Here is a 72,089-nt window from a genome sequence, read left to right as displayed (position 1 = left end):
AGCCGTCTGACCGCTTCAATCAGCCGCGGCCCCCGCTCTGTTACTCCCAGCTCTGGGCTGTGACGCTAAATTGCTACCCTGGTAAAAGAACTTCATCTTACACTAAAAACAGCTTGTGCTTATAGTTTGGGAGTGGCAGATTATGCTGAATTACAATACAAGAATTTAAGACAGTCCAGATGAACATATTTGCAGATAAGCAGCCGAACCCCCCCCCCCCAACACACACACACATACACACATTCAGTAAATCCACACAGCGTGTTTCCTGTTCAGGACGAGCTGCTGCAGCAGATCATATTAACATACAAACAGAACAGAGATTCAATGTTAAAACACCAAACTCTCAGAACGTGACTGATTGTCTGATTTCACACTCGTGCGATGCAGAGCATTTACTTCAGTCAGTAAGAGACTTCTGTTCCAGCAGGTGATTCACTTCTACAAACTCATCGTTCTCTACATCATCTGACAAGTCATCATGTGCTCTCTGCAGACATGACATTTACTTGACGCACCATAAAAGAGAAACTGGAGCATATGCAGTGAAGATAGAAACACTGAACACGTTACACATGCTCCACTGAGACTGGCTGCACACAGATATGGCCGTTTTTCGCCACTGCATGATTAAAAAATTAAAATAAATAAAATAAAAAAACACTTACTGATGATTACATAAATAATATATATTTAAAATGTAATTTTTTAATTCATCAATACCAAAATATTTGCTAAAAATTTTATAAATTATAAAAAATTTACAATTTTAATATTTGAAAAATAAAAAATCAATATAGAACATTTACTAAAAATTAAATCAATAAAAAAATACATTAAAATAATTTAAAATAAAAATAGTATACAATGTTTAAAGATTTTAATAAATCATAATGTGAATTGTTTTTATCAATACAGAATATTTACTAAAAAGTAAATAATGAATAAAAAATAAAACATTTAAATAATAATTGAAAATAAAATTCAATATAGAACCAAAATCATTTAACCATAAAAATTTGAATATAGAATGAAATTATTTAAAAAATAAATATAATCAATAAAGAACACTTACTTAAAATTAAATTAACCATAAAGATTTTAAATTACAAAAAAAAATGTTTATAAAATGTATACAAAACACTTTACAAATTAAATATAAACATACACAATGTGCAATTAAAATAAAAAATTTCAGTATATTAACAAAAGCCACTTACTAAAATCATAAAAATGTACAATTAAAATAACACAATAAAAACATGTTTTTTCTAAATAAAAAATAAAAAATAATAAAAATACTATAAACATTATAAAATTATAATATTAAGCTGATATAATAAACTGTCCCAGTCCTCAGCAAAGACAGCTCTTACCCCCTTCAGCTTGTTGTGGATCAAGGTCTGGAAGAGTCCGGACACAAAGAGTCCGGTTCCCATGATCAGGAGAACAGCGCCGATGACTCCAGACGTGAACATGCAGCAGGATTCCTTCCTCATGGTGCAGGTGTCAGTGAAGCCCAGAGTCCAGCGGGTCAGCAGAGCTCTTCCTCTGAACACACACAGGTTCAGTCAGATCGAGTCACTCTTCTCACAGTATTTGCTCCAGAAGCTCCTCAGAAGAGTAAACTTGATGCAGCGGCCAACTCACTATTTGAATGAATGACAGCAGTGTGGAGGGGCCCGATGTTATCCGGAGTGGGCGGGAATGAGGACTGTCTCAAAATATTCCAATCAGTCATAGAACTTATTAAATTATATGGCAGTGAAGTGTGGGGTCCTCTCCTAAATCATGAATTTGAGAAATGGGACAAAAATCCAGTTGAAGCGCTGTGGAGTTCTGTAAGAGTATCTTCAGAGTACAGAGGAACACTACGAACAACGCATGCAGGGGAGAATTGGGCCAATACCCTCTACTAATATGCATTGAAAAAAGAGCCATCCAATTTTGGGAACACCTAAAAAACAACAACTCTTACCATTTCAAAGCCCTAAAAAGCCATTAAACAAATCCCCTGATTCAGATGGTCCTAAAGCTGCAAAAACAAAGTAACATGACTAACAAGATCAGGAGCATCAGGACTCTGAAATATTCATACAAAAGCAAAAATTAAGCCTAACCAAATTATAAAAGCACAAAAAGAATATTATCTAACCTATTGAAGAGAAACAACAGAAAAACAAAGTAATATACTGTAACGGGGTAAACAATTACATTGTCAATTACATGACAAGGGGAATTCAATAATGGCCCCGGAGGGAATTTATTGAAGGGATAAGTGCCAACGTATCTGGATGAAGTGAACTGGTGCCCGGTGCCCGGTGCTCCTCCTCCGTCTGTACTGTGTGCTTCCAAGTGCTGCGTGTCCGTGCTGTGCTCACGCGCTGGGGCTGGCCGGTCACATACTTATTTCTGGAAGAGAGGTAGAGGTACAGTTATCATGGGGTCTTCTGGAGACATGTCTCACCAGTGTGTGTGACACAGCGGCTTTTGTAGTCGTCCTCTGATGAGGCCTTCAGCTGTGGCCGGCCAGCCTGTGCTGAGTGCGCGCAGGTGTTTCTCCTTGGTTTTCAGGGCATCCTGGCCCTGTGGGACAACAGTGAGACTGGAGCTGGGTGGGGAGTGAACCCTGACAGACCCTTGAAAGATGCCACAATCCGGGAGAGCCCGTCTGTGTTGGTGTTGGCCGTCCTTGCTCAATGTCACACAATGAAGTGGAAGTCCTGGAGTGCCAGGAACCAGCGGGCCACTCTTGCATTTGTATCTATGGCCTGGGCCATCCACTGCAAGGAAGCATAGTCAATGACAAGAGTGAACTTTCTGCCAAGAAGATAATACCTGAGCTCCAGGACTGCCCACTTGATGGCTAGTGCTTCCCTCTCGACAGCAGCATATCATTGCTCTGCTGGGGACAGCTTTCAACTGATGTAGTTCACTGGGTGTTTCTCACCATCCTGTTTCTAGGAGATCTGCAACAGGACGGGGACATTAAAGTCTGGGGCTCGGAGGACCGGTGTGCCACCTTCACTCGCTGGAACTCTTCATCTTTGCCGGGTCCCCAGGGAGACTTCTCCTGCTGCCCCTTCCTGGTAAGGTCTGTCAGGGGAGCTGCTAAGGAGGACAAGTTAGGGATGAAGCGGCGATAGTTACCCACCAACCCCAAAAAGTCTTGTAGGTTTTCGAGGTGGGCCGCGGCTGGGCCCCATGGAGACCGAAGGGGAGAACCCTGTACTGCCAGTGGCCAATGGGGGTTGAGAATACGGTGTTTGGCTTGGCCTCCTCTGTCAATGGCACTTGTCAGTACCCCTTAGTGAGGTCTAGGGTGGAGATGAACCGGGCTCTCCCCAGGCGATCTAGCAGTTCATCCACCCGCGGCATAGGATACCCATCAAACTCAGAGACTTCATTGAGGCAGCGAGAGTCATTGCAAAAGCGAAGGGTGCCATCAGGCATTTGGGACCATGATAATGGGGCTGGACCATGGGCTGCATGATGGTTCTATCACCCCTAACTTCAGCATTTCCTCTTCCTTCCCCTCGATGGCGTTTCGCCAAGCCTCTGGAACATGGTAGCGCCACTGCCTGACGATCATTCCTGGTGGTGTGTGGACGTCATGTTGGAGCACATGGGTGACCAGGTGTTGCAACTCTGATTTTCTGGACAGCCGATAGAAGGGGATTGACATTGACCACCACAGGTGCCCTAGTCCCAACCCATCCCTTTAGGAGGTTGACATGGTATAGCTGGTTCTCTCTCCTTCTTCCGGGTTGCTGGACTCGGTACGTGATTGGCCATACCTGTTCCATCACCTTATACGGCCCTTGCCATTTTTTTGAGAAACTTACAGGTGGCTGTCGGGACTAGGACCATCACATGATCCCCAGACTGAAACTCCCGTGGTTAGGCTGCCCTATTGTAGTGGCACTGCTGGGCCTGCTGGGCTTTCGTGAGGTGTCCACCGACTAGCGGCATGACCCTGACATTCCGCTCCCTCATCTCCAGAACATATTCGATGGTGGACTGATGGGCTGCCGGCTGCTGTTCCCAGGCCTATTTTGCGACATCTAGCAGGCCACGAGTTTGCCGTCCAAACATGAGCTCAAATGGAGCGAAACCAGTAGAGGCCTGGGGGACTTCTCTGATGCCAAAGAGGACGTTTGGCAGCATCTGGTCCCAGTCCCGGTTGTCGTCTGTGGCCATACGATGGAGCATCTGCTTCAACATTTGGTTAAATCGCTCGACCAGCCCATCGGTCTGTTTAGGAGATGACATGTGTCCGTGGCCCTGGGCGTACTTCAGCAGTGGCCCGACCAAATCCATCCCTATACGTTTGAAAGGCACCTCGATGATAGGCAGGGGGATCAGCGGGCTAGGGGGAGGGGGTGATGTCCGTTGGCAGGTTGGATAAGCTTGACAAAACTGCTTTACATCAGTATCCAGGCCTGGCCAGTGGAAGCGGTTGTGGATCCGTTGTATGGTGTTTTGCACTCCCAGGTGGCCGGCCATCGGATTGGGAGTGTGCCAACTCTATCACAGTCTCGGTCTTCTTCCGAGGCACAACTAGCAGTTTTTCTTCCTCCCCCTTCGCTGTGTGACACAGTAAAGCAAGCCATTCTGGATGACAAAAGTCCAGAAGCCCCCAACTACTCCCCAGGTGCCGCAGCATGAATGGCTGCCCACTGCTCTGGCTGTGTGTTCAAAGTGTGTGTGTTCACTGCTGTGTGTGTGCACTTTGGATGGGTTAAATGCAGAGCATGAATACTGAGTATGGGTCACCATACTTGGCTGTATGTCACATCACTTTTTTACATTCACTTTGATGGGGCAGGTGCCTGGGGCGGCTGAGATGGTTACCCGATGAGCGTAGACCTGTCACGTGTCTCCATGCATACAGGTGATGGGCAAGAGAGCCTTGGACTCCACACATAGGGTCAACACTGTAGGCTGACCACGCTGCCTGAATCCAGCAGGGCTTCGAAGGGTCGTCCATTAACTTTTACCTCCATCTCCTCGTCCTGTGGGCCGGGAACCACTGGCCTGCTTACTGGTCATGAGATTCCCTCCGTTGTGCGTCGCTCCTAGTTCACACCGCAGGGAAAAGGTGGTGCTCGCTCCCCAGTCTCGTAGTGTTGGGCCACCTCCGCCAACTCAATGGCTTTCATGAGATTGCAGACAGTGTGAGGGTTCCGCATGCCTGCTGCCAGCCAAAGTGGACGGGGAAGGGCCCGAAGGAGGTGATCTATCACCACTCGCTTCGCTACCTGGGCAGTGGTGGGACCCCCGGTGAGCAGCCAATGATGGGCTAGAGGGGAGAATTTGGCTGCTTGAGCATGGGCTGGCAACTGGGTCTTATATTCCCAGTCATGGAACAACTGTGCCACAAAAATGGGTGAAAGCCCCACCCGGGCCAGGATATCTTTCTGCAGCTCATCATAGGAATCGCTCAGAGCCGGTGACATTTTTAAAAAATTGTGCGTTGCGCCTCCCCCATTAAGAGCGGTGCCAGCACGTGTGCCCACTCCTCCCAATGCACAATATGTAATATAATATATCTGTTGTGCTATTGCAGTTATATAGCAGTGTTTCTTTTACACCTCCTACTGGACATTTAAGGTATTACACTCTATTTTGCCTTTACTTTAGGTTTCTCTAAGTGAACGCAGTCAAGAAGAACGTGCATGCAGTTCCTATGGGTGCACGACTCCATTATTTAAACTTTGTAAATATATGTCTGTAAGTGCTACATTTTATACTAAATAGTGGTTTTAAGTACGGAAGTTCTAAGCGGCCATGCATTATAATTTTTTTTCCTTTTTGTTTTCTCGTTATATCGACTTATTTTTCTCGTTATCTTGACATAACGAAAGTTTGTTTTCTCGATATAAAGACATGACAGTTTTACTGTTGCTATAGTAACGAACTCAGCTTTGACAGGCATCTGATGGACAACCATGCAGGCGCTCTTACTGTAGCATATATTTCAGCAAATTTGCTTCGCCTAGGTATTAACGTCTACAATACTGTACATAAATAAAGGCTGATCAATCACTGTTGATTTTTCCAGAGACAGTACACCAAACGTTTTGTTTTTGTAATTAACATGTTTAAATGGCAACACGCGAACACAGACGGAGCGCCTTCAGAAGGATGCAGAACTATTCTAAGATCTTGAGCTGCTTGGATTAAACTCACTTTTAATTTTCCATTCATTTGAAATAAAATTATATATATTAGTCATTATATGCTGTGGCAGATATCATGTGCGTTACAAGCTTCTGTTTGAAAAGATCGTTCATGTGCAGTATGTGTGTGTGTGTGCAGAAAAAAAAACGATTACAACATTATAGAACAAAACTGAATTAAATTAGCCTATGCATTTTACATATACATAACATTTCGTATCAATATGGTTAACAATAAAGATTAATAATAAGGAAAAAAAGCACATCACAAATAGCCTACATCGTTAAATCCTGTCCTACTGTAGATACACAGAACATTTTTCCCTTATTAACTTCCTAATCATGTGCCTAAAAGAAGCACAAATAAAGATTTAGGTGCAAACAGAATACAGTGACATCAGCCTTGGTTTCGATAAGCAGTTATTTTATGACCCAGAACGCGTTGGTGAAACTCATGCATCTAGCAAGAACTTAATACACAAAATAATCATGTTGATTAAAGCATTTAACATTTATGAATTAATTAAATGTCAGTAATGAACAAGACTGCACAAATTATAGCGATCACGAGGAAGGTCCGCGTACAGTAAAGTGAACAGTGTACAACACCCCATCAGTTATACTCAGCTCTATAGTGCCACCTGCTGGTGCAGTTTTGTAACTTATTAGAGAAAATTAAGTTGTTATAACGAGAAAAAGACTTTCGTTATGTCGACATAACGAGAAATAATGTTAAAAAGGAACTATGTACCAAATAGAACTGTAATGTTTAGCTGCATGTGTATGTAAAAATGTACATAATGTTCATAACATATTTTTTCTTTGTAGATTTACATAAAAGAAGTGAGAAGAAAAATCACCAGTAAAGTCATTAAAGTTATGAAGATTACTTTCTGGAGTTCTTTTCTGAAAGCTATTTGTTAAGCCTTTGCTCAAGTTATGTAATTGGTCAGAAGAGAATATCTGTTCTAGATTCAATGTAAACACTATGCTTTAGCAATACATTGTAACAACAATGATTTTTTTTTATCATTGTCTTATTTTTTTAAAAGCAATATTCACTTCAGGTTCAATTTTCACTTTTTCATATGAGAATGGTCATTTTGGTTTTGTTCTACTGTTTTTTGGTCTTGTTTTTACAGTTTTTTTTTGTGGACATTTTCATCAATATGGAACTATTTCTAAATATTTCAACTTCCAAAGGATCTCACACTCAACACCTGACCTGTGTAGAGACCCCCGCTGATGATCACCAGTCACCTGCAGTGGATGCTCACTCTTCATCAGATCCACAGATCAAAGTCCACTGCTCCAGACAACCCCACCGAAACAGAAGCTCTTGTTCTCACTGACTCCAATGGAAAATATATAAATGAAGAACTGTTATTTATAAAAATGAAAGCACAGAAAATGTGGTGCCCAAATACTAACACGTAAATCAATATTAAATTAATATTTCTATAATTCCTGTTCCATATGATAACATGGTATGTCTGATGGGCTAAATGTGGTTAATATCTGAATGTAACTTAATATATAAATTCACAACAACATATATATCACTCCTCCTAATGTATATATGAAAACCTATAGTGAATATAACATTGCTACAGTAGATCATGTATTATTAGATTATATATTTTATTATATTTTCCATTTGATCCAAATATGTGTATATTTTTTTAATTCACTAATTAAATGTTATGTTGATGTATTTTTTTTCTTTTCAAAAACACTAATTCAGTTGTCTCCTGTAGTCTATGAAGACCAAAAGTGAATATTTAATTAATATATAAGATATTTACAGAAATCCGTAGTGCAGATCATCTGATATCTTAATGTAATGCTTAGATTTAAATTCACACACACTCACTCTCTCTCTCTCTCACACACACACACACACACACACACACACACACACACAACTTGTCCATTTGTCAATGATTATGAACGGGACGGTTATTAAAGAAGTACAATACTCTGGACTCCGGCGCCTCCTGCCGGTGAAAGTGTAACAACGCGCAAAATTCCTTATCGGCAATCATTAGTGCCACTCAAATAATTCAATAAAAATATCTAGAATGAAAATTTATACAATATATATGATAATTATACATAGCTCAAATTTATAAAAATAAATATAATTAAAAAACATATATATTTAAATATTTTTAAATAACACACACACACAAAAAAAAGATATTAGTGTGACGCTAACAATGGAGGACAGGAGGCAGATGCAAGTAAAGGTAGTTTATTGACAGGAGTAGTGATGGATGAATGCTGGTGAGTGACGCAGGAACCACGATGGCAGCACAGACAGGTGGGTAGGTGGTTTGAGTGCGTTGATAGCGATGGCGGTGATGGTAGATCGGTGATCGGCGGTGATAATCCGTGAATGACTGTGAATATCCAATGAAGACTGAAGCAGGACACTGAGCAAAGACAGGAACACAGGAGCACGAACAGACATCGACACGAGGACCTCAAACAACGATCTGACAAACAGGAGACGAAAGACAGGGCGTTAAATAGGCGGTTGGAATGCGATGCACCTGCCGCTGATCAGGCGATCAGTGGCAACACCCACATGAACCAATCAACATGACATAACATGACTACAGCTGGAGACGGTGCATTCACGAACCGTGACAGTACCCCTCCTCCTAAGGACGCCTCCTGGCGTCCCCAGAATCTCTTACCTGTCGATTGTAATCATCGATAAGGGAGTGATCCAGGATGTCCCTAGCAGGTACCCAACTTCTCTCCTCCGGACCGTAACCCTCCCAGTCCACCAAGTACTGAAATCCGCGTCCCCTCCTTCTAGAGTCCAGAATACGATTTACCAAATAGGTGGTCTCCCCATCTACGAGACACGGCGGGGGAGGGGCCGGGGTAGGCGAATTAATGGGAGAATGAAATACGGGCTTGATTTTGGACACATGAAAGGCGGGATGAATTCTCCTGTACGTAGGAGGGAGTTTAAGGCGGACTGCCACCGGACTAATGATCTTGGTGACAGTAAACGGGCCAATAAATTTGGGAGCCAATTTATTAGATACGGACCGGAGAGGAATATTCTTGGTTGAAAGCCACACCTTTTGACCCATGACGTATACGGGAGGCCTAGACCGGTGGCGATCGGCCTTGGCCTTGGTGCGCGCCCCCACTTGGAGTAGAGTCTCACTGGCTCTGGTCCAAGTGCGGTGGCACCTCTGGACGAAGGCGTGAGCGGAGGGGACCGCAACTTCGGATTCCATACTAGGAAAAATAGGTGGCTGGTAACCTACACTACACTCAAAAGGAGATAGGCCCGTAGCTGATACTGGTAAGGTATTGTGGGCGTACTCCACCATAGACAATTGTTGGCTCCAGGAGGAAGGATTCTTGGAGACCAAACATCGCAACACCCTTTCCAAATCTTGGTTGGCTCTCTCGGTTTGACCATTGCTCTGGGGGTGAAACCCTGAGGACAGACTTACAGTCGCTCCCAGTAGTCTACAGCAGTGGTTCCCAAACTTTTCCATTCCACGACCCACCTAGACAAGTGTAATATATTTCACGACCCACCAAAATATTAAAAAAAAAAAAAAAACAACGAGTGAAATTACTTTAAACCTAATCTTACTTAAAATTTTTATGACAGAAATTAAGTATTTAAGAAAAATAACCATTTTATTTTAGAGTACAACTGAAAATTTCACTACAAATTTACAAGTTTTAATTTTTGTTTACTGGCGTTAAAATATGTAGTGTCCATAAAAACGTGAAGCAGGCTCACTCCAGTGAAGTGTGATCTGCGCTGCTGTGTTTTGTTGCATTCATGATCCTTCCGTGTGTGTCGGCGAGAACGGAGCACAATCCAACACTTTTTTAGAAAAGCATAAGAAGCAAAGCAGAACTATCTAAAACAGTTTGGAGATTAAAATAATTGTGAAATAGGTAAAAAAAGACCGATTGAACCTTTTAATGACATTGCTCTGAGACCTTCAAAACACGCAACGCACACGGACTTAATTGCAATTTGAAAATCACACTAAGGATATTGCAGTTCATTATTAATGTTGGTGGGCTATATCGTTGTGATGAGTGGGTTCCCAGTTCCCGCCTCCTTCTTCCTGTGATTGTGAAGATTTTAATGTTTTACACTGGTGCCGAAGCCAGGGAGGAAGGAGGGGCGCGCTGCCGAAGATCCTTCGCCGCTGGGGTGAATCCGCAGTGCCATCGAGCAGGGCGAAGGAGTCTGCCGCCGAGGGTGCTCGATGTGGTGGGCTGGAGTGAGTTGCCGGGGGGGGGGGGGGGGGGGGCGAACTCACTCCAGCCCACCGCCTCGATGACTCCTTCGTGGAAAGAGGTGGGAACCGGCGGACAATCAAACAAAGTTTTAATAACCAAATAAACACAAAACAGCGCGACAGCCCCTCTCGGATGACTGCCGTGCACAAATAAAAAACAAACACAAAATAAAACCCAGGCCTGGTCCTCTCTCGTCCTTCACTGTCATCGCTCCTCTTTTGTATCTTTCCGATCTCCTCCGTGGTTCTTGAGACCGGTGAGTGTTGCTCATTTCCCAATCACTCCACCGGCCTAGCTCTGTTCCCATGGCACTAGGCCCCGCCCCACTCGTCACATTCGTGCAGCCCTAGACTGAACTGTGTTAGTGTCTGTGTGTCATTGAAACGCAAAATTAGCTGCAGCCAAGTGACTTTGTGCGACCCACCTTGTTCCATTCCGTGACCCACGAGTGGGTCGCGACCCACAGTTTGAAAACCCCTGGTCTACAGAACTCTTGCCAAAATTTAGCCACAAATTGGGGTCCCCTGTCGGAAACCACATCTATCGGGAGGCCATGTAAACGAAAGATGTGGTCTACGACGGTCAACGCTGTCTCCTTGGCTGAAGGTAATTTGGGCAAGGAAATAAAGTGGGCCGCCTTCGAGAACCGGTCCACCACGGTTAAAACTACCGTGTTGCCCTGGGAGGGCGGGAGGGCGGTAATAAAATCTAGAGCGATGTGGGACCAGGGTCTCGAAGGAACAGGCAGCGGTTGGAGTAACCCATCAGGGGGCCGATTGGAAGTCTTACCAGTGGCACAAACCGAGCAAGCCAAAACAAAACTGTGAATGTCGCGAGCCATAAGTGGCCACCAGAATCGTTGCTTGACTAAAAATCTAGTACGGTTAACCCCTGGATGGCAAGCTACATTCGAGCAATGTCCCCACTGGCTAACGTTGGACCTTAATCCCTCCGGCACAAATAAACGGTTCGGTGGACACCCGGGCGGAGGCGTTACCCCTTCTAAGGCCGTTCTGACCTTCGATTCGATCTCCCATGTGAGAGTGGAGACCACTAATGTCTCAGGAAAAATACACTCGGGAGTGGACGGGCGTTCGCATTGGTCAAAAATACGCGACAAAGAATCGGGTTTGATATTCTTGGAACCCGGGCGGTACGAGATAGTAAAGTCAAAACGTCCGAAAAAAAGTGCCCACCGAGCCTGCCTGGAGTTCAACCTCTTGGCGGTGCTAATGTACTCTAAATTCTTGTGGTCAGTCCATACTATAAAAGGAACCCCCGATCCCTCTAACCAGTGTCGCCATTCCTCCAATGCCATCTTAACTGTCAACAATTCTCGGTTACCAATATCGTAATTTCGTTCTGCCGGAGATAAACGATATGAAAAATACGCGCAAGGGTGGACCTTGTCGTCTAAGGGAGAACGTTGAGATAACACCGCTCCTACCCCTACCTCTGATGCGTCGACCTCCACCACGAACTGACGTGTAGGGTCAGGGGTAATCAGAATAGGGGCTGAAATGAAACGGCTCTTCAGTTTGGCGAACACAGCCTGAGCTGTGTCCGACCACCTGAACGCAGTCTTGGCGGAGGTCAAGGCGGTCAGAGGTGCGGCTAGTTGGCTGAAGTTGCGAATAAAACGCCGGTAGAAGTTAGCGAACCCCAGAAACCTCTGTAGGGCCTTACGGGAATCTGGGCTTGGCCATTCTACCACAGCCTTTACCTTCTCGGGATCCATGCGTATTCCCTCAGTCGATACGATATACCCCAAAAATGGAATTGACTGTGCATGAAATTCGCATTTCTCCGCCTTGACAAAAAGCCCATTCTCTAGCAACCTCTGAAGCACTCGTTGGACGTGCTGCACATGTTCCTGGAGAGAAGAGGAAAAAATCAATATGTCGTCCAGGTAGACATAAATGAACTGATCGATCATATCTCGCAGCACGTCGTTGACGAGTGCCTGGAAGACCGCTGGGGAGTTGGAGAGCCCAAAGGGCATAACCAAGTATTCAAAGTGCCCTCTGGGGGTGTTAAAAGCGGTCTTCCATTCATCCCCCTCCCTGATCCGAACCAAATGATACGCATTGCGTAAGTCCAGTTTTGTGAAAATTGACGCTCCCTGCAACCTCTCGAAGGCCGAAGACATCAACGGCAAAGGATAAGTATTCTTTACCGTGATGTTGTTCAGTCCCCGGTAATCAATACAAGGTCGCAGAGATCCGTCCTTCTTTCCCACAAAAAAGAACCCCGCCCCCGCAGGAGAAGAGGAAGGGCGGATGAATTTGGAAGCTAGAGAATCAGAAATATATTTCTCCATAGCCTCCCTCTCTGGAACAGAAAGTGAATAGAGTTTGCCCTTAGGCGGAGACTTACCTGATAGTAAATCTATGGCACAGTCATAAGGACGATGCGGAGGAAGAGAAGCAGCCCGAGACTTACTGAACACTTCCTTCAGATGGAGCTACTCAGCGGGCACGTTAGACAAATCCACCGCCTCCTCCTGCAACACAGACACAGACACAGACGGACAGGCAGACACTAGACAAGACTCATGACACCTTTTACACCAAGACAAAACGGAGTTAGAGAGCCAGTCAATACTAGGGTTGTGGAGGAGGAGCCAAGGGTGTCCGAGGACAATGGGTGCCAGGGGAGAGTCAAGGATGTGAAAAGAGATGGTTTCGGAGTGATTGCCAGAGGTGATGAGTGTAATGTCTTCAGTGATGTATGATATGGTGGGAAGTTGCTGACCAGTGAGGGCGTGAACCGTGATGTGGTGCGGAAGAAGTCTGAGGGGGATGTGGAGCTTGTGGGCTAATGTGCTGTCCATGAAGTTACCTTCTGCCCCGGAATCCAGTAGTGCCTGACAGTGATGTGTCTGTGCTGACCACCGCAGCCATACCGGAAGGAGCGTAGAAGATGATGGTGATGATGATGATGATGATGAGGTCTTCTCGGCGGAGATCCCACCCGATAGTAGCCTCATACGTACTACCGGGCCTGGCCTTTTACCGGACAGGCGTGGGCTTGATGTCCGGCTCCCCCGCAGTAAAGCCAAAGGCCCAGGGACCTCCGCCTCTCCTTCTCCTCCCGGGAAAGCCGAGCTCGCCCTACCTGCATGGGCTCGTGATCGTAGACGGGGCTGGCCACGTCCCCGCCGCTGAACCGCACGTCTGCCGGTCCCCTGGATGGGGTGTTGAGTAGCCCCCTCCTCTCCATCCGTGCCAGACGTGCGTCGACCCGAAGGGCCAGCTCAATGAGTCCATCGAACGACGGGGGAAGGTCCAGGGCGTAGATCTCCCTCTGGACGCGGTCAGCCAGCCCATGCAGGAACATGTCCCACTGCGCCTCCTCGTTCCAATGGCACTCCGGCACCAGGGTCCGGAACTCGATGGAGTAGTCCGAGACGGATCTCTCGTGCTGGCGTAACTCCGCCAGCCTCCTGGCCGCCTCCCGTCCTGCGGCGGCCCGATCAAAGACCCGTCTCATCTCGGCGGAGAGCGCCTGGAACGAGGCGCAGCATGGGTCCTGGTTCTCCCACACCGCTGTTCCCCACAATGCCGCCCTCCCAGAGAGCAGGGTCAGGACGAAGGCCACCTTGGCCCTCTCACTGGCGAACGTTCTAGGCTGGAGGGCAAAATGCATATCACAACGGTTAAGGAAAGCTCTACAATAGTCGGGTTCACCTGAGTACGCTTCCGGAATCGGGAGGCGTGGTTCCGGCTGGGAGGGGGCCTCCGATGGTGCTGGTGGAACAGGCGGTGTGAGTGGCGCAGTGGGAGCTCGTAATAGCTAGAACTGTTGGGTGAGCTCGGACACCTGCGTCACTAAAGCCTGAACCGCGCGACCAGTGTAGTTAAGAGTCCGCTCCTGGGAGTCCATCCTCCGAACACTGGCGCTGAGGAAGGCTTCGAGGGAGGAGGGTTGACTACTCGCTGCCTCCATGTTGGTCAGATCGTTCTGTGACGCTAACAATGGAGGACAGGAGGCAGATGCAAGTAAAGGTAGTTTATTGACAGGAGTAGTGATGGATGAATGCTGGTGAGTGACGCAGGAACCACGATGGCAGCACAGACAGGTGGGTAGGTGGTTTGAGTGCGTTGATAGCGATGGCGGTGATGGTAGATCGGTGATCGGCGGTGATAATCTGTGAATGACTGTGAATATCCAATGAAGACTGAAGCAGGACACTGAGCAAAGACAGGAACACAGGAGCACGAACAGACAGCGACACGAGGACCTCAAACAACGATCTGACAAACAGGAGACGAAAGACAGGGCGTTAAATAGGCGGTTGGAATGAGATGCACCTGCCGCTGATCAGGCGATCAGTGGCAACACCCACATGAACCAATCAACATGACATAACATGACTACAGCTGGAGACGGTGCATTCACGAACCGTGACAATTAGAAATTTTAAATATAAAAATTGTCATTCAATTCTTTCTTTAGATATATGTAAATGTATTTAAAAATGTTAATTATACTTATATTTGCCTTAGGTACCAGCCATTTTACTAGGTACATTACTAAGTTATTTATTACATGTAATCATAACTGGAGCCACCTAATTTTATTTATGTAGTTATTTTAGATAAAGGTGCAATTAGTTTATCTAACCTAATATTTGACACTAGACAATTATCGCCTTGCGAACTTTGGCCTCCCCAGTTTCGATCGGTAACATTTGATAAATTAAACTTTTCCTAAAACCTGTTGGGAGTAGGGCCACAAAATTACCTCCATTCAAAATGTGAACCAAACACTCTTCTTGTTCTGGCTTCAGTTTTACGTCATAATGGAGGAGAAGGTGATGTACCTCTGGCTTAGACCAAGAGCGAGGCCAGGTGAGTTACACTGGTTTGCCTGCATCCTTTGTCGGATTATGACTTTAAATGCAGGTACTGGCTTGGAGCTTACTTGAATGATGTAATGACACATGAAAAACTACAAAATATAGACATACACATAGCAGTTAATGAGGTGATCATATCTAGGCATTTTTAGGCAGTTAAGCATAAAAATAAAACTGAGAAAACATAAAGAGCATATCACAGCTTAGTGTTCAGTGACAGCTGTTCGACTGGTCTGAGTTTTTCAGATGCTGCCTTTAATAGTTGTAAACAATTACATTTGTTAAGTATACTCATCCAATTATGAAGTAGGCCTGCTAAGTTTTCTCTTTTTTATCTCCACAGGACAGCAACACCACGAAAATATGGTCTTTTACAACATAATACACTGTTGTAGATTAAACTACCAAACAGTATATTTAGTAGGCAACTTTAGATTTAATAACCTTGAACATAACAGAAGTAAAATGCAACATACACAGTAGTGCAGAAGTAATATTAATGCAAAACCATCCTAATTATTTTTTCAGAACAATACTTTACATACCTTTACTTTTACTCTCAATACATTGTCACCGCATTGTCCTCCGAGTTGATGAGGAGGTGCTGGCCATTCACCAGGAGATTCACCTCCTGAAGACCCCAGAACACATGGAGGCAGGGCTGGGCTCAAACTGATGTTGTTTTTCTGATGTTAATCTTAAAATATGTTGCAAAAAGTACTTTCAGTTATGTATAGAACAATTTATTTAAATGAGTAAAAAATATTTACAGGACAAAATAATAAACATATAAAAGAATGTTTTGTGAATAAAATAAGCTTCATTAAAAAAAACAATGTACATAATTACTTCCCTTGTATTTATACATGTGAATATTCAAAACATATCCATATACTCAGGCTCATTTACAAATAAATTACACAAAAAATTTAATAATCTATAAAACTTATACTTTTCATTTTTTACTTATACCACAAAAAATATCTACAGAAATAAGTTTCATTGACAATATGACAATTAAAAAAGATATTTAAAAACTGTAATGTACCCATTTTTTACCCACTGTTTCCTCTTGGCTAATGGAAAATGGCTAATAAATCATGTATTTGATAAGCATTCTCTCAAGAACATAAAATTTGCACTCTTCTCTCTTCTCTCCTGTCTCTCTCTGGAGTTTGATGTCTTCCGTGAGCAGTTTCACCAGTTTCCACTCACTACCTCATCTGTCCCAGGACATTCACTCCCTCACCACACTCACTGCCTCACCTGTCCCAGGACACTCACTCCCTTACTGCACTCACTCTCTCACCTGTCCCAGGACACTCACTCCCTCACATGTCCCAGAACACTCACTCCCTCACCTGTGCCAGGACACTCACTCCCTCACCACATTCACTCTCTCACCTGTCCCAGGACACTCACTCCCTCACCTGTGCCAGGACACTCACTCCCTCACCTGTACCAGGACACTCACTCCCTCACCGCACTTACTCCCTCACCTGTCCCAGCACACTCACTCCCTCACCTGTACCAGGACACTCACTCCCTCACCACACTCACTCCCTCACCTGTCCCAGGACACTCACTCCCTCACTGCACTCACTCCCTCACCTGTCCCAGGACACTCACTCTCTCCCCTGTCCCAGCACACTCACTCTCTCACCTGTCCCAGGACACTCACTCTCTCCCCTGTCCCAGCACACTCACTCTCTCACCTGTCCCAGGACACTCACTCCCTGACCTTTACCATGACACTCACTACCTCACCTGTCCCAGGACACTCACTCCCTCACCGCACTCACTCCCTCACCTGTCCCAGCACACTTACTCCCTCACCTGTCCCAGCACACTCACTCTCTCACCTGTCCTAGGACACTCCCTCCCGGACCTGTGCCACGACTCACTCCCTCACCTGTCCCAGGAAACTCACTCCCTCACTGGGCCAAGGACACTCACTCCCTCACCTGTCCCAGGACACTCACTCCCTCACCTGTCCCAGCACACTCACTCCCTCAGCGCACTCATTCCTTCACCAGTCCCAGGACACTCACTTCCGAACCTGTCTCAGTACACTCACTCCCTCATGGGTCCCGGGACACTCACTTCAATTCTACACTCACTCCCTCATGGGTCCCAGGACACTCACTCCCTCATCAGTCCTAGGACTTATTCCCTCACGAGTCCCAGGACACTCACTCCCATACTACACTAACTCCCTCACGAATCCCAGGACACTCACTCCCTCATCAGTCCCAGGACTCTCACTCCCTCATCGGTCCCAGGACACTCACTCCCTCACCTGTCCCAGCACACTCACTCCCTCACCTGTCCCAGCACACTCACTCCCTCACATGTCCCAGGACACTCACTCCCTCACCGCACTCATTCCTTCACCAGTCCCAGGACACTCACTCCCTCATCGGACCCAGGACACTCACTCCCACACCTGTCCCAGGACACTCACTTCCTAACGGGTCCCAGGACACTCACTCCCATACTGCACTCACTCCCTCACGGGTCCCAGGACACTCACTCCCTCATCAGTCCTAGGACACTCACTCCCTCATCAGTCCCAGGACACTCACTCCCTCACGTTATCCAGGACACTCACTCTCTCACCTGCCCCAGGACACTCACTCTCTCACCTGTCTCAGGACACTCACTCCCTCATGGGTCCCAGGACACTCACTCCCATTCTACACTCACTCCCTAACGGGTCCCAGGACACTCACTCCCTCATCAGTCCTAGGACTTATTCCCTCATCGGTCCCAGGACACTCACTCCCTCACCTGTCCCAGGACACTCACTCCCTCACCGCACTCATTCCTTCACCAGTCCCAGGACACTCACTCCCACACCCGTCCCAGGACACTCCCTCCCTCACGGGTCCCAGGACACTCACTCCCATACTACACTCACTCCCTCATCAGTCCCAGGACACTCACTCCCACACCTGTCCAAGGAAACTCACTCCCTCACGAGTCCCAGGACACTCAGTCCCATACTACACTCACTCCCTCACGAATCCCAGGACACTCACTCCCTCATCAGTCCCAGGACACTCACTCCTTCACGGGTCCAGGACACTCACTCCCTCATCAGTCCCAGGACACTCACTCCCTCATCGGTCCCAGGACACTCACTCCCTCAGCTGTCCCAGCACACTCACTCCCTCATCAGTCCCAGGACACTCACTCCCTCATCGGTCCCAGGACACTCACTCCCTCAGCTGTCCCAGCACACTCACTCCCTCACCTGTCCCAGGACACTCACTCCCTCATCGGTCCCAGGACACTCACTCCCTCACCTGTCCCAGCACACTCACTCCCTCACCGTCCCAGGACACTCACTCCCTCACCGCACTCATTCCTTCACCAGTCCCAGGACACTCACTCCCTCACCTGTCCCAGCACACTCACTCCCTCATCAGTCCCAGGACACTCACTCCCTCATCGGTCCCAGGACACTCACTCCCTCAGCTTTCCCAGCACACTCACTCCCTCACCTGTTCCAGGACACTCTCTCCCTCACTGCACTCATTCCTTCACCAGTCCCAGGACACTCACTCCCACACCCGTCCCAGGACACTCCCTCCCTCACGGGTCCCAGGACACTCACTCCCATACTACACTCACTCCCTCATCAGTCCCAGGACACTCACTCCCACACCTGTTCCAGGAAACTCACTCCCTCACGAGTCCCAGGACACTCAGTCCCATACTACACTCACTCCCTCATGAATCCCAGGACACTCACTCCCTCATCAGTCCCAGGACACTCACTCCTTCACGGGTCCAGGACACTCACTCCCTCATCAGTCCAAGGGCACTCACTCCCTCATCGGTCCCAGGACACTCACTCCCTCAGCTGTCCCAGGACACTCACTCCCTCATCGGTCCCAGGACACTCACTCCCTGAGCTGTCCCAGCACACTCACTCCCTCATCAGTCCCAGGACACTCACTCCCTCACGTTATCCAGGACACTCACTCTCTCACCTGCCCCAGGACACTCACTCTCTCACCTGTCTCAGGACACTCACTCCCTCATGGGTCCCAGGACACTCACTCCCATTCTACACTCACTCCCTAACGGGTCCCAGGACACTCACTCCCTCATCAGTCCTAGGACTTATTCCCTCATCGGTCCCAGGACACTCACTCCCTCACCTGTCCCAGGACACTCACTCCCTCACCGCACTCATTCCTTCACCAGTCCCAGGACACTCACTCCCACACCCGTCCCAGGACACTCCCTCCCTCACGGGTCCCAGGACACTCACTCCCATACTACACTCACTCCCTCATCAGTCCCAGGACACTCACTCCCACACCTGTCCAAGGAAACTCACTCCCTCACGAGTCCCAGGACACTCAGTCCCATACTACACTCACTCCCTCACGAATCCCAGGACACTCACTCCCTCATCAGTCCCAGGACACTCACTCCTTCACGGGTCCAGGACACTCACTCCCTCATCAGTCCCAGGACACTCACTCCCTCATCGGTCCCAGGACACTCACTCCCTCAGCTGTCCCAGCACACTCACTCCCTCATCAGTCCCAGGACACTCACTCCCTCATCGGTCCCAGGACACTCACTCCCTCAGCTGTCCCAGCACACTCACTCCCTCACCTGTCCCAGGACACTCACTCCCTCATCGGTCCCAGGACACTCACTCCCTCACCTGTCCCAGCACACTCACTCCCTCACCGTCCCAGGACACTCACTCCCTCACCGCACTCATTCCTTCACCAGTCCCAGGACACTCACTCCCTCACCTGTCCCAGCACACTCACTCCCTCATCAGTCCCAGGACACTCACTCCCTCATCGGTCCCAGGACACTCACTCCCTCAGCTTTCCCAGCACACTCACTCCCTCACCTGTTCCAGGACACTCTCTCCCTCACCGCACTCATTCCTTCACCAGTCCCAGGACACTCACTCCCACACCCGTCCCAGGACACTCCCTCCCTCACGGGTCCCAGGACACTCACTCCCATACTACACTCACTCCCTCATCAGTCCCAGGACACTCACTCCCACACCTGTTCCAGGAAACTCACTCCCTCACGAGTCCCAGGACACTCAGTCCCATACTACACTCACTCCCTCATGAATCCCAGGACACTCACTCCCTCATCAGTCCCAGGACACTCACTCCTTCACGGGTCCAGGACACTCACTCCCTCATCAGTCCAAGGGCACTCACTCCCTCATCGGTCCCAGGACACTCACTCCCTCAGCTGTCCCAGGACACTCACTCCCTCATCGGTCCCAGGACACTCACTCCCTGAGCTGTCCCAGCACACTCACTCCCTCACCTGTCCCAGGACACTCACTCCCTCATCGGTCCCAAGACACTCACTCCCTCACCTGTCCCAGCACACTCACTCCCTCACCTGTGCCAGGACACTCACTCCCTCACCTGTACCAGGACTCTCACTCCCTCACCTGTCCCAGGACACTCACTCCCTCACCGCACTTACTCCCTCACCTGTCCCAGCACACTCACTCCCTCACCACACTCACTCCCTCACCTGTCCCAGGACACTCACTCCCTCACTGCACTCACTCCCTCACCTGTCCCAGGACACTCACTCTCTCCCCTGTCCCAGCACACTCACTCTCTCACCTGTCCCAGGACACTCACTCTCTCCCCTGTCCCAGCACACTCACTCTCTCACCTGTCCCAGGACACTCACTCCCTGACCTTTACCATGACACTCACTACCTCACCTGTCCCAGGACACTCACTCCCTCACCGCACTCACTCCCTCACCTGTCCCAGCACACTTACTCCCTCACCTGTCCCAGCACACTCACTCTCTCCCCTGTCCCAGCACACTCACTCTCTCACCTGTCCCAGGACACTCCCTCCCGGACCTGTGCCACGACTCACTCCCTCACCTGTCCCAGGAAACTCACTCCCTCACTGGGCCAAGGACACTCACTCCCTCACCTGTCCCAGGACACTCACTGCCTCACCTGTCCCAGCACACTCACTCCCTCAGCGCACTCATTCCTTCACCAGTCCCAGGACACTCACTTCCGAACCTGTCTCAGTACACTCACTCCCTCATGGGTCCCGGGACACTCACTCCAATTATACACTCACTCCCTCATGGGTCCCAGGACACTCACTCCCTCATCAGTCCTAGGACTTATTCCCTCATCAGTCCCAGGACACTCACTCCCTCACCTGTCCCAGGACACTCACTCCCTCAGCTGTCCCAGGACACTCACTCCCTCATCGGTCCCAGGACACTCACTCCCTGAGCTGTCCCAGCACACTCACTCCCTTACCTGTTCCAGGACACTCACTCCCTCATCGGTCCCAGGACACTCACTCCCTCACCTGTCCCAGCACACTCACTCCCTCACCTGTGCCAGGACACTCACTCCCTCACCTGTACCAGGACACTCACTCCCTCACCTGTCCCAGGACACTCACTCCCTCACCGCACTTACTCCCTCACCTGTCCCAGCACATTCACTCTCTCACCTGTACCAGGACACTCACTCCCTCACCACACTCACTCCCTCACCTGTCCCAGGACACTCACTCCCTCACTGCACTCACTCCCTCACCTGTCCCAGGACACTCACTTTCTCCCCTGTCCCAGCACTCTCACTCTCTCACCTGTCCCAGGACACTCACTCTCTCCCCTGTCCCAGGACACTCACTCCCTGACCTTTACCATGACACTCACTACCTCACCTGTCCCAGGACACTCACTCCCTCACCGCACTCACTCCCTCAACTGTCCCAGCACACTCACTCTCTCGCCTGTCCTAGCACACTCACTCTCTCACCTGTCCCAGGACACTCCCTCCCGGACCTGTGCCACAACTCACTCCCTCACTTGTCCCAGGAAACTCACTCCCTCACTGGGCCAAGGACACTCACTTCCTCACCTGTCCCAGGACACTCACTCCCTCACCTGTCCCAGCACACTCACTCCCTCAGCGCACTCATTCCTTCACCAGTCCCAAGACACTCACTTCCGAACCTGTCTCAGTACACTCACTCCCTCATGGGTCCCGGGACACTCACTCCAATTCTACACTCACTCCCTCATGGGTCCCAGGACACTCACTCCCTCATCAGTCCTAGGACTTATTCCCTCATCGGTCCCAGGACACTCACTCCCTCACCTGTCCCAGGACACTCACTCCCTCACCTGTCCCCGGACTCTCACTCCCTCACCGCACTCATTCCTTCACCAGTCCCAGGACACTCACTACCACACCCGTCCCAGGACACTCCCTCCCTCACGGGTCCCAGGACACTCCTTCCCTCACGGGTCCCAGGACACTCACTCCCATACTACACTCACTCCCTCATCAGTCCCAGGACACTCACTCCCACACCTGTCCCAGGACACTCACTCCCTCACAAGTCCCAGGACACTCACTCCCATACTACACTCACTCCCTCATGAATCCCAGGACACTCACTCCCTCATCAGTCCCAGGACACTCACTCCCTCACCTGTCCCAGCAAACTCACTCCCTCACCTGTCCCAGGACACTCACTCCCTCATCGGTCCCAGGACACTCACTCCCTCACCTGTCCCAGCACACTCACTCCCTCACCTGTCCCAGGACACTCACTCCCTCACCGCACTCATTCCTTCACCAGTCCCAGGACACTCACTCCCTCATCGGTCCCAGGACACTCACTCCCACACCTGTCCCAGGACACTCACTTCCTAACGGGTCTCAGGACACTCACTCCCATACTGCACTCACTCCCTCACGGGTCCCAGGACACTCACTCCCTCATCAGTCCTAGGACACTCAGTCCCTCATCAGTCCCAGGACACTCAGTCCCTCACGTTATCCAGGACACTCACTCTCTCACCTGCCCCAGGACACTCACTCTCTCACCTGTCTCAGGACACTCACTCCCTCATGGGTCCCAGGACACTCACTCCCATTCTACACTCACTCCCTAACGGGTCCCAGGACACTCACTCCCTCATCAGTCCTAGGACTTATTCCCTCATCGGTCCCAGGACACTGACTCCCTCACCTTTCCCAGGACACTCACTCCCTCACCGCACTCATTCCTTCACCAGTCCCAGGACACTCACTCCCACACCCGTCCCAGGACACTCCCTCCCTCACGGGTCCCAGGACACTCACTCCCATACTACACTCACTCCCTCATCAGTCCCAGGACACTCACTCCCACACCTGTCCCAGGAAACTCACTCCCTCACGAGTCCCAGGACACTCAGTCCCATACTACACTCACTCCCTCACGAATCCCAGGACACTCACTCCCTCATCAGTCCCAGGACACTCACTCCTTCACGGGTCCAGGACACTCACTCCCTCATCGGTCCCAGGACACTCACTCCCTCAGCTGTCCCAGCACACTCACTCCGTCATCAGTCCCAGGACACTCACTCCCTCATCGGTCCCAGGACACTCACTCCCTCAGCTGTCCCAGCACACTCACTCCCTCACCTGTCCCAGGACACTCACTCCCTCATCGGTCCCAGGACACTCACTCCCTCACCTGTCCCAGCACACTCACTCCCTCACCTGTCCCAGGACACTCACTCCCTCACCGCACTCATTCCTTCACAAGTCCCAGGACACTCACTCCCTCACCTGTCCCAGCACACTTACTCCCTCATCGGTCCCAGGACACTCACTCCCTCAGCTGTCCCAGCACACTCACTCCCTCATCAGTCCCAGGACACTCACTCCCTCATCGGTCCCAGGACACTCACTCCCTCAGCTGTCCCAGCACACTCACTCCCTCACCTGTCCCAGGACACTCACTCCCTCATCGGTCCCAGGACACTCACTCCCTCACCTGTCCCAGCACACTCACTCCCTCACCTGTCCCAGGACACTCACTCCCTCACCACACTCATTCCTTCACCAGTCCCAGGACACTCACTCCCTCACCTGTCCCAGCACACTCACTCCCTCATCAGTCCCAGGACATTCACTCCCTCATCGTTCCCAGGACACTCACTCCCTCAGCTTTCCCAGCACACTCACTCCCTCACCTGTCCCAGGACACTCACTCCCTCACCGCACTCATTCCTTCACCAGTCCCAGGACACTCACTCCCACACCCGTCCCAGGACACTCCCTCCCTCACGGGTCCCAGGACACTCACTCCCATACTACACTCACTCCCTCATCAGTCCCAGGACACTCACTCCCACACCTGTTCCAGGAAACTCACTCCCTCACGAGTCCCAGGACACTCAGTCCCATACTACACTCACTCCCTCACGAATCCCAGGACACTCACTCCCTCATCAGTCCCAGGACACTCACTCCTTCACAGGTCCAGGACACTCACTCCCTCATCAGTCCCAGGACACTCACTCCCTCATCGGTCCCAGGACACTCACTCCCTCAGCTGTCCCAGCACACTCACTCCCTCATCAGTCCCAGGACACTCACTCCCTGAGCTGTCCCAGCACACTCACTCCCTCACCTGTCCCAGGACACTCACTCCCTCATCGGTCCCAGGACACTCACTCCCTCACCTGTCCCAGCACACTCACTCCCTCACCTGTCCCAGGACACTCACTCCCTCACCGCACTCATTCCTTCACCAGTCCCAGGACACTCACTCCCTCACCTGTCCCAGGACACTCACTCCCACACCTGTCCCAGGACACTCACTCCCTCACCTGTCCCAGGACACTCACTCCCTCATCGGTCCCAGGACACTCACTCCCACACCTGTCCCAGGACACTCACTCTCTCACGGGTCCCAGGACACTCACTCCCTCACGGGTCCCAGGACACTCACTCCCATACTGCACTCACTCCCTCACGGGTCCCAGGACACTCACTCCCATACTGCGCTCACTCCCTCACGGGTCCCAGGACACTCACTCCCTCATCAGTCCCAGGACACTCACTCCCTCACGTTATCCAGGACACTCACTCTCTCACCTGCCCCAGGAATCTCACTCTCTCACCTGCCCCAGGACACTCACTCTCTCACCTGCCCCAGGAATCTCAATCTCTCACCTGCCCCAGGACACTCACTCTCTCACCTGCCCCAGGACACTCAGAAGTAGAGGAGTTATTTTTAATAATTATGATGAAAAAAATGCAAAAAAAAAAAAAAATACAACACAACACAAAAATGACCAAATATGTGCCTTTCAGAGAGACTTTTTTATTATATTTTCTTATAAATCCACCAAAAAAAAGGCTTCATTTTATATACAAAACTGTACAATTATTTGTGCAGTCTGAATCTAGAAATCTAAGAGCTGGACAGATGCAGAAGGCATTAAACAGATCGAAGGCCACTGAGTTTTAGTTTACACACTGATGAAGGCATGATTTTGAATTATTAAACACCTGAAATGCGGAAAAGACCCGAAAGGCATTTAAATCACGTTACATTCAGTCTTAAACACTAACATCTGAACTCAATCATTGATTTTTTCCATTGACATCCAAGCAAATCTAACTCATCAAGTGCAATATTTATTTTTTGAACTCAGTATAACAACAAAGATGTTTGGCACATCAATATAACAACATAAAGAAATCATAAAACTCAAATAAATCGTTTAGAGTTCGAAACTATTTTGACCATCTCAAAAAACAGTGCGTTAAATGTGCAGCCACAGAATTAAATGTTATTATGTTATGAGTTTGCACCGAAGCATCTAGTTTAAGGAAAGCCAGTGCAAACACATTAAACAGTAACATGTCAAAACAAGCGTGTGATCCTGTCCGCTAAATAACGAAATTATAAGGACTGAAGCTTTGAAAATACTTGTTCATATTTCAGAAAAGATCCTGAAATATTAGTTCAGTAACAGTAAAAGAAGTGCACGCTCATTGCAATACTGCTGTCTAATAATACTTACAGATTATCTTCATTTCAGAACAATTCTCATCTAAAATAATTCAGGCAGTCGTCTGCGTTCAGTGTTTGAGGATCAAAGATCATGTTTAGAGAAGTGTGTCTGGCTGAAATGACCTCAGATGTTAGATTACATATTCCACAACATCAAATCAACAACTTTAGGATTTTAAGCTTATGAATGAATCAGCTGTTCTCTGAAATAAAACACGCTTCATGGTGAAAGGCACAGCAGGTTCAGTCACATGTGGCTCGTTCACACAGGACGGGTTGTGTTATTGTTTATAACATGTGTGTGTTTGGCTGCGGTCAGTCATATCAAGGTAAAACTACTTTCTCTGGTCTGTTTAAATGCAGGAACACGTACTGTGTGAAAAAGTTTTAAATGAAAGATTTATTTAAGATTTATGAAATGCATATACGATTTGAATGACACTATGAAATAAACTTAATACGATGCATGTTTGTCAGTCATAAATGAAACTGTATTAGTGCTAAAGAACTGAACGTGTTTTATATACAATAACAATTCATTGAAAATTGCTTGTTCAACATCTAGTCATATTTCAACCATGTTTATACATAGAGAGATGAACAGATTTATGCTGATTTTAAGCGATTCGAATAAATGCATTTTGAAAACGTAATACATCTAATAAATGCAGATTAGTTATTTAGAAATCTGGCCTTATAATGAATGACAAATATGCATCACATTAAGTTTAATTTAGATGGAATTCAAACACATAAATCTTAAATTTAGGCCTGATTTCAGTAGAGTGATCAGTGGACAGCGAGGGCTGTGGGCGTCATTTGGGTCCGAATTGAGTTTCTTAACATTTGATCTGTGATACTCTATAAAAATATCCCTGACAGCAGTTTTTTTAATGTCACATAAAGTCTATAAATATGAAATGAAACGGATGCAGAGTGACCATGAAGTGTGTGTGTTCAGTCGTTCATCGAGATGCTTGTCTGCTAACGAGTGTGAATCATGACGACTGACACACACCGCTCTACTGAGAGTGAAAGCACCTGTGACACACACACACAGCCACTTAAGACTTGTCCACAGGCGTCATGCCGACATAAGTGCCATTTTTCTTGTCTTGATCGTCCACTTTGGCGCTGACAGGAGCGTATGATGTGTCTTTCTTTGCAGATGGCTGAAAAGAAGAACATATAAGATTAGAGATAAGAAAGACAAGATTGATTTAGTACGAGTTATCAAAATCAAATGTGAGTTATAATAGTAGGAGTTACACAAACACATGGAAAACAAGTTCCTGCATTTAAGGAGAGCGTGTTTCAGTCCTTGAACTAGTTTGCAAGCTTCACATGATCAACCAGACTTGATTCAGTTTAAGCTGAAGTGAGTTAAGCCTGTTTCACGTACTTCCATTAGAGTATTCCCAGTAATAATGCACTGAGTATTTAAATAAAAAATGTACGGAAATGCATGTATATTTTGAATCTGACCCATGATGGACTTAATTTTTTTATTATTATTATTGTTTTGTTTTATTCTTGTCACAGTTGACTGTTAAATTGCACTATGTGATGCAATGAAATTTGTGACGTATCAGAAATAAATAAACTAAAAATCTAAATATTAAAAAGTATACTGAAAGGAAACCAATATGCAATATACAGAACGTGAATATATATTAAATTTACATATTAAGTAAAAACATCAGAAATGGGAAAAATTTCAAATATTAACATATACATCTAGCCCGTGTTATTTAAAAAAAGTTGCATATAAAGATAAAATATATATATTGCTGACATATATGGTTGCTATATATATAAATAATAACTAAAATATAAATATTATTAACATATGTACAAATAATTGTATTTATCTTACATATCTTCAACTTTTCAGAGAATGTACTTATGTGAAGATTATACATATCTGGCAATATCAGTCTAGTTATAGAGTAATATATGTCATGTATTACATTTCTGGGAATAACCATGCTAGTTGATCTAATAATCCAGACCATTTAAATTACTCAAAGATTGCATATAGTGCATTTCAGCATTTTCTGTTGAGTTTATTTAATTTTCATTCATGCATTTGGTTGATGCTTTTATCCAAAGTGACTTGCATTGCATTTAGGGTATGATTTGATCAGTTCATGCATTTCCTGTGAACTGAACCCATGTGTGAACCCAGGCCTGAAAACTTACAGGAGAGCAGTGGAAAGCTTCATCTTAACTTCAGTCTAAACAAAACCATATCAGCACAACACGATGTTCATCAGGTTAGAGTGACATACAAGCCAGCGTGTTAATAAACCAAAGCACAGAATTAGTGAACTGATCATGAGAGCAGGGTGCGGCAGAAAGCACGAGTTATAACAGGAAGCAGTCTGGAGACTGATTCATTTATATAAACCACAGACAGATGAACAGCAGGCTCAGGATGAAACCTCAACTCCTCTAGATACAGGATACTCGTCATTTAAAGCAGTCATGCCACCATTAAAAAGAAACACTGTGTCTAACGGAAAGCAGAGAGGAAGCTACCGAAGGGCACAACGGTTTTTAAAAAGACCCAACGATATAACTCATGAATGGCATCTTAATGTTATTTATCTGAGACTAAAATAAACTATACTAACAGCATTTACCTAGTAAAAAAAAAAAAAAAAACAACCCTTATAAATTACTTCAGTCAGTGAAAATGAAATTATTAAAAAAATTACAAAAGAAATATATTTAATTACAGTTTTATTTATCATATGTTATTAGCTTGTAAAGTCATAGTTGTTATAATATAATGCTATTTTGAGCTGTCGATCTTTGATCTGCTATTTGCAATTATTATTATTTACTTTTATTAATTAAAATTCATGCACAGTTTAACCTAAAACATCATAAAAAATATTATTTGCAATAATAGTTTATAGAATTCACAACAATTAAAAAGCAAAAACATAAAAATGTCCCCAGTTTTCATTTCAGAAAACTGATCAGCCTACATAAAACCAGTGTTTACAATAAATACAATTAATAAAACTAGAAAACATCAGAATCTGCTGAGTTGGAAAAAGTGTAGCATAAAAAAAGAGAGAGAGAAATGAACAAAATGACCAGAAACTCACTGAGAACGTTCCTGGTTCAGGCAACATTTTGAATAACATGCATTCAAACAGTTTGAATGGCATGCAGTGAAATGCTTTTTAAATGCTACTTTGTGAATATTTAGAGAACATTCTGAACTAAAGCTTTCATAACATTCAGGAACACTTTTTTTTTCACTTTTAGCACTGGCTGATTTTTTTTTTTTCAAACTCCACACGTCCTTCAGATTTCTCTGCTCTACAGCAGCAAGTGAATGAGAATATTAATCCATAAATGCTAAAGTAGAAGAATAGCATTCAGTTTCCATAACAAACCCACTCAGAACACATTCTGAAATATTTGTGGAATGATTAGATGGCAGCTTTAGTGCGTGTGAACTGTGCTGACTGTGCATTTTTGGGTTTCAGTTCAAACTTTGGTGGGAAAGAATAAACTGGAGAATAATGGAGATTTTTCTGAAAGCCTAAACATTCTCACACACACACACACACACAGACACGCACACACATACACACATAAACACACACACTTCATGACCTTCAAGATAAGCGTTATGTTACAGCTGGAAGTTTGAAGCAGTTTGAAAAGCTTTTAGTTTGAATGTTTGAAGTCTTTTAGACAGACAGATCGCTATGTGGTTGCTCGGGTCTGTTTGAAAGCAAAGGCATTGCTAAACATTTGATATGGGGTCCTGGGGTTTAGCCAAACTGTTGCTAGGGTTTTCTGTGTAGTTGCTAGGTGGTTGCTAGGATGTTGTGGGGAAATGAGATTACCAAAGTTGCTAGAGTGTTACTAGGCAGTTGCTAGTATCCAGAGGTATCATATCGATCACAAGTGCAGTATGGAGTGCCTCAAGGCTCAGTACTAGGGCCGCTACTCTTCACACTTTACATGATAGCCTCGGGAGTTATCATCAGGAAACACAGTGTTAGCTTTCACTTACTGATGATACTCAACTCTATATTTCTTTGTGGCCTGGTGAAACACACCAATTTGAAAAGCTAATGGAATGCATAGTTGATATAAAAAACTGGATGATGAGTAATTTCTTACTGCTAAATTCTGAAAAAACAGGGGTGTTAGGACCTAAAAACTCTGCATGTAATAACCTAGAACACTGTCTAAAACTTAATGGCTGCCCTGTCAATTCTTCATCATCAGTTAGTAACCTAGGTGTGCTATTTAATAGCAGTCTTTCCTTAGAAAGCCATGTTTCTAGCATGGCTAGGAGAACTGGCCCTAGGAGAACTGGCCCTCGACTGAGTCTGGTTTCTCCCAAGGTTTTTTCTCCATTCTGTCAACGATGTTTTGGTTCCTTGCCGCTGTCGCCTCTGGCTTGGTCATTTACAGCGATATTGTTGACTTGATTGCAAATGAATGCACAGACACTATTTAAACTGAACAGAGATGACATCACTGAATTCAATGATGAACTGCCTTTAACTATAATTTTGCATTATTGACACTGTTTTCCTAATTAATGTTGTTCGGTTGCTTTGACGCAATCTTTTTTGTTTAATGCGCTATATAAATAAAGGTGACTTGACTTGACTTCTGGGGAAGTGAAAAAACCAAAATTGCTAGGGTGTTACCAGGTATTTGCTAGGTTGTTATGGGTGGTTGCTAGGCAGTTGCTAGGGTGTTCTTGGGAAATTTGAACACAAAAGTGGCTAGAGGGTTACTAGGCAGTTGCTAGGGTGTTCTAGGTGGTTGCTAGGCAATTGCGAGTGTGTCCTGGGGAAATGAGAAAACCAAAGTTGCTAGGGTGTTACTAGGCAGTTGCTAGGGTGTTCTGGGTGGTTGCTAGGCAATTGCTAGTGTGTCCTGGGGAAATGAGAAAACCAAAGTTGCTAGGGTGTTACTAGGCGGTTGCTAGGGTGTTCTGGGTGGTTGCTAGGCAATTGCGAGTGTGTCCTGGGGAAATGAGAAAACCAAAGTTGCTAGGGTGTTACTAGGCAGTTGCTAGGGTGTTCTGGGTGGTTGCTAGGCAATTGCTAGTGTGTTCTGGGGAAATGAGAAAAACAAAGGTGCTAGGGTGTTACTAGGCGGTTGCTAGGGTGTTCTGGGTGGTTGCTATTACCTTGTTCTGATAGAAGCGAATGGCGAGGATGATGGAGACAAGCACCAGAATGACTCCCAGAGACATGAGGATGAGCGGGAAATGAGACACTAGAGTCACGATCATCAGCAGCTTCTGAATCCTCGCCGCTGAAGCGTCGTCAATCACCACAGACTGAAAAACATCAGAAAACCTTGAGTTCCACAAAAGAAAAAATCGGTTATTAAATCATCCCGTTCAGGGGCAACTTCTGACACTCTTCTGACCTCATTCAGAAACAAGATGGGAAAGATGGTGTTGTTGAGATTCCTGGTCAACCTGAGGAAACAAAGGACAAAGACCTTCAGCTTTAAAACTATAGAACACATACTCACACTCATGGCTGTTTACCAACACGGCCTGATTAAATATATCTAACAGGAAAGCACCACTCACGGAAAGCCGCTAACTCTCTCGAGTTGAATGTTGAACTGGGCTCGTTTCATGGCACGAACAGGCACTCCCATAGTCTGAGGGAAAGTCAGAAATCTGAGCCAGACTGCAGCAATCAAACCAATTATGTCACAAAAATACTTCAGACAGGAAAAAATACATTAAAGAACGAGACATTGCAACACTTCAAAGTGTCTTATCATATCACAGCAAATCTTACAGGGTTCAGATCCAGAAAAGTCTGATGATGCTCATGCACCGGAGAAATGCCGTCGATAGCTTGGGCATACTTCTCATCACCCAGATGAAAGTGAGGGAAAGACACGACGACAGGAGCACCTGAGACACAAAACAACAACAATTACATTTACATTTAGTCTTTTACCTGATGCTTTTATCCAAAGGACAATAGAAGCAATCAAAACCAAGAAAAGGGTAATAATTATGTAAGTGCTGTGACAAGTCTCAGATAGCTTAACGCGGTACACATAGCAAGGTTTTTTTTATTATATAAAAAACAAGCTGATGTTAGAGGCCTTTTTTGCTTTTGTTAATTGTAAAATAAATAAAAAGAAAACCAAAAAAAAATACCAAAAAAAAAAATAAAGCTATTGTTTTTTTAAGAAAACAAGCAGTTAGTAAATTTATAGAGTCCAAGGCTAAAAGGGGCAAGTTTTTTAAGAATATAATTAGAAGAGAGAGAGCAAGAGTTATAGGGTCAAATAAAGATAGAAGAGATGTGTTTTTAGTTTTTACACTGCTGCATTTCTGAAGCTTTTCTCCAAAGTACAATCACGGCTTTCATTTGACCAGTTCATGCATAATTATATAGGTTTTTTTATTACCATGATATTGTATACTGCATAAAGAAAACTGAATGTTTTTTGTAGTACTATTAAGATTTTTTTCCATTGTAAAAATTATTTTCATGACTTTCAATTTTCAGTAAAATACTGTACATCACTGTAAAAAATTACTTTAACATTATTATTATTATTTTAAACAAGTATTAATTAAATAATGTATGAAATGATGATCACATTAAATTAATAATTAAATTAAAACTGATTTTATTAAAGGATTAAATTAACACGAATCAATAACATTTTAACATATATTTGTAGAAAGCAGCTATTTTAATAATACTTCACAATATTACTGTTTTTACTGTTTTTTTGTTACTGCATATTGATGAGCAGAAGAGACTTCTTAAAAAAAAAACTAATCAACAAATAAAAAAAAATAGTAAACTCTGATTGCAAGCATTCATCATCCTGCAGCACATACTGTTTTACACACTTCTTTCATTCACAAGTCAGTGACCTTGTCAGATAAAGGAATGTACTACAAACTCACAGAACAACAGTCATTATGAATGTTTTCAGTTGTATAACAACAGAAATGACGTCTCCTACACACAGTCTTAACAATGCTTCTCTGAAACGACCCCCCTGAGAGACGAGGAGGTTCATCCTGTCGTGACATTAAAGAGGCTCTTGCTATGAGGAGAAGATGAAGGAAACTCTGACCTTGAGCATGAAAACATTCAGGAGTAGCCGCGAATAACACTGACACCTGTGTTACTGGGACAGAGGTGAGAGTTTTCCAGCCCTCATGTTCGGCAACACACACTCTTGAGTGTATGTGTGTGTGTGCTTGTGTGTGTGTGTCATTCCATACACCCGTAATATATAAGTGCTCAAATGCTTTGGCAATGTTTTAATCGTGTGTTGAAGCTCACATGAGCACAGCGTGACAGAAAACCATAAAAAACAAACACAGAGCTGAGAGGAAGGTCAGCAGATATTTTGTGTTTCACTTTATGGATCAAAATAATACCCAGAATTCACTTAAATCTGAAAAAAGTATAGTCTACTGTGAAGTATTCAACACCTTAAAAACACTTAAAACTTCCTAGTAACTGCATAGCAACAGACAAGAACACTCATAATACCATAATAACTGAACAGCAATAGGTTAAAAACACTGAAAAACCCTAGCAACTGCCCAAACTCTCAGAACACCCTAGTTACTGCATAGCAACAGCCTAAAAACATTCAAACACCAGAGAAACTGCATAACAACAACATAAAACACTCAAAATGCCCTAGCAACTGCATAGCAACAGTCTTAAACACTCGGAACACACTAGCAACTGCATAGCAACAGTCTTAAACACTCGGTACACAATAGCAACTGCAAAGCAACAGTCTTAAACACTCGGAACACACTAGCAACTGCATAGCAACAGTCTTAAACACTCGGAACACACTAGTAATTACATAGCAACACCCTAAAAGACTCTGAACACACTAGCAACTGCACATCAACACCCTAAAACATTCGGAACACACTAGCAACTGCATAGCAACACCCTAAACAGTCAGAACACACTAGCAATTGTATAGCAACACCCTAAAACATTCGGAACACACTAGCAACTGCATAGCAACACCCTAAACAGTCAGAACACACTAGCAACTGCATAGCAACACCCTAAAACATTCGGAACACACTAGCAACTGCTTAGCATCAGTCTTAAACACTCAGAACACACTAGCAACTTTATAGCAACACCCTAAAACATTCGGAACACACTAGCAACTGCATAGCAACACCCTAAACAGTCAGAACACACTAGCAATTGTATAGCAACAGCCTAAAACTCTCAGAATGCCCTAGCAACTGCATTGAAACTTCCTAAAAAATACAACAAGCAATAATTAAAGTATAAAATTAAATGAATAATTAAATGAAATTAGAATTCAATTAATTTAAGCATTATATTAACTGAGATTTCTTTAATCTTTCATTTTTATTAGATAATATATATGCAAGTTGTGTGTGTTCTTGCATGTATTATGTATGTATGTATGTATGCAGCACCTCACCATTCCGACACACAGACACATCCAGCACACCATCGTCCAGGCATTTATTTGGTGTCACACAGAATCCCTCATTTTCCGGGTTGTTCTTGCCGCTGGCCAGCGTGTCCCGGGGCGGCGTGAAGCGGTATGCTGGGATGCCCTTCAGCTCTACCTCCTTCTCAAAGCGCATGTGGATGGACCTGCAGAAGATCCATCAAATATCGTCTTATGCTCAGATAACTACATGTTTAACACAAATGTTGCACAACAGATTCTGATTAACCTGGCAAATGTGACCCTGAACGTGAATTTTGACCCCAGGATGCTGAAACAAGCTTGTGTTCACTATAAAGTGTTCAGGAGGCATTCAGAAACCTGCTTTTCAGTTACAGGAAAAGTGTTCATTAATTTTAGGGGAAATTAGTTTCCCAGACTGACCTCAGCCTGATTAAACCATGTACAAAGGTTACATGAGCCATTCTTGCAGCCACCTTTCCCTTAAAAATCTGGGTGAGGAGTCAGAGGAAAAGGACAAGGACAGCTGTCCCCGCCAGCACAATAACCCAAGGGTCCGCTGCTCATGTTCAACTAGGTTGAAAGTGATTTGAAAACATTCCAGGGTTGGAGTCTGTTCTCGTGGAACCATGTGTGACTCCAGCTCATTCCAGAACACATGGGATTCTTTCCGCACCGAACAAAGACGGGCGGTTTAGGGCAGAGTTCCCATTGAAAATAAACCATAGAGTTAGACGGACAGGTCAACTGGACTTCAGGTGAAAGGTCAAAGCACAACAAGAACACATATTATATAGAATATAAAAATAACAGTGTGCATCACTCGACATACATCATCAGCTGACATATCCAAAGCGCAGTTCCCAAAATACATTTGAAATGTTAAATAATTTAATAAATAATTGATAATGTAAATTTAGAAAATATGACTAAAATATTACCAAAATGAAACATACAAAAATCAAACACTGAACCATATTATACTTAATGAATTAAAAATAAAATTGAAATGTTAAATAAATTAAGTAACTGAAAATAGATTATACCTTTAAATATAGATTTAAAATCTCTTTAACAAACAAGTTAGAAGGAAAATCCAAAACTCAACTGCACTGCTTTAATATATATATATATATATATATATATATATATATATATATATATATATATATATATAATTTATTTATTTATAACATTACCTATTTACTAAGTATTTGTAATATTTGGTAAATATTAAATAAATAATACAAATAATTGAAAATAGACCATATAACATTTAATATTAATATATTAAAATAAATAAATACATCAATAAAGCATTATATAAAATTTTATAATTAATTCCAAACTCTATAACAATATATATATATATATATATATATATATATATATATATATATATATATATATATATATATATATATATATATATATATATATGTATATATATATATGTATATATGTATATATATATATATATATATATATATATATGTATATATGTATATGTATACCTGATCCTTTAATAAAAAAATAATAATATTTATATGTATATGTATATATATATATATATTTTTTTATTAAAGGATCAGGTAACAAAACGTTGACATACAGATGGGGAAATAAAAACTGAACCTCATTACTTCAAATAAATTAAAAATAATTAATTAAATAATACATTTTTGATAATACATTGAGTATTCATGAAAGTATTTATTCAAAAAAGTTAAAGTAATAAAAAAAACTGCTTTGATTCACACGTGTAAAGTATTCAGTTGTGAACTCTACAGTAATTTATTCTCTTGCTTAAAACTGCATGGATATTGTAAAATCCCATCACCCCAGTATATTTCTGTAGTGATATTACAAAGAATTAGATGAAAGTTCTGTTTCCACACTGAGTCTGCCGCAAACGCTAATGTCAGACAGGGATTCGTGAAGTTCAGACCTTTGTTCCAATTTCATGCCGATTTCAGCAGAACTTCTGCATTTCCACATACAGTGCTTTAAAAAGGGCACTTGAGACTCAGTTATGTAGAGCTATGGGCGTCCACCAACTGTTCAAAATCATCATCAGCTACTTCAGCTCCTGATGATCTAAAAACAGCCAAACTGACCTTAAAAAGACATTTGACCTAAAACATTGTCATTATTGTATGAAAATAATAGTCTATGACAATAATAATACATCTGGTAGAAATATTCCATAAATAAGCAACTGTTGTTGTTTGATAGTGTGTGCCATTCTAAACTGCTTTTAAGAAAAATAACTAAGATAAAATAATGCACATGTATATACAGTAGAAGGACTTTAACATTAAAATCTGGAAGTGTTAAAAAATAAACAAAAATATTTTCAATAAATAAAGTAAGTTTAAGTTAAAGCACTAAAATGACTAAATTGAATTAAAATGTAAAAAAAATTGATCTAAAATGAAAACTGAAATAGAAATGAATTTATCTTAAATACTAATATTTAAAAAGAACAAAAACTATATGAAATGAGGAAGGCACATAAAACGAATATTACAAATGAAACAAAAATTTAACTGAAAATATAAAAAACTTTTATTTTAAAATATTATATAATTTTAAAATATAATATAATATAATTTGAATTATATATATATATATATATATATATATAATTCAAATTATATTATATTTTAAAACCAGTTATTAAAAAATAATATATATAATATTTTATATATAAATTATAATTTATATGGAATGTATATTTTATAATCAAGTATAAATTCTACAAATATGTACTCAGAATGAATTTCAAGATGTTCCCGTGGAACGACTTAAACAGATGTCTTTTTTATTCTTCATTATATTATGGCATGTTCTGAAGGTCCGGATGGTGTGTGATTTATAGCTCTCTTCTTATCAGGACAAAACAGAAAACACGTGCTGCCAAACACACAATGAGATCAGCCTTCAGAAATAACCCCAGGTACGGCAGAGCCACGCAAACATGAGAACAACATCCCAGGAGTTCACAAAAGATTCAAAAGTCATCCTGTACAAAGGCTCAGCTTTTTATGAAACTGAATTTGACAGAAATGTGCTTTTTCACAAATCAGTGTTAGCACAAGAACTCATGTTGCCACAGCTCTACTCTGACAGGGCTGACAAGTGCCAAGTATTTTCTTAAGATCACTCATGCCACATTTAAGAGCACCAAAACTGTATTTTTTATTCATTATGTATCTGGCAGAATTGTAAGGTTGATACTCACACATTAAGTTCACACATTAACAGAACAGCATTGACTGAAGATCCTTATAACAAGAAGCCAAATCAATATCGATTCTAAACGAGAACTGTTAACGATATTATTAATATCCACTCAGCTGACAGCTAACTGTTGTAATCTGTTCAAGTTGTGCACGAAATAGACAATGTTTTTCTGTAATCCATCATTTTCAGTCTCACTCGTGCTGCACAACTGGAGCCGCTTTTAGCTGCTGTTCGGCAGAGATGAGGACTGTCTGAAAGTCTTTTTTCCATTATAACTTTGATGGGCTTCGTCTATGTTTATTACGCCAACATTACTAAAGATGTGATCGCAAAACAAGCAGGAGAAAAACCATTGCATGCAAATTTCTAAGTCATAACATGTCTCAATCTCTAAAAATACCATTAAATGATTTGCCAACTATCTTTAAAAGTCTGTAATTCATCTATTTTGTCACTTTCCAAAGGTGTCCCTCAGGGGTCTGTTCCAGGACCGATTTTATTTTCCTTTATTTTCCTAATTTATGCGATAACATTCCATATGTGAAGTGATATAAATGTATATACCTGCAGAGGTCAGGGGTGAAGACGTTGAGCCGCTCTTCTTTGGTCAGGAACGGGTGGAAGGAGCTTCCATCGGTGCCGTTGATCATGTTACTCTGGTTGGTTTTCCAGAAGGACACCATCCTGAGACACAAAGCACATGAGGTCAACCGTCTCCAGCTCTGCTTCATTTAACAGGACATTCAGGAGAATCGGGGACTTTACTTTTCTCCCTTCCAGGTGTAAATGCGGCCGAAGTCCAGGTAGTTCTGCTCTCCGGTGTGATACACAAACTCTCCGTCATCACTGCCATTTTTCTGACAACACAAGAACAGCCGATATATACACACACACATTCATGTACAGAATAATAGATCTGAGTATGATTGTATATGTGGCCCCCTGTCACCTCAGCTTAAGATTCTTGTTTTAGTTTTCAAAGGCTCATCATGGTTTAGCACCTTCTTAACTTTCTGAATTAATTCTCCACTATGTCCCTGCCCTCAAAACTCCCAATGGTGCTCAACTGATTGCTTGCCTTAATTTCTGTTCTTTGCTTGTTTTGTAACTTATCTTCTATACTTCATATATGTTTGGCTGTTCATATGTTGTATTCTATCTGTTATTAGTGTATTTAGGTTTTTGAAATAAAACATATTATTATTATTATTATTACTATTATTGTTTGGCAGCATTTTGCATTATTCTCTAACAATTATAAATGTTTTATTTATCTATTTATTAACATTAAAGACTTCAGTGATACAAAATAACCTTTTTTTGTTCCTGCATTTAAGATAATTTTTGCAACAGCATGTGGAAATGTAAAGATATATATATATATATTTTACATATTTTTAGGAATATTTCTAGTTCAAGCAAACTCCTTTAAACTAAAAGTAGTTCAGAAGTTCTTTCTAAGTTTTCAATTAAAAAAACTTAATTGATTCTAAAATATTAATATATATAATAAAGTATATATATATATATATATATAAGTTTTTTTCCTTCTTTTAATTAAGCCCAAAACAATTCAATAAAATGTAAATGTTTTGTGGTTAAATGATAAATGTACTCCAAAAATACATTGTGGTCATTAAATTTTTTATGATCTGTTGACAAAAATTTTAAACATTAAAATAATGTTGTAAACATTATAATTTATTTTATAAAATAAATCAAATATATATTTATAAAAATAATTAATTAATAAAATGCTATAAAGTAACAGTACATATGCAGAATTAATTAATAAAAATTTATAAATGTATATAATATATCTAAATATATTTTATATAATAATATAAATATTTTATATAATAAAATAATTCTAATGTAGTTTAAAAAAAATCATATAATTTCATATAACTTTTTATATTTTATATTTCATAGCACCTAAATTAAATTATATAAATTATTTAATATAAAATAAATTTAATTCAATAACATTTATATTAATATTAAATAAAGTAATCATTATTAATAAAACACTTAAATATCATTTTATAAATTTATGTTAAATATATTTCATATATATGCACATTACATAAACATATAAATATATAAGATAATCCAAAACACACAATTCAGTACATTGCTAGAGTTCACAGTACTGAAATTTACAGTAAAGATAATTAAATACAATCATTATCACTTATGATTTAATTTCTCACGAAAAACACAGAAAATCTATGTAGACAGCCAAAACCCTTAAAGAAACCTGAGGATGAGCCAGGAAAACTTTTGAGGGCGTACAGATACACAGGTAGAGTGATGTCTCCTCGTGTGAGAGAGAGAGAGAGAGAGAAAGAGAGAGAGAGAGTGTGTGTGTGTGTGTGTGTGTGTGTTTGTGTGACACGTTACTACAGAAGGATCCACAGATACGCGTCTGATCTGAGACTCACATGCAGCATGAGACCGAAGTATTCGTCTGTTTCTGGTTTTATGGTTTTCAGTCGGGTGAGTAAGGGGTCTTTGAAGCCCCAGAGCAGCTCCTGCACCGTGTGTGTCATGGACATTTTGGTGCCGATGGAGCCCATGAACATGGAGAATCCAGAGGAGACCCAGAATCCTGCACCTTTGATCCGATTCATCACGGCCTGTTTGAGGAATCAAACTCAGATCAACTGGAAAATAAAACACACACACACACTCACACACTCACCACCGCTGGGATGTTCACCGTCGTCACCAGATCCACGTTTGGGTCTCCAACTGATTTCTCAGGCTCGAAGACGAATATCTTGGCTGTGTAAGCAGCAACCTTCGTCCCGTTGTGCACAAATGACACGTTGTGTTTGGGCCTGTACTCTCTGGAACGGGTTACAGTTACAGAAGAAGAACAAAACACAGTTCAGTTGAGCAGAAATAACACAACTAGATTGACTTTTATTGGCATTGTGATTATATATGTGTGAATCTTAAACACAATGATCATTTCAATGAAAATGATGGTGGTGCAAAGTGAAAAATTATGCACGAATGGCTATATAATGTAATTGATAATTGTAGGGTAGAAAAAAATGATATGCATAATGTGGAGCATAATACTTGATATATGCATGAAAGTTATTTTGTGTTTCACTCTCTTTGGTTAAACATCTGATGTTTCAAGAGTATATTAATTCCTGTTGAAGTGTCTTCTTTTTTGCTCTGAATTGCCATCAAGTTTAATGCAAACAAACCATGCAGAGGAGTACAGTTAGAGAGTGTTAACGCCACAGACTTTGATATTTGTTTAGGGTGTGACATGAATGATCCTGCAGAAGTGAGGAGAGTATGACTGCAAACACGCTAATAAAACAATACCGCATCAAACCGGCTTCGGCTGCAACTGTATTTAATAATACACACATAATTCTTCAGTAAAGATGATCAACGTCTGCAAATAAGCAGAGCTAACTGAAGTAAACTTGGGTGTCAGTTTCCAGCAAATGTTACATTTAACTATTTATTTATATGTTAAGTTAAATGATTAAAATTAGTAATTATATTAAGATTAATATGTCTTAAAAATATAATTATATGCATATATAAAAAACATAACGTTATGTTTTATGTGATGCTCTCATGTAGTTATATCATGCTTTAAGTTATATTTTTTGTTTTATAATCAAAAACAATATAGCAAAACAATGTTATGCTTGTTATCTCTTGTTATGTTGTTTTTAGCATAAAAACTTAATACATGTTATGTTTTATGTTATGTTTTATGTAGTTTTGTTTAGTTATATTATGTTTTTAATGTTGTTTTATTATAAAAAAACATAACATAGCAAAACATAATGTTATTTATTTACATAATGTTGTTTTATAACATAAAACAGAATTACATAACAAGACATAACATGTTATGCAGTTCTGTGCAGAGGGATTTTGGACCAATGCAATGCCGTAAAATGGCATAAAAACAACCGCTGATTTCATGAAAACCGAGCTGTCTGTGTGTTCAGGTGATGTACCTGTAGGTGTATGGCCCCATTGTAGTAACATGAGGTTTGGCTTCTCCTTTCAGGAACTCGTCAGGGTTGGTGAGGTTGAAGATGAAGAACTCCATGTAGACCGGAGGCGGTGGATTCTTCCACGTGCCGAAAATTTTACTGCCTTCTGTCAGCGTGATCTCCTGAACACACAACACAACAGGGATATTTTACATTACACCACAAACATTTTTTGGCTATAGTTCATGTCTGTAAACTCTGAGGTCATTCGCTGTCAAACTGTTTTTCAGAGTTGCAAATAAAATGTCTCGGTTACATATGGTAACCCTCGTTCCCTGAAGGAGGGAATGGAGACGCCACGTCGGTGACCAACGCAAAATGGGATATCGCTTCAATAGACCAATCTACTTTGAGTGTAAACTAAACGAGCCAATGCACATTGGCATGCAATTATTGCACCCAGCTGCCGCTGATCACAGCGTGAGTATAATAAGGCAGCAGGTGCAATGCATACCAGGTTTTCGCTGAGGAGCCGAGCCGGGGACCCGGCAGCTCAGCGGCGGTACAGCAACCATGGCGACGGGACGTCATGTCTCCATTCCCTCCTTCAGGGAACAAGGGTTACCATACGTAACCGAGACGTAATCCGCTTGGAACAGGGACGCTGCAGAAGCCCCATCCTTCCCGAGGGAGGTCTCGGGAGCAAATAATCATATAGCATCCGTTTAGGTGTATATGGAGAAATTTTAGGTGATTAAAACCCTCTTGAGAAGGCAGAAGTCTGCCGGGGAAACACAGGCTCTAAGGCTATACTGTGGACTATACACATATGAGTACTGCTTAGGTCTCAATATGGAACCCACCCTTCCATGGTTCTCACGGATTCATCACGAAGGCCTGGCGCCGGACGTTCTGCTGCGTCCAGCTGCCTAGGGTGATGGAGGATCTCAACAGGGTCTACAGTACGGACACTCTGGAGCAGTTTAAGCAAGCCAACACTAACTGGGGCCTCTCAGTGCCACTACCCGTTTGAGGTTAGAACACGGGAGGATACCGGCTCTACACGAAGGCTATAGAACCTAGCGAACGTGTTAGGGGTCGCCCAGCCCGCAGCTCTACAAATATCTGTCAGCGAGGCGCCGCGAGCCAGCGCCCAGGAGGATGCAACACTTCTAGTTGAGTGAGCTCGTAACCTGAACGGGCAGGGCACACCCTGAGCCTGATCCTGATAGGCCAGGGCTATGGCATCCACAATCCAGTGGGCCATCCTCTGCTTAGAGACGGCACTCCCCTTCTGCCGGCCTCCGTAACACACAAGGAGCTGGTCTAAGGTCCTGAAGCTTTGTGTCCGGTCTACGGAGCATCTCAATGCTTGGACGGGACAGAGCAAAGCCAGGGCTGGGTCTGCCTCCTCCAGGGGAAGCGCTTGCATGTACACCACTTGGTCTTTGAAGGGTGTAGTGGGAACCTTGGGCACGTAGCCAGGCCGGGGCCTCAGGATTACCTGTGAGTCAGCCGGCCCAAACTGTAGGCACGAATCGTCGACCGAAAAATGCATGCAGGTCCCCTACCCTCTTGATGGAGGCCAGTGCAAGCAGGAGCAGAGTTTTCAATGAAAGAAACTTTAGCTCAACTGAATGCAAAGGCTCGAATGGGCCCTGCTGTAGTGATTTAAGCACTAGAGTCAGGTCCCAAGAGGGTATAGAGGGGGCTGGGAAGGATTTAACCTTCTGGCCCCTCTAAGGAACCTGACGATGAGGTCATGCTTACCCAATGACTTCCCATTCACGGGGTCATGGTACGCAGCAATAGCGGCAACCTGGACTTTGAGGGTGGAGGGAGACAGCCTTCGCTCCAGCAAGACTTGCTCCTTGTCCTTCCGGACTTTGCACAGTGTCTGTGCGAGAAGGCTCACTGGGGGAAACGCATACTTGTGTAGGCCCCGCGGCCAGCTGTGTGCCAGTGCGTCCCTGCTGAGAGTTCCTTCGGTCAGGGAGTAGAACAACTGGCAGTGAGAGGTCTCTGGAGAAGCAAACAGGTCTACCTGAGCGGCTCCGAATCGTCTCCAAATCAGCTGGACCATCAGGGGATGGAGTCACCATTCTCCCGAGACAGCTCGTTGGCTGAGCAGGCCCGGAATGTGAACAACACGAAGTGACCTCAGAACCTTCCAATTCCAAAGGAGGAGAAGGCAGGCGAGTTGTGACATTCGACGGAAGTGGAGACCACCTTGTCGGTTGATGTACGCAATGGTCGCCGTGTTGTCCATCCGGACCAGCACATGCTTGCCTCGTAAGAGACCTTTGAAACGGTTCAAGGCAAGGTGCACTGCTAACAACTCTAGGCAATTGATGTGCCACTGCAGCTGCGGGCCCGTCATAACCACTGAGACTGCATGCCCATCATACATGGCCCCCCAAGCCGGTGGTGGAGGCATCCGTGTAAACCACAGCATGCGTGGAGATCTGCTCTAGGGCCACCCCTGCCCGGAGAAACGCAAGATCTGACCACAGGGTGAGGGTTTGGCGACAGGCCGGTGTAACTTTGACCCAGTGAGTGCCGCTTCCACACCCACATCGGGACTCGGCCATAAAGATAGTGCTAGAGTGTTCTCATATGTAACAGGCCAAGCGGTGTAAGTGCCGCCACAGCCACCATATGCCCCAGGAGCCTCTGAAAAAGTTTCAGTGGGACCGCTATCCTGCCCTTGAACGTATTCAAGCAGGCTAGCACCGACCGCGCACGTTCCTCTGTGAGGCGTGCGGTCTGTTCTACCGAATCCAACTCCATACCGAGAAAAGGGCAGGACCTTGTACTGATATGCCCGTCCTTCGAACACAAACCACAGAAGAGGTTTGTGGCGCGGAAGGATGGATACATGAAAGTACACGTCCTTCAGGTCGATCGCTGCAAACCAATCTTGGGGGCGGTCGCACCCAAAAATGTGTTTCTGTGTCAACATCTTGAATGACCTCAGCTGAGGCGCCGTCTCGCCAACATACGAAGCTTCTGAGAGCGTGCTGAACTCGGAGTTCACAGCAGATACAGTTGAGCAAGGCGATACTAACGCTCGGCTCCGAAGCAAAAAGCTGGTATTCATTCAGGCTGTGATCAGTGGCAGCTGGATGCAATAATTGCATGCCAATGTGTTTTGGTTCGTTTAGATTACACTCGAAGTAGATTGGTCTATCGAATCGATATCCCATTTTGCATCAGTCACTGACGTGACTGACTGAAAGGGAACAAGAAGTTATAATTATTTGTGTAAATGAAAACAAAATTAAAATCAGTGTACAGTATATGAGTGTTGACAAAATCAGAATCATAGCTGTCATCATTTCTGCTTTATTAATCACACTGGAAATGGAAAACGTCAAGTATTTAGGTCATTCTGTGTCACCTGAGGTCATGAATTCATCACCTCCAGCGCTACATTGTTGCATTTCCAAATTTCTCAAATGCTGATAAAATGTATTTGTTCTGGCTCAATCAGGTCATTTGAAGTTCAGCCAGCAGCAGAAACACGTAGGAGTCGGGAAGTATTACGAGAAATATGAAAGACAATAACTATTTTATAATCTGTTACCCAAGCATCTGAATCCATACGACTGATTGGACCCTTGAGGTGTGTTTGAGACATCAATCATGGAGGAGAATAGAGATCACTTTGCAAATCATTCTGACCAACAACCAGCCGTTCAGATAGAAAGAGTGCCTAATGTCTGAAACTGAGATCAAGAGAGAATCTGACTGATATAATGCAGTTATATACTTACATTCTGTTAATAAAGCACAGTTATGAGCTCATAATCGGTCTATTGTTGGTCTACATCAGTATTAATGAACAGACGGTCACTGCATTCAACATCTGAAACACATTTAACTTCCTGTCTGCAAAACTGCATTAAGAATCTCAAAAACACAATGAGTTTCTTCCCATCTAAAACTCACACACACACACACAAGGCTGGACTGAATGACCCTCATTAACACACACACACCTCACAGATCACATGACCATCAGCTCACACTCATTCCTCGAATCAACAGCCACAACTTTTCTTTTCTTCTCGTCTTTTCTCATGTAAAAATCCCACAGCCACCAGCCAGGACGTCTTGAAAAAACGCTGAAGTAGAACAATGAGGTGTTTATATCTAAGCTTCACTGGTATTTAATACTCCTTTAATGGACAAAATACTATTTATATTATAAGAAGTCAAACTACAGCTACACAAGCAAAAGAATCATGCAAAAATTCCTAAACACTATATTCAGAAATTTGGAATCATAATAATGATGTTTTTGTCTCTTCTGCTCATCAAGACTGCATTTTTATGATCAAAAATACAGTAAAAATTGTGAAATATTATTAGAATTTTAAAAAATCTGTTTTCTGTGTGAATCTCTGTTGAACTGTAATTTATTTCTGTGATGCGCAGCTGAATTTTCAGCATCATTCCTCCAGTCTTCAGTCTCACATGATCACATGAAAATATGATGATTTACTGCTCAAGAAACATTTCTGATTATTATCAATGTTGAAAACAGTTGTGCTGCACAATTTTTCAGGATTCACAGATGAACAGAAAGTTCAAAAGAACAGCATTTATCTGAAACATTGTAACATTAAAATGCACTTTTGATCATTTTAATACATCATTGATGAATAAAACTATTAATTGATTTGAACGGTAGTTTAAATTGGGTTCAGAATTCACGTATAAACTGGTTCCTGCATTCATACTTTTCCTGAAATACTGATGACGGATGCATTCTTTATTCTGTCATCAAGATGAATTTCCTTCTCTTTTAACAAGTACTGAAACAGATTCAGGAAAAAACAAAGCTATAGCAGAACTGGAAAAAAAGCTGAAAAAACAACATGCAGAATGCAAATAATAAAATGGTATTTAATCTAGCTGTATAATCGTGTGTAGTTAGCAAAATAAACAGAAAAGCCTGCAGATCTTCGGAGCCTGATTTAGCTAAGGATACAGCTTAGCAAACAGCACTAATGTGTGTTTTCTCAGACTCAAACAGCTGATTTCCTCCTCCTCAGGTCTGTGTTTTCATGTGTTTGATTATCTGGAGAACTGAAGGAATGAGCTCAGACACAAACCAGAGTTAAACAGACAGTGTGCCACAGCACTAGATGCCCTGACGCCCAAATCTGACAATAAATTCATAACTTTTCTGACTAAATCTTCAGCTCTAAAACGACAAGCAAATGCTGATCTCAGTGTAAAACAGTGTCATTTGATATGCCATTATAGTCTTTGCTAATATTTTGAATTTAATTTAATATGTATTTTTTTTTCTGCTTTCACTTTAATTTATCTTCAAGTGTTCATTCTGTTGTTTTTAATTAGAAAAAAAATAGTTTTGGATTTTTATAAATTTTAATTTATTAGTTTTAGTTATTTTAGCACTTTTCATTTACTAAAATAACTAAAACTAATAAATAAAAGTTTATAAAAACTATACAGACATTGAAAAAAAAATCTAAAACTAACATATATATTCATTTTCCTTTATAAGTTTTAGTTATTTTAGTTCTTATCATTGAAACTAAATGAAAATGAAAAAAATAAGCCTTGGAAACTAGCTGAAATAAATGTTAATATATATTATGAAATAATAAGTAATATATATATATATATATTATTTTATTTTATTTTTTTCAGCTAGTTTCAAATTTTTTGTTAGTTTTTGGAATTAAAAAAAAGTCTATATCGTTTTTATTAAATTTATTTATTTATTTATTTTATATATTTATTTATTAGTTTTAGTCATCTTAAGTAAAACAGATTTTTAATGTTTTAAAATAAATATCTTCCAAGGCTGCATTTAGTTGATAAATAATGCAGCAAAAACTGTATATTTGTGAAATGTTATTACAATTTTTATTTGAAATAAAAAACTTTTGTAACATTATTAATGTTTTTACTACCACTTTTGATTGATTTAATGCATCCTCAATGAATAATAGTATGATAATGTAAATTGGGTTCAGATTTTCCTGTATTACTGATGAAAAATTCACTCTTTACGGTCATCAACATGATTTCCTAATTTTTATTCTGTAATCAAAACTCTGAACGTGCGACTAATCAGAAACTCTCAGAACATCGGCACTGTGTGTGTGTGTGTGTGTGTGATTTATGAATGCAGACAAGGCTGATCTGAGGAGTTTGATTTCTCACATATAATCAGTTGTTTGCAGATGTATTTAAACGCCATTCCTGGAGCCGTCTGACCGCTTCAATCAGCCGCGGCCCCCGCTCTGTTACTCCCAGCTCTGGGCTGTGACGCTAAATTGCTACCCTGGTAAAAGAACTTCATCTTACACTAAAAACAGCTTGTGCTTATAGTTTGGGAGTGGCAGATTATGCTGAATTACAATACAAGAATTTAAGACAGTCCAGATGAACATATTTGCAGATAAGCAGCCGAACCCCCCCCACACACACACACACACACACACATTCAGTAAATCCACACAGTGTGTTTCCTGTTCAGGACGAGCTGCTGCAGCAGATCATATTAACATACAAACAGAACAGAGACACCAAACTCTCAGAACGTGACTGATTGTCTGATTTCACACTCGTGCGATGCAGAGCATTTACTTCAGTCAGTAAGAGACTTCTGTTCCAGCAGGTGATTCACTTCTACAAACTCATCGTTCTCTACATCATCTGACAAGTCATCATGTGCTCTCTGCAGACGTGACATTTACTTGACGCACCATAAAGGAGAAACTGGAGCATATGCAGTGAAGATAGAAACCACGAGCACATGTTACACGTCACTCTGATTACTCCGAGCACATGCTCCACTGAGACTGAACACAAACGTAACTGTTTCCCGCCACTGCATGGTTCAAAAAAATGAATCACTTACTGAAAATTAAATAAACTAAAAATAAATAAAATAAATATTAATCTATACATAATATTTGCAAAAAAATTAATAAATCATAAAATGTAACATTAAAATAATAATTGAAAAATCAAATATACAACATTTAGTAAAAATTAAATCAGTTGTAAAAAAATATAAAATAAATTATTTAAAATAAAAATAGTATAGAACACTTATTACATTTTTTAATAAATCATAATTGAAAATTAAATTAATAAATAATAATAAAAAATGTAAATAATTATAACAATAAATAAATTACAAAAATGTCAAATATAAATTGTAATAATCTAAATAACAATTAATATAGAACCGAAAACATAAAAAATGTATATAATCAATAAAGAGCTCTTACTAAAAAATAAAAAATAAAAACATTCAAAAAATAAATAATTTTAAATAAAATGTATATGAAAAATACATAAATCACAAAAATGTACATTTAAAATAAATAATTTCAAAATAATCAATATAAGACACTTGCTAAAAATGTTATCATAAAATTTAATATTAAAATAACACAATTAAAACAAAAAAAATAATAATAAAAATACTATAAAAATTATAATATTTATCTGACATAATAAACTGTCCCAGTCCTCAGCAAAGACAGCTCTTACCCCCTTCAGCTTGTTGTGGATCAAGGTCTGGAAGAGTCCGGACACAAAGAGTCCGGTTCCCATGATCAGGAGAACAGCGCCGATGACTCCAGACGTGAACATGCAGCAGGATTCCTTCCTCATGGTGCAGGTGTCAGTGAAGCCCAGAGTCCAGCGGGTCAGCAGAGCTCTTCCTCTGAACACACACAGGTTCAGTCAGATCGAGTCACTCTTCTCACAGTATTTGCTCCAGAAGCTCCTCAGAAGAGTAAACTTGATGCAGCGGCCAACTCACTATTTGAATGAATGACAGCAGTGTGGAGGGGCCCGACGTTACCCGGAGTGGGTGGGACTGAGGGCTAGAGAGAGAGGGAGAGAGAGAGAGAGAGAGGGAGAGAGAGAGAGAGAGAGAGAGAGAGAGACAGAGAGAGGGAGAGAGCGAGAGAGAGAGGGAGAGAGGGAGAGAGAGAGAGAGAGAGTGTGTGTGACTGAGAAAGAGAGAGAGAGAGAGAGAGTGACTAAGAGTGAGAAAGAGAGAGAGAGAGAGAGAGCGTGAGAGAGAGAGAGAGAGAGAGACAGAGAGAGTGAGAGAGCGAGAGAGAGAGGGAGAGAGAGAGAGAGAGTGTGTGTGTGTGAGTGAGAAAGAGAGAGAGAGAGAGTGACTAAGAGTGAGAAAGAGAGAGAGAGAGAGAGAGAGAGAGAGAGAGAGAGAGACAGAGACAGAGAGAGTGAGAGAGCGAGTGAGAGAGGGAGAGAGAGAGAGAGAGAGAGAGTGTGTGTGTGTGACTTAGAGAGAGAGAGAGTGACTAAGAGTGAGAAAGAGAGAGAGAGAGAGAGAGAGAGAGCGTGAGAGAGAGACAGAGAGAGAGAGAAAGGGTTGTGTGTTTGTACTTGAAGGTGACCGATGACTGTTTTAGTGCTTCAACCAGATTTAACTGGAGCTTCTGTTGTGTGTAAATTCACAAATATATAAACACATTTCACCTCAGAGAACAAAAGAAAAGAAATGTAAATATAAAAACAGATTATAAAAATAAGTGTTGTGATCCATAAAAAACATATACAAAGTATTTGCCAATATATTTATAACTTATTCAATTATTTACATAAATATATTATTATTATTATTATTATATTATTTGATGTGTGTATATGAATAAAAAAATTATATATATATATATATATATATATACACAGTATATATGCTCTTTTCTACATTTCTACACTTGCTTCAAAATCTAGTTGTGTAACAAAAAGTGGCATTGTAAATATAAATATTGTTGTCTCTTTAAAAAATTATTTTTTGTCGCTTTGAAAAAATGGTGTGTGCTAAATGCTGTTGTTATAGAGGAGGTTCCTGTACCGCCTCCCTTGCACCACCAGAGGGAGCCATCGCCTGAATATTAGTTTTCCCCATGAACTCAATATCCCACAAGGCCACTTACCTGGGACTAATTGCACTACACCTGCACCTCATTTCCACACTCATATAAGCTGCTCTCACATACGCACTCCCATGTCTTGCCTTCCCAGAACGGTTTGACGGAACTCCGACTAAGTGTAGGGGTTTCCTGTTACAGTGCTCTCTTTTTGTCAATCAACAGCCGCTATTATACCCCTCAGAATCTAGCCGTATATCATTAGTTTGTTCGCTGCTCACCGGGAGGGCGTTAGAGTGGGCAACAGCAGTCTGGAGGACGGATGGATCCGCTTTACCTTCATTCGAGGCATTCCTTCAACAGTTCCGTGAGGTATTCGAACATTCTACAGAGAGAGGAGATGCTGGAGAGCAGCTATTAACCCTTACTTAAGGGAGGAGCTCGGCTGCGGAGTATGCTCTCTCATTCCGCACATTCGCAGCTCAAACCACCTGGGTCGAGGACGCACTGAAACTGCTGTTTCGAAGAGGATTAAGACCAGAGTTACAGTCCGAATTGGCTCGCCATGACGAGGGAAGGAATCTGAATGAATTCATTTGCTCTCACCATCTGAATTGACAATTTAATCTGCTCATGACTCTCAACACAAGCTCCAGTCCACATGCCTCACGAAGCGGCCAGAAATCAGGAACCAATGCAACTAGGAATGACCCACATCACGCCTGAGGAACGCGAAAGTCGTATGCAAAATCACCTTTGTCTTTACTACTTTCAACCGGGACATATGAGGACTTCTTGCCCTCTACGTCCGTCAACAAGGTCTCAACCGGTGAGTCAACAAACCACTAACACCCCCTCCAAAAACAATGTATTTCTGACTTCAGCACTCGTAGATTCGGGGGCAGTGAAATTTCATTTCAAGTGAGTTTGTTACTCAGTGCCAATTGACCCTAACTCCCTGTAACTCACTCTTGGCAGTGGAGGCGCTAGATGGACGACCCTCGGTGACGGGAGGATTCTCCAGATCACGGAGGAGGCCACGCTCCTTATTGGAACCTTGCATACAGAAACCATCCGATTCTGTGTCGTCAATTCATCCACTCACTCCATCATCCTTGGACTACCCCAGCTGCAAAACCATAACCCTCACATCTCCTGGAGAGAGAATCAAATTATCCAGTGGGATCCCTCTTGTCAAGTTCGCTGTTTGCCCAAGATTTCAAGAATCCACAGCAAGGCCTCTGACCCTTCTTTTCCGGATGTTGTCAGCCTAAACGTGCCAGTCGAGTACTCTGACTTAACCGAGGCCTTCAGCAAGAGAAAAGCATCTCAATTACCTGAACACTGCTCTGTAGACTGCGCTATTTACCTAATGCCCAGTACCGCACCACCTAAGGGAAGAATCTTCCCTCTGTCACAACCAGAATCTGAAGCAATGAAGCGCTACATCGAGGAAGAATCAGCCAAGGGCTTCATCAGACCTTCATCTTCACCAGCTTCAGCCGGGTTTTTTTTTGTTGAAAAAAGAAGGATGGGGGCCTGAATGATATCACTGTGAAGTTTCGTTACCCATTGCCACTGGTACCAGCCACGTTAGAAACGCTCAATCGGGCCAAATTGGATCTCCGCAACGCTTATAATCTCCTCCGCATTCGTGAGGGGGATGAGTGGAAGACCGCCTTCTCGACCACTAGCGGGCACTATGAGTATCTTGTCATGCCCTTCGGCCTAGCCAACAGTCCGTCTGTCTTCCAGTCCTTCATGAATGACGTCTTATGGGACATGCTTAATAAATGGGTAATAGTATACATTGACGACATCTTAATCTACTCTAACACCATGGAGGAGCATGTCCGTCCCGTCCGGTCAGTGTTAAATCGTCTCATCCAGCATCAACTCTATGCCAAAGCTGAGAAATGCGAATTCCACCCGACCAGTATATCATTCCTGGGTTACGTGATCAGTCAGCAGGGAGTCGCCATGGAGGACAAGAAGGTTAGTGCAGTTCTGGAATGGCCTTTACCTCAAACTGTGAAAGAGCTCCAGTGTTTCTTAGGATTCGCCAACTTTTACCGCCGTTTTATCAGGAACTTCAGTACTATTGCTTCACCTTTAACCACCATGAAAAAACGTCATACAACCCGTCTGAGTTGGTCCACAGAATCACATCAGGCTTTCAAAGAACTAAAGATCAGATTCACTTCAACACCCATCTTACGACACCCAGATCCCAAACGACAGTTCATTGTCGAGGTCGACGCTTCTAACACAGGGGTGGGGGCAGTTCTGTCACAACGTCATGGACAACCAGCCAAGATGTACCCATGCGCCGCTTTCTCTCGCAAATTGTCTGATGCCGAACGGAATTATGATGTGGGAAATCGTGAGCTTCTGGCTATGAATTGAGGGATCCACACAGCCCTTCATTGTTCTCACCGACCACAAAAACTTGGAATATCTCCGTTCAGCCAAACACTTGAATCCATGTCAGGCCAGGTGGGCACTGTTCTTTACACGATTTAACTTCTCTGTGACCTACCGTCCAGGATCCAAAAATACGAAAGCTCTATCCCGCCAAACGGAGGAATCAGTTCACACCACCCTTTCTGATAATATCATCCCGGAGAGTCTACTCATAGCCCCAGTGCAATGGGATATCCTGACTGAAATTGAACAATTTAACAGTCAAGAATCACCTCCAGCCGAATGTCCGGCCAATCTCACCTATGTTCCCGAGACCCTCCGCAAACAACTCATGACCCAGGTACACACAACACCCAGCTCAGGTCATCCCGGAATCACAGCCATGACACAACTCCTTTGAAACTGCTTTTGGTGGCCCACTCTGCTAACTGATACAATCCCATTCATTCGCAACTGCACCAGCTGCAACACGTCAAAGACTCCCCGACAAGTACTAGCCGGCCTTCTGACTCCGCTACCCACACCGCAACGACCTTGGTCACACATCGCTACCGACTTCATCACTGACTTGCCCAACTCACAAGGAAACACCACTATATTCACCATCATTGACCGTTTCTCCAAGCCTGCTGCCCTATTCCCCTACCCAAACTACCAACCTACTTTGAAAGGAGTCATCGCCCGAATATTAGTTTTCCCCATGAACTCCATTTCCCACAAGGCCTCTTACCTGGGACTAATTGCACTACACCTGCACCTCATTTCCACACTATAAGCTGCTCTGACACACGCACTCCTTGCAAAGTCTTGATTTGCATCGGCTGTCAGTTCTGAGCGTTATTACCCGTGTTTTGTTTTCCTTCTCTTGACCCTGGACTGTTTCAGGTTATTGATTGTTCTCTGCCTGCCTCGACTTTCTGCCTGATTTCTCGATTCTGTCTCTGCCTCGCTCCAATTGCTCAGTTTGCTGTCGATTGACCCCACCTGTTTGACTATCCCAAATAAAGAGCTGCAAATGGATCAAACTCTGTCTGTTTCTTCACAACAGCTGTAATGTAAACATAAACTATATTAAAAATATTAACCAAATGCACTGAATATGATATGAAGCATATGACAAATAATAAATGTGTTTTACATAACATAACACTACAGCTATGAGATGGTACTAAAAGAGCTTTTTCTGCAATATGCAAAACATAATTAATTGTTTCTTTCTTTGATTTTGAGGAGAAATGATTCCGGGAACAGTCTCACTATTCACGCATTTGGGAAAAATGTGCAGCATTGTGTTTCTTTAACCCTCTTTAAATGTTTCAAGAGAAAATCCTTAAAAATGTTGCAAAGCACACTTATGAAGCAGCTGTTTTCAACACAGAGCTGTTCTAAGAAATGTTCAGCGAGACGAAACAGCTGCAAACTTTAGAAACAAACCCAAGGACACTCTCTCTCTCTCTCTCTCTCTCTCTCTCTCTCGCTCTCTCTGATAATGCAATAATCAAAACTTCTCTATTCCTTTATATTTTGAATTCTAATTTTGCCCGACCCCTGTTGCATCTTGACATTCTCATGCGTCTTTTTTGAGAAATGTGGGAGTGTGTTGATTGTCAGCGGGCAGTAAAGGGGAAGTAACCTTCATGTTTCATACAGACTGAAGAAGAAAGCCGACCTATGACCTCTCGAGGAGGGGTCAGTGGAAAACATCAGCGCAGCCAGGCGTGGACGGACCGCTCAGAGAGAGCGAGAGGAGGAGCGCTGTTCTTCTGGTCAGTCAACACATGCAGATGATAAAGCTGAGCACACACATTACACTACACACATCTGACTAGTCATCAACACAGAAACACACACACAATTATATATAGATGTTTCTGCAAAAAATTGTGTTGATTTAAATTTCATAAAAAAAGAAAACATACAGAAAAAAGTACATATATATATATATATATATATATATATATATATATACTGTATGTGTGTGTGTGAGAGTAAAATATAAACATAATACATGTAAAAATTATATATATCTATTAAGTATCTATTTCTTTAATATATTAAATAGGATTTAAATAAAATTTAAAAAAAATTAAATAAAAAAAGAAAATTAAATCACATTAAATAAAACATAAAATTGATTCAAAGATCAATCATGTTTATTTTCTTTTAAATAAGTTTTAAATTAAAAATGTAGTAAATAAAATAAAATAAAATAAAATAAAATAAAATAAAATAAAATAAAATAAAATAAAATAAAATAAAATAAAATAAAATAAAATAAAATAAAATAAAGGTTAATTCAGGTTAACTGGGACCTGTTTTCCCATTGGGTTGACAGAAAAATTACCCAATTATCCAAATTAACCCTAGAATATATGCTTTAAATATAAATATCACAAACAATGCATGTAATGTATAAAAATATATATTTTTACACAATGAAAATCTATTTCAAGGATCAAGACATTTTTTACTGTGATATATTTACGTGAGGATTAAGGTCAAGTTAGCTTGCGTCTCTCTGGTTTTAGACTGTGAATCAGAGAGCTGTGAGTACAGAGGTCGTGTGTGTGAGCAGTGAAAGGTCAATTCAGAGGTCACACCCTGCATTCAGCCTTTTACCTGGATTCTCAGAGGTCATGTGATGCAGCACTTCCTCTTCACAATCACACATTCCAGAACAGTGGGGAGCCATTTCCGTGGTTACGCCTGACCTCCATACAGCCCATAATCGCTCTCGGTGAAAGGTGTGTGTAGAAACATCTGATGTCTGACGCCTCCTGCTGGAGCAAACAAGAGATTGTTGGGTTACTTTATTGAGTATTTCTGTTATTAACAACCAGATAAGTGAAGGTTTGCAGAGAGTTCTTATAAACCAAATGTGATTCATCTGCTGATTTATTCAAGGAGCTTTAGAGGTGTTTGTATGCTGTTCACTGTTTGTGAAGCCACAGGCTCCTTCATTCAAACAATCCAGCGCCGTCGTCACAGAGACCAACAGGAATGTCCCAGGTCTCGTGACGAGGGGCCTCACTAAGGTCCTTTACAGTACAGACTGATTAGTGCCGCAGTAGGAGACCCATGAGAAACAGCTTTGAAGAAGTCTCTCTGCTCATGCATTTATTTGATGCATAACACAGTAAAAACTGAAATATTTTTACTATTTAAAACAGCTGTTTTCTGAGTGAATCTCTGTTAAAGTGTAATTTATTTCTGTGATGCACAGCTGTATTTTCAGCATCATTACTGCATTCTTCAGTGTCACATGATCTTCAGAAATCATGAAAATATGATGATTTGCTGCTCATTTCTGATTATTATCATTAATGTTGAAAACTGCTGCACAATATATTTCAGGATTCACAGATCAACAAAAAGTTCAAAAGAACAACATTCATGCGTCCCTGCTGAATAAAGTATTGAATTCTTTGAGTTCACTGCTTGTTTTCATTATTTCATGGAAAGCATCAGTGTTTTGACTCAAAGGCCCCCTGCTGTCAAACATAATATGCTTTAGGACCCCATAAGGACTAAGAAATGTGCTCTGGTATTAATATTTCTACTGTACTTGACAACACTGCTTGTTTTTAAACTTTTCCATTAACTTTGAGAATTTCTGTATTAAATTAAATAGCCATGATGTTGTTATTCAAAAATATTTATGATTATTAATCTAATCTGAAGTGTGAAACAAACATTTGAAAGAAAACAATGCTACAAAAAATCAGAAGTATACAGTATGTGTACAGAGCAACAACATTTATAAATATATAATAATGTCTGATTTGATTTCAAGATCAAATTATACTATATAAATGTATATTATTTAAATTATTATTTATTACATTTAATAATTTCTTGAATAAAATATGCATAACAATGACAAATTACATTAAATGTATATATAAATATATTAATACATATATTAATTTATATATATGTGTGTCTGTGTGTAAGAAATGTGTAAAAAATTTACATTAATTATATAATTGTATAATTATAGCATTTTTATATAATATAAATAGATATAGCATTTAATTTCTGCTATAGTAATTAAAATAATACACATTACAATAACTCAATAGTGCAGCTCTGCCCTCTCACCTGTCAATCATTTCTCAGTTTTCAGTGTTTAGCAGATTTTGAGCTTCCATTCACTCACTGAAAGATTTCTTGGAGTGTTAATAGCAATGGACACCATCGGGCCCCTGCGCTGCGGGACGGGGCCTCCACACATTCAGATCAGATCCTCCATTGTGTGACGCGTCTCTTTGATTTATTCTTGACTTAAACAACAACAGATGTTCAGGGGCCCAGATGAGAACATACACATACATGAAACAAACACACACACTACTATAGGGCTTCAAGGGATCATATTTGGAAAACGTTTCCTGGTATTCAGAAAAACAATGATGGGAACGCCAAGCTAGTATATATATATATATATATATATATATATATATATATATATATATATACATATATATATACAGTACTGGACTGAGCATAGAAAAACAAAAACTATATTATCATCCAGTGACTGTAAGGTATGGATGTGTTAAGATGTTATACACATTAACATCATGATTTTTTGTTAAGCTGTTTTGAAACAGTATTGTAAAAAAGTAATTTATGGATAAATGTGAATGACTGACTGACATCGGATGAATCTTAGCTCTGAATGATAAATGGGGAAACACCAGGCTCATCACAAGATGAAGGTTAGCATCTACACACATCACACACCTGAGCTTTACCTGAGGTCAAGTGGTGCAGAAGAACCGAGCCCTAACTATTCACAGGTTATCAGAGGCAAAACAATCAGGAACGCTGTTACCATGGTTACCAATGTCCTCCATGCATCCCATAATAACAGTGAAGGTTGCATCCAGACCAACTGCAGCACTCCGTCATCTAAAATTACAAACAGTACTGTCAGTTTAATCCGTTAACATGAGAACTTATACAATATGATTTTACGCTCAAGAGTTTTTTGAGCTAATAAAATGCTGACACTGATAAACATTGAAATATAATAATAAACAATTAGTAGTCAACAGAGTTTAAAATAGTCAAATTATTGCACAAGCTCAGAATTACTCAAGTCTCTCTTACAGAGCAGAGAACGGCCAACATGTGCATGTTATTAAGAGAACGTGTGTGAACATCATCATCTTCTTCATCATCATCCTCATCATGAGTCATTGAATGAGTCTGCAGTAACACTGCCCTCTGCTGGACAGGTGAAGAGAAGCGGCCAACTCCTGAACAACAACAACTAAAACACATATCTAATCACGTTTTGCTTTAGTTTTTAATTATTACTCAGGATTTAATCAGTTTTAGTGAAGGATAAAAGCAAGTGAAAATGACTTTTTCCACAACCTGCTCTTTAAATTCTGCCAATCAGAGAGGATATATATATTAGACTGTGTTTTTCCAAACCTGTATGAGTTTCTTTCTCCTGTTGAACACAAAAGAAGATATTTTGAAGAATGTTGGGAAACAGACAGTTGGCGGTAGCCATTGACTTCACTTACCAAAATATTGTCTTATATGTTCAGCAGATGAAAGAAACTCATACAGGTTTGGAAGAACACAAGAATGAGTAAATGAAGACAGAATTGTCATTTTTGGGTGAGCTAATGTTAAATTTCATTATTTTGCGAACATTACAGGAACGTTACTTTTGAATGTTCTCTGAATCAGTAACATTTTTTTCAAAAACATCACATGAATGTTCAACTAAAACTTCTGTGCTAATGTTCTGAAAAAGATTTTTTCATATAACTTTGAATGAACGTTCTATTAACGTCACAGACGTCATAACTTCCAAGAGCCATTTTTCATCACTGCACTATTATTCTAATATTATATTTCGCTGTAAATGCCGACTGCTGACTGGGAATCCTGTGGGAATCTCAAACAGAGCTCAGCTTGGACTTTGAGCAGGTAAACATGAACACAAGACTCAGAATATGAGGGTGATCTAGCGTGTGTATTTGACTCTGGTCCTCCAGCTCATTATAGGGTCTTGTGTCCCTTGCAGACGTGGACTTGTCCTCATTTCTGCTGACCATTGATCTCTGATAGTCTTATCAGCTTCATATAAAGCGCATCCGGCTGAGTCTCTGTCGCACTGATAGACGTTCAGCAAGCCTGAAGATGAAGATGATCGTCCTGACCGCTCTGCTGTCTCTGCTCCTGACCTCACAGGTACATCATCTCACAATCACCAATCTGACACCATCAGAGACCAAACAACTCACTAAAACACTGGACAAACTGCTGCAGAAACCAGTATCTTTAAGACTTCTGGTGGAAGTCAGACATGCAGAAAATACTGAAAGTTTCAAATCTACATTTAAAAAAAAAATATTTAATTAATCATTATTGATATTTACTGTTTGTTTATTTAATTAAAATAGTTTTTTTTATACTTTTTTAATGGTTAATTACTTTTTGGTCTGATTTCTTTCGAATTTTTTATCCTCGTCTGTAAAGCACTTTGAATTGCATTGATTTCTTTGAAAAAATGCTAAATAAATCAAATCTGATCGACTAGAATTGCTAGTGAATTTCACAAAGAATTACAAATAATCTGCAAGTAAGATGTTGAATTAAACATGACGTTTTGAAGTAGAAAAACTGAAATAACATTTATTTTCTTATACAATGTACTCTTATAATCTCTGTTTACTTCAAGAAATAATTTTTTTACATTGTAATATTGATAAAATAATACATTATAAAAGACAGCATCTGCTATAATGTCATATATCTGTCTTTTATAATGTATTATTTTATTTTATATATATATATATATATATATATATATATATATATATATATATATATATATATATATATATATATATATATAATGTCATTAAAGCCCCTTTAATTTGTGACTTTTAGCATGCTTTTAATAAAGTGCTGGAATTTTTTTTCTTCTTCTGTATCTGATCAAATCAACTAATTTTTTCAAATGTGACATATGTGAATGTTTTTTTTATATATATATATTTTTGAAGGCAAAAATTTTTTTTTATTATCTTGAAATGCTTTAAAAAATATTATTATTATTTGTATATTTTTAAATATTAAAATAAATGGCCAATATACTTCAGGATTTTTTTTTTTTTTGTATATTTAAAATATGATTAAATTATTATTATTATTATTAATTTATTTTTGCCATTTGTGTTTACTCTCATAATCTACAAATAAGACAATAAGATAAAAGATCAGTTGTGCATATTGTCAGTCATAAACCACACCATCAGCTGATCTGGAGTCAGTTGCATGTGTGACTTGATTCTGAAACAGGATCATGTGGTAATGTTTCCTCCAGCTGGAATAACAGGGATCTCATCTCATCAGTTTCCTGTGATTGTAAACTGACGCTGTGTGATGGACTGAAGCACTTGTTTTATTCTACCTGCTGCTTTTGTTTGCACATGCAATGCAACGCTTCTGTAAATCATTGTCTGGAGTTGCACAATGTCACTCGCAAATGTTTGGGGTTTGACCGACCTTGACAGCTTTCTAAATTTAGTAGTTTGAGAGTCTAAATTTATACATTTGGGACATAAGTTACTTTCGAAATTACAATGAAGATTATTCATTAAACATCTGCATATCTTCTCAGTACAGGAACCAATTTCTGCCATGAAATAATATGTGTGTGTGTTTTTGTGTTACTGTAATTTTTTATCTAATAATTCAGGCTTTTTATCACAATTGTCAGAAGAAATGTCTTAATTGTAAGATATAAACACATCTGCAAGAATAAACATTGTTGGTAAAAGTCACAATTACCTTTTTTTTTTTTTTTTTTACACTTTTTTTTATTCAGCAAGACAATTGTGAGATTGGACAGAATTGCAGGAAAATAAGTCAGAATTCTGAGTCCAAAATATGAGACAGAAGTCTAGAAGTCACTCGATTTGCCTGTCTTTTTTGTTTGTTTGTTTATTTAATGCTAAATGTAGTGATCAAGTCTTTAAGTTGGCAGCAATGGCCATGATGAGCTGAAGGTCTCTCTGTAGGTCCAGCCGGCACCCATAGACAATGACTGGGCGACCGGACTGATCCATCGGGCCAAGCGCTCGTTACTCTGGCGGTGGAACACTCTGAAACCCGTGGGTTCTGGATGCAGAGATCATTATGAGTGTGGAACCAACTACTGCAGGTGACCAACATCCCCAAACAAAACTTTGGATATTTTTGTATACAACCCAAATTCCGGAAAAGTTGGGACGTTTTTTAAATTTTAATAAAATGAAAACTAAAAGACTTTCAAATCACATGAGCCAATATTTTATTCACAATAGAACATAGATAACATAGCAAATGTTTAAACTGAGAAAGTTTACAATTTTATGCACAAAATGAGCTCATTTCAATTTTGATTTCTGCTACAGGTCTCAAAATAGTTGGGACAGGGCATGTTTACTATGGTGTAGCATCTCCTTTTCTTTTCAAAACAGTTTGAAGACATCTGGGCATTGAGGCTATGAGTTGCTGGAGTTTTGCTGTTGGAATTTGGTCCCATTCTTGCCTTATATAGATTTCCAGCTGCTGAAGAGTTTGTGGTCGTCTTTGACGTATTTTTCGTTTAATGATGCGCCAAATGTTCTGTATAGGTGAAAGATCTGGACTGCAGGCAGGCCAGGTTAGCACCCGGACTCTTCTACGACGAAGCCATGCTGTTGTTATAGCTGCAGTATGTGGTTTTGCATTGTCCTGCTGAAATAAACAAGGCCTTCCCTGAAATAGACGTTGTTTGGAGGGAAGCATATGTTGCTCTAAAACCTTTATATACCTTTCAGCATTCACAGAGCCTTCCAAAACATGCAAGCTGCCCATACCGTATGCACTTATGCACCCCCATACCATCAGAGATGCTGGCTTTTGAACTGAACGCTGATAACATGCTGGAAGGTCTCCCTCCTCTTTAGCCCGGAGGACACGGCGTCCGTGATTTCCAACAAGAATGTCAAATTTGGACTCGTCTGACCATAAAACACTATTCCACTTTGAAATAGTCCATTTTAAATGAGCCTTGGCCCACAGGACACGACGGCGCTTCTGGACCATGTTCACATATGGCTTCCTTTTTGCATGATAGAGCTTTAGTTGGCATCTGCTGATGGCACGGCGGATTGTGTTTACCGACAGTGGTTTCTGAAAGTATTCCTGGGCCCATTTAGTAATGTCATTGACACAATCATGCCGATGAGTGATGCAGTGTCGTCTGAGAGCCCGAAGACCACGGGCATCCAATAAAGGTCTCCGGCCTTGTCCCTTACGCACAGAGATTTCTCCAGTTTCTCTGAATCTTTTGATGATGTTATGCACTGTAGATGATGAGATTTGCAAAGCCTTTGCAATTTGATGTTGAAGAACATTGTTTTTAAAGTTTTCCACAATTTTTTACGCAGTCTTTCACAGATTGGAGAGCCTCTGCCCATCTTTACTTCTGAGAGACTCTGCTTCTCTAAGACAAAGCTTTTATAGCTAATCATGTTACAGACCTGATATCAATTAACTTAATTAATCACTAGATGTTCTCCCAGCTGAATCTTTTCAAAACTGCTTGCTTTTTTAGCCATTTGTTGCCCCCGTGCCAACTTTTTTGAGACCTGTAGCAGGCATTAAATTTTAAATGAGCTAATTAAGTGGATAAAAGTGTAAAATTTCTCAGTTTAAACATTTGCTACGTTATCTATGTTCTATTGTGAATAAAATATTGGCTCATGTGATTTGAAATTCCTTTAGTTTTCATTTTATTAAAATTTAAAAAACGTCCCAACTTTTCCGGAATTCGGGTTGTATTATACAGGTGTATATTGCTCAGTAGTACATGTTAGCATTAACTAAAGCTAACAAATGAGAGCTTATTATAAATTTCTACCAAATATGCTGGTTATGGAAATATTCTATGAAAAGGTTTAGCAGACACGATCATTTAGACAATGAGAAGAGAGTGAAAACCAACTAACACCACAAAACATGACATAATTAATCAAATCAATTGATAATACTTACAGATGTTAGATGTTTTCCCGCCAATAACTGAATGACGTCACAACTGGAAGACATTGGAAACATGAAATATGAACATCCATTCAAACAAAAGTTGATAAATACTCACATCATTGTGATAGAATATGTTTATCCTTTAGAAATGAGGCGGGGGGGGGGGGTATATTTAGTAGGCAGACATAAAACGAATTACTGTGACTCGAAATTCAAAACCGAATCGCATTTGAAGTGTTTCAAACAATCGATTCGCTTCATTTCGTTAGGGTTTTTTGGCGCCCTGAGAAACGTCTCATCTTTACATGATTGTGTCGACATAAAAAACCTCTACATTGTGATTCGATTCGCGAGCGACTCGAAGCTGAATCGCATTTGATGATCCAAACACGAGATTCGCATTATTTGGCGCCTCACGAATTTACCGCGAAATGACGATATAAATAACATAAACGATCTACCTACATTGTCACCAAGTACACACACACACACACAAAAAAAACACTTAATCGCGTTTGAAACGGATTCAAACACGCGATTCGCTTCATTTTGTCAGGTGTATACACCGCCTTATAAAAAAGGATTTTTGGCTTGCTTAGAAATGCGAATTACGTTGTGTCGACACAAAAACATCCATGATTCAAACGCGTTTCGCTTCATTTTGTCAGTGTGTATAGCGGATCACATGTTTTTTTTTTATTTCACCAAATAACGCTATAAATAACATACAAACGATCTACATTGTCACTCATTACGCAAATGAAAAAAAACTGTTTGATACAAATACACGATTCGCTTCAGTTTGTAAGGTGTGAACGACAGTGTTGGGGAGTAACTAGTTACATGTAACGGCGTTACGTAATTTAATTACAAAATTATTGTAACTGTAATTAGTTACAGTTACTAAGAAAAATTGAGTAATTAAATTACAGTTACTTATGAAATTTTTTACGATTACAAAGGGGGTTACATTTGAATATTTACACACATCCACATACAGATTTAACTGATTTCTTTCCCAAATTGCACTGACTATTCTGAGACATACGCCCTAATAATTTCCGGGATGCGGAAGTACAGTCTGGTTCGTAGAATCCAGTCATAAAAACGGAATGCCTAACGCGGACGGAATATGCCACATTTTGGATGACTAAATCAAAAGTAGGTCAGTACACTTGAATCAAAACATGACATCGACTAGTGTCTGTGAATATTAAGCCATAAGAATACACGGCCATTCCCGTGACAGCGCGCTTTCGTTCTTGGAAAAGAACGCAGGGCAGTGAGCGTTTTTGTGGGACGCGAAGAGGTTCACCTCCGCCCTGCCAAATCTCTCCCACAACAGCCGGACTGTTTGCGGGTGTAGAGACCATTCGCCCGTAGGAACGTTGCCTCTGGACAGCCTGTCTGGACCCAGATTCTGTAGCCCAGGCACATGCACTGCCCTCAGCGAACGCACGTTGCACTGAGCCCAAACCAGGAGGCGTTCCGCTAGCCTGTACAGGTTTCAGGACCCGAGACCGCCCTGGCGATTTATGTAGGACACCACAGACATGTTGCCCAAACGGACTAAGACGTGGTGATCCTTGATTTGGGGACAAAAGCGCATCAGCGCATTCTCCACTGCCAGCATTTCCAGACAGTTGATATGATGGAGCTTTTCCCGTTCTGACCATAAGCCAAAGGACGGTCTGCCCTCGAGCAGCGCTCCACATCCCGAAGTGGAGGCGTCTGTCGACACCATCTTCACATTCGGGAAGTCCCCAGGCTTACACCTGATCGGTACCAGCCGTTCGCTGTCCAAGGTGCCCGAGCTGTGACACAGCTCTGATTGACCTTGTGATGCAGCCGGCCAGATGCCCACGCTCTGCGCGATCTTCAGCCAGAACTGCAGGGGGCGCATGCGGAGCAGGCCCAGCTGCAGAGCTGGAGATGCTGAGGCCATGAGGCCCAGCATCTTCTGACAGTGTTTGAGCGACACGGTCGCGCCGCAGCGGAAAGAACTCGCTGCGCGCTGAATGCCCATCACGCGCTGTGGTGACAGCCGCGCCGTCATGGAACACGAGTTCAGAACTATACCCAGAAACAGAATCGTCTGACTGGGGTTCAGCGAACTCTTCGCCCAATTGACACTGAGGCCGAGCTTCTCGAGGTGATCGAGTAAAACGGCCCTGTGGTCCACGAGCTCCGCTCGTGATCGGGCCAGAACCAGCCAGTCGTCCAAATAATCCAGCACTCGCATGTCTCTGAGTCTGAGAGGAGCGAGCGCTGCATCCATGCACCTCGTAAACGTACGAGGAGCCACGGAGGACTGTAAACTGGTATGCCTGACCCTCGAAGGCGAATCTCAAATATCGCCTGTGGTTTGACGCTATCTGTATTTGAAAATACGCGTCCCTCAGATCTATTGACATGAACCAGTCCCCTCTGCGAATCTGCGCGAGGAGTTTCCTGGTCGTAAGCATTTTGAAACTGCGTTTCATCAATGCCTTGTTCAGCTGTCTTAGATCCAGTATGGGCCTGAGACCCCCGTCTCTCTTGGGCACCAGAAAGTATCTGCTGTACAGCCCCCCCTCGCTTTGAGCTTGAGACACAGGCTCTACAGCCCCTTTGCTCAACAGTTTTTATATTTCGGCCCGAAGTATGTGTGCTACTTCTGTTTTGACCGTAGTTTCGACGCGCGCTGAAAAGCGCGGAGGGCGTCGAAAAAATTGTAGCGAGTAGCCTCTCTTTATAATGCCTAGCACCCAATCCGAAACCCCTGGAAGCGCTGACCATGCATCTGCATGAATGGCTAAGGGCTGGATGCGAAGCGCGCTCTGTCGACTGGGCAATGGCGGCGCTCGGGTGTGCTGCGCATTTGAGGCGGGGAGCGTGCTGATCACAGCGGGCAGATCGCTCCTCCTCGACCCCGTCCCGGCGCTTAACCGACTGGGGGAAGGCTGAGCAGGTCCCGTGGGACTCGATATGTCTGCGAGTAACTGTGGGCTGAGTGAGAGGTGAGAGCCCGGCCACAGCGGAACTCGTACACCGGCGCTTCGATGACGCAGCCATCGCGTGTAGTGCCGACGCAGCGTCATGCAGCATGCATGGATGGCTTTCCTAGGATGGCTTCGGGGCTCCCGGCTTCACCGTAATCCTCTGCCGCGGTCCCCGCGGCGCGGGGCGACGGCCGGTAGAGCGAGAACGGTGAAGCAGGGTGAACCTGAAGCTGAAGCTGAAGACGGTTCCGGAATCCGCTGGAAGCGATGCTTTTACGGCGCCTCAGCGCAGCGGAGAATGCAGGCTCAGAGAAAAAGGCCAGGCGAGTCCTCAGAGTCACCATGGCAACAGCTCGCAGTGGGGGCATCCGCCATCAGCAAACGCGAGCGCTTCATGATCTTCACCCAGGCAGGAGACACAGATGACGTACCGGTCTCCCTCGCTGAGTGGGGCTCTGACGAGCCGCAGGAAGGCATCTTAAAAAAGACGCAAGCTCTTTTACGAGTGTGTGTCGCAGGGCGAACACACACACACATAAAGAACAGCTGGATATAACAGAATTGAAAGGATATAGGCGCCGGATAGCGCAGCAGGAACGGTAGTGGAAGGCGGCGATGCCAGCAGCTTCAGAATGGCTCGTCCTGCTGATGTGCTTTCTCAGACGGCGCTTGCTTCCTCCGTGATCCAGCGATGCGTGAGCTTCGCTGAAGAGATGAAAAATCAGGTGAGTCAGCCTTTTCGAGCTCCTTTTATAGGTTGGGCCACACCCGTTTCGGCGGGAACATTATTGGTCTGATGTTGCATCAGCCTGCGCTCGATAGGCTGTGCAGTTGCCGCAGAACAAGCCAATGAGCAAACGAGCCGTCTCGCCTATGGCTGTGTACTGCTGCAAATGCGCTTTACAAAAATACAAAATTAAGGATAATTTTTTGCTTCAGTATTTCATGAAAAGAGACTTTTCCCGTAGCGTCTTAGCTAAGACGCAGTACGAGAGAGCTCTCATAAAAGAACTTTTAATTATTTTGCATGTCCCCAAATTAAAGATTTAAACCTTTTTTATGTCAGGTCCATACAAAAAATAGTTTTGTCCATGAATTTGTTTGTATGAGTTTGAATTTTCCAGTCTGATTTTTTTTCCCAGTCCGCCCCTCCTGTAAATTAATGGCAAAGAAATGGTTTCATTTACTACACATAGGCCTACTGAAGCTCGCAGTGTTTTCAACCTCTGCCGCCTCAGTATAGGAGTACACGAGCACATAAACATAATTTCTAGAACTGCTTTGTGTCACTTAATGAGCATTTTACTTATTTTGAGAAAACTATCATCATATACAGAGACAGCAGTTTCAAAAAAACACCAATGTTTCAGGAGTTTATTACACAGAATACGTCACATGCTTATTAGATAACTGTATTTAAGTTGATGTACATGCTTTTATTTATTATTCTTTAATTTTCACAAATTTAGAAAAGTAATCAAAAAGTACTCAAAAGTAATTGGTTACATTACTTTAATAAAGTAATTGAAAAAGTTACACTACTATTACATTTTAAACAGGATAACTTGTAATCTGTGACCTATTACATTTCCAAAGTAACCTTCCCAACACTGGTGAACGGTGCCTCCCTAATCACCCTTTCACACAGAATAAGCTGTAAACACAGATAAGATTAATCATACATATATATATATATATATATAAAACTTCTTACCACTGCATGAATCAGCAACTCCACAGCGATTCCGATTTATGCTACAATTAAGCACAAGAGGGAAACATTTTCACACATTTTGTATGTACTGTTTTTTATGAGTGGCACATTTTTATGCTTCCAAATTAACCTACACACTTTCCTTCTCTTTCAGGAAACACACTTGCTCCTTCAATAAAGCTCAACAGGCGTGTGACTGAGGCCAAATGATTATGGCACCAATTCAAATAATGGAAAACAAAATGACTAAAATTGTGCATCCCTTGATTTCTCAAACATCATGACCTACTTACATCTAACAGAACATTTAAGACATCTAAAGACTTTAAGATCTACACCAACCTCAAGTTTGTATTCAGGTGAATCTCACCAAGAAATGTCCAGGTCATATTAAACTCCAAAATCTGAAGCATTCTAATTTATTTGTTTTTTGGCCTGAAATATGACCTGGTGTGTTTTTGACATATTCCCCCATTCAGTAACATGTCTACAAGAACTCCAGTTTCATCATCAATCTTTTATAGTTGTACAGATCTTGATAAAGTGTAAAATATTAACTTTGCATCTATAGTTTCTGATTCAGATTCAATGAGGCCGATTTGTTTGATCTGATAAAATACAAACACACATGGCAAAAGAATCTGTAGCAAATCGATTTCATTATCAGCTGCAGCTTTCAGAAGAATCAGGACTTTTATTTTGAAAATATCAGACACATGAAGTGAGATGGTGTAACATATGCTTTTTTGTTAAAATGTTTTATTGTTTGTCTCATTTTTATTTAGTTACATTAATAGTGCAATATTTTTTTAAGCAAAACAGAGACAAAAATACTCGCATGATGAAATAAATTCACAAAAAATTGAATTTAAACAAATGAATCATTCATGAACATCCTTTTTTAAACCTAAAACAGTTTGTTTTCAGCAGACATCATCGTTGAGTCTTAATTCATAAACACACTTCTGACGTTATCATTTAACAATCATCATAATTATGAGATTTAAACAATATTTCCACCCTGGAAAAGGTGCATTTACATTTAAGCTCAGACCGTACCCGAAACGAAACTAAGCAAGCCTCAAATCTTCCCTTTTCAAACTTAAAAAACACCAAACCACTTCAAGAATAAAACATGAAATGAATCAGGCAGGACTTGAGCTTTAATAAACACAAACACAAATAAAAACTAGCCTTCGCTGACAGATAAGTGCATGGAAATGAGTTAAACGAACTCTGAATAAACAAAGTTCAAGCTATATCTTCTCAATGCGGTGGTAATACTATACTGGAGAGACCATGAAATCAAGGCTGTTATTCTACAGTTGCGTATTGAGTTTAAATCTTACTTTATCGTAGTCATATGTTAGAAATATGGTAAAAGTGTTATTAATTGACTCTAAAAACATTATTTAGCCAATGTTCCATCAAAAGCTTGGTTTGCATCTAAGAAAATATGGCAGAGGAGAAAACAAGTGCAAATACATCATAGCAGCAAACCAAGTCATTTGGTCATTTAAAAAATAGATTTAGTTATTTTAAAATGATTGTGTGGCACACTATTGACTGCCAGACTCATGTGAAGTGTACCAAGACTTACATTATTACTGAAATCAGACTGAATTAGCAACGCTGTCAGTTTATTTGCCAGATTAGCTCATTGCAGTTGCATAAGTGTATAAATATAGTTGTGACGTGTACAGGTGAAATCAATATCACGAGCGGTGATGTGTAATGTGTTGCATCACGTCTGCCGTCACTCGATTAGTGTTTTCTGATGTACTGTAATTCAGTTTTTGGACATAAAACTCATTGGCTAATTTGGACACACATGCACTGTTTGGTTCTGAGATGATCAGTTGTCTAAAGTATTGCATTAAATGGATTTAAAACACGTTTAGAAGATCCAAAGGCCAGGTGACCTGAGACGAACTTTGCACTTTGAGTCGTCTGCCGCATACACCGATGCTCCTTGAACCTAATCAGGACTTGTGAAAATTAAATCAAGCTCAATGTCTAAATGCATGTTCGTTTATCATGATGTCCGGGGAGTTTATGAAACCAGGGGCTCCTGCTCGGAGTTCTATGACAAAAAAAGTTAGAAAGAGACATGAATAAACAGCAAATGCAGTAACAATCAGCATTGCATGTAGCCTTAATGGAGAAATGCAAACAGAGAATGTATTGCAATAGAAAAAGGGTGATAAAAGATGACAATTTTATGCAATATTTATGTGTGCTGTGTATTTTTATGCTTATTAGACGGTCACACAGTTCACTTGTCAATGCCAATTCTATTAGAATCAAATGTGACTCAATTCTACTGTGCATTTCACATCAATGAATTATAGTTTTTATACTTGTGGCTGTGAAAATAAATATGCATTGTTTATCTTTTTTAGTCAAACAATGAAAGGTTGGGAAAACTCTCATTATGAAATAAATGTTTTTCTCCAATGCATGTTGGCCACAATTATTGGCACCCCTAGAAATTCTTAGTATATTACCCTTAGTATATTCCCATTTATATTAATAAATGTTTTAGCACACCAGGGTGACTAGAAGCATGAAATCATCCAGCCATGACTTCCTGTTCCACAGGATTTTAAAATATGAGGAACACAGAGGCCAAATTCCCACAAGTTTTGGTGAAGGAGGTGATGTGTGAGCCTCACCGTTGGCGTCTGCTGGCGGCACATGAACACGATGAAGATGACGCCTAGTAAGATGCCTACACTGATCACTATGAAGGGGATGTTGATGATCACGTTTGCCTCTGTAACCACCGCGTACAGCTTCTTGGACGATTCCTCGTCGATAACGACACTCTAAAATTGAAACAGGATAGCAGCGTTTAGAAGATAAGAAGAGACATATTTCCTGATATTTCACCATATTTCACCTATTTTTACATCTCAACAAAGCAACAAATACACACGAGACAGAAGTGCTTGATCCGTCTGGAGTGCAGCAATAATCAGAGTTCAAATCAACTAAGACGCTTTACAGGAAATCATGATGTTCAAATATCTTAACATCTTCATGCCTCATAGTTGTGTTTAGCAGATTACAGCTGGATGATTATAGTTCAGCGTTGTGACAATCCATAAATTATATACAGTATAGTTGAGGTTTGCTACACAGTATATACTGTATGGCTTTATGTGATTGAAAGTGAAGCTTTTCAGTTAATTTCCTGGGAATCGAACCCATGACCTTGAGTTCAACTATTTGAACACGTCAGTAACACATGTTTTGACACGCAGACAATCCTGACATGCTATAAAAGCTGTGTAGAAAGATACAGATGACGACTTTCTAAGACTTTACCTCATTAAGGTACATCACTGGAAACACCAGCGTCTGGATCTTCTCAGTTTGACTGCAAAACAAAAAAAGAAAATATGGATCTGATAGTATGTGATGATGTTTAACACCAAGGTTATTTTACTTAACTAAAATTGTAAAAAAAAAAAAAAAAAAACCTTTTAAACAAAATCTAAAGAAAAGTGCAACCTTAAAGAATTTGTTTTCTGCTAGTTTTTACATTTCTTATTTTTGTTTAAACATAAAATATTTGAATAACAATAAAAAATAAAAACTATATAGATATATTAAATAAAATCAATTACTAAAATTTAACTATAACTAAAATTAAACTGAATCCATTATGATTTACATCCATCAGCAAAGGTTTGAGGTATTTTATGTAATAAAATACATAAAATTAAATATTTTTTACATTTTATTTCAGCTAGTTGCTTTGGCAACATTTCTTATTTTTGTTTAGTTTAACTTGAATTACTAAAATAACTACTGTAAACTAAATAAACTAAAATTATATATAAAAACAATAATAAAATTGACAATAAAAAAAAATGACGAAAACTAAATAAAAACGGCAAATACAAAAATAAAAATAATTTAAAATATGAACTAAATCTGTAATGGTTTGTTAATGATCCACAGACACATCAGCATTAGTTGAGGTTTGAGACGAATGGAAACACACACACACACACACACACACACACGAAGAAGTCTGTCAGACACACACAGATGAATGGGACTGTGGGAATTCAGCTCACACACGTGACTCACACTGATAATTACAGACA

At 41.7% G+C, this 72,089-nt stretch overlaps 4 protein-coding genes and 1 long non-coding RNA gene across 5 annotated transcripts in view; 1 reads left to right on the top strand and 4 right to left on the bottom strand.

Moving 5' to 3' along the window:
• LOC132130053 (lysosome membrane protein 2-like) overlaps positions 1-1,684 on the bottom strand; it is an 18,243-nt gene extending 16,559 nt beyond the window's left edge. The window contains exon 1 of the mRNA XM_059541668.1: positions 1,377-1,684. Within this exon, the coding sequence (XP_059397651.1) occupies positions 1,377-1,499 (123 nt within the window). The 5' untranslated portion in view covers positions 1,500-1,684. The remainder of the gene's footprint in view (positions 1-1,376) is intronic.
• A 14,971-nt stretch (positions 1,685-16,655) lies between these two features.
• Positions 16,656-25,983, bottom strand: LOC132130057 (uncharacterized). Its single transcript, XR_009428664.1, has 4 exons — positions 25,398-25,983; positions 25,332-25,344; positions 21,984-22,009; positions 16,656-16,700 (listed from the first exon to the last, which is right to left on the bottom strand). It is a non-coding gene; the product is annotated as an uncharacterized LOC132130057 (long non-coding RNA).
• An 836-nt stretch (positions 25,984-26,819) lies between these two features.
• Positions 26,820-49,747, bottom strand: scarb2b (scavenger receptor class B, member 2b). The gene is made up of 12 exons (XM_059541667.1): positions 49,451-49,747; positions 41,927-42,087; positions 40,630-40,777; positions 40,370-40,564; positions 38,691-38,782; positions 38,490-38,609; positions 34,686-34,864; positions 32,015-32,133; positions 31,798-31,871; positions 31,629-31,680; positions 31,384-31,536; positions 26,820-27,376 (listed from the first exon to the last, which is right to left on the bottom strand). The coding sequence occupies exons 1-12, from the start codon at positions 49,571-49,573 to the stop codon at positions 27,269-27,271; spliced, it is 1,524 nt and encodes a 507-aa protein (XP_059397650.1). The 5' UTR covers positions 49,574-49,747; the 3' UTR covers positions 26,820-27,268.
• Positions 49,748-59,258: 9,511 nt separating this feature from the next.
• On the top strand, positions 59,259-69,195 carry LOC132130055 (liver-expressed antimicrobial peptide 2-like). The gene is made up of 3 exons (XM_059541670.1): positions 59,259-59,448; positions 61,284-61,426; positions 68,126-69,195. The coding sequence occupies exons 1-3, from the start codon at positions 59,398-59,400 to the stop codon at positions 68,169-68,171; spliced, it is 240 nt and encodes a 79-aa protein (XP_059397653.1). The 5' UTR covers positions 59,259-59,397; the 3' UTR covers positions 68,172-69,195.
• LOC132130054 (lysosome membrane protein 2-like) overlaps positions 68,711-72,089 on the bottom strand; it is a 16,636-nt gene continuing 13,257 nt past the window's right edge. The window contains exons 10-12 of the mRNA XM_059541669.1: positions 71,302-71,353; positions 70,647-70,799; positions 68,711-70,054 (exon numbers count right to left, since the gene is read on the bottom strand). Coding sequence (XP_059397652.1) covers positions 70,025-70,054; positions 70,647-70,799; positions 71,302-71,353 — 235 coding nt within the window. The 3' untranslated portion in view covers positions 68,711-70,024. The remainder of the gene's footprint in view (positions 70,055-70,646; positions 70,800-71,301; positions 71,354-72,089) is intronic.

The sequence above is a fragment of the Carassius carassius genome, chromosome 47 (assembly GCF_963082965.1).
Source record: "Carassius carassius chromosome 47, fCarCar2.1, whole genome shotgun sequence".
Lineage (NCBI taxonomy): Eukaryota > Metazoa > Chordata > Actinopteri > Cypriniformes > Cyprinidae > Carassius > Carassius carassius.
This window is presented reverse-complemented; position numbering and strand designations above follow the sequence as displayed.

Bases quoted from the DNA above. Each gene is read 5' to 3' on its own strand.
- scarb2b (XM_059541667.1), bottom strand. From the start codon at position 49,573: ATGAGGAAGGAATCCTGCTGCATGTTCACGTCTGGAGTCATCGGCGCT. The intron at 31,681-31,797 runs GTGAGTGGTGCT...TTGTTTCCTCAG, and splicing joins GAGAGAGTTAGCGGCTTTCC to GTTGACCAGGAATCTCAACA. The intron at 31,537-31,628 runs GTCAGAAGAGTG...GATGTTTTTCAG, and splicing joins CCATCTTGTTTCTGAATGAG to TCTGTGGTGATTGACGACGC.
- LOC132130055 (XM_059541670.1), top strand. From the start codon at position 59,398: ATGAAGATGATCGTCCTGACCGCTCTGCTGTCTCTGCTCCTGACCTCA. The intron at 59,449-61,283 runs GTACATCATCTC...GTCTCTCTGTAG, and splicing joins CTCTGCTCCTGACCTCACAG to GTCCAGCCGGCACCCATAGA. The intron at 61,427-68,125 runs GTGACCAACATC...CTTCTCTTTCAG, and splicing joins TGTGGAACCAACTACTGCAG to GAAACACACTTGCTCCTTCA.